This window comes from Lutra lutra, chromosome 14, assembly GCF_902655055.1.
Source record: "Lutra lutra chromosome 14, mLutLut1.2, whole genome shotgun sequence".
Taxonomy (NCBI): Eukaryota; Metazoa; Chordata; class Mammalia; order Carnivora; family Mustelidae; genus Lutra; species Lutra lutra.
The window spans coordinates 3,199,988-3,270,085 of NC_062291.1; the positions used below are offsets into that span (position 1 = coordinate 3,199,988).

General features: G+C 39.7%; 1 protein-coding gene across 3 annotated transcripts; it reads left to right on the top strand.

Moving 5' to 3' along the window:
* The first annotated feature begins 19,451 nt into the window (after window positions 1-19,451).
* TSNAX (translin associated factor X) lies at window positions 19,452-53,092 on the top strand. Of its 3 annotated transcripts, none has more exons than XR_007122657.1 (7): window positions 19,452-19,614; window positions 20,095-20,199; window positions 22,412-22,526; window positions 25,225-25,355; window positions 47,327-47,454; window positions 50,175-50,339; window positions 51,226-51,362. XR_007122657.1 is itself a non-coding variant. In XM_047702224.1 (7 exons), the coding sequence occupies exons 3-7, from the start codon at window positions 20,184-20,186 to the stop codon at window positions 51,601-51,603; spliced, it is 768 nt and encodes a 255-aa protein (XP_047558180.1). In that variant the 5' UTR covers window positions 19,491-19,614; window positions 19,882-19,909; window positions 20,095-20,183; the 3' UTR covers window positions 51,604-53,092. The 3 variants fall into 3 exon arrangements, 2 of the variants coding, with proteins under 2 accessions (XP_047558179.1, XP_047558180.1); XM_047702224.1 differs by lacking the exon at window positions 50,175-50,339 and adding an exon at window positions 19,882-19,909 and having other exon boundaries at window positions 19,491-19,614; window positions 51,226-53,092; XM_047702223.1 differs by lacking the exon at window positions 50,175-50,339 and having other exon boundaries at window positions 51,226-53,092.
* The last annotated feature ends 17,006 nt before the right edge of the window (window positions 53,093-70,098 follow it).

Sequence of the window (70,098 nt, forward strand, 5' to 3'; positions counted from 1 at the left end):
AAGTAACAATAGGTTTTTATAAATCTAGGGTATATGCTGCAATCTTTTAAATTTTTTTTAAAGATTTTATTTATTTGAGGGGCACCTCGGTGGCTCAGTCATTAAGTGTCTGCCTTGGGCTCAGGTCATGATCCCAGGGTCCTGGGATCAAGCTGTGACTGGGGTTCCCCTCTCAGCAGGGAGCCTGCTTCTCCCTCTCCCACTCCCCCTGCTTGTGTTCCTGCTCTCACTATCTCTCTGCCGAATAGATAAATTAAATCTTTAAAAAATAAAATAAAATGTAAATAAACTAAAAAGTAATTAAAAATATATATTTTATTCATCTGGGAGAGAGAGAGACAGCATGTGCAGGGGGAAGAGGCAGAGGGAGAAGCTAACTCCTGGCTGAGCGGGGAGCCTGACAACGGGGGCTTGATCCCAGAACCCTGAGATCATGACTCGAGGGGAAGGCAGCTGCCTAACAGACTGAGCTGCCCAGGTGCCCCTATGCTGCAATCTTTAGGGAACCACTAACAGAATATTAAAATATATAATTGCAAGACCAAAAAATGGAAGAGGGTTGGGGGAAAAGAATTAAAAAAAAAATAAGTCAATCTAAAAGAATGCACGTAAGGAGTAAAGGAATGACACCAAGTAGATGAAATTAATAAAAAGCAGCAAAGAGAGAGGTGGTAGATTTAAAATGAGTATCTTAGGGGCACCTGGCTGCCTCAGTCAGTGGAGCCTGCTGCTCTGGATCTTGGGGTCTGAGTTTGAGCCCCACGTTGGGTGTAGAGATTATTAAAAAAAAAAAAAAAAGGAAATTTAAAGTGGATATATCAAAGAGTACCTGGGTGGCTCAGACGGTTAAGTGGCCAGCTCTTGATTTTGGTCCAGGTCGTGATTTTGTGGTCCTGGGACTAAGCTCCAAGTCAGGCTCCCTGCTCAGAGGGGAGTTCAGCTGAGTGTTCTCCCTCTGCCCCTCCCACTGCTCACATACACACACACACACTCTCTGTCTCTGTAAAATAAATAAATAAATCTTAAAAAAAAAAAAGAGTGACTATGCCAGTAATTACATTAAATGTAACTATATTAGCTGGTCCAATTAAAATACAAGGATAGGTGCATTGAATCAAAGAAAAAAACCCAGTTATATGCTGTTTATAAGTAACATATCTAAAATGGTAGGGTACAGAAAACCTAAAAGATGGAAAAAGATAAGGCAAACCCTCAACCGAAGAAAGCTGGTTCACTGCTATATTTATAAAAATTTTGATTTAAAAAAAAAACTGCTACCGAAGATAAAGAATTTCACTTCCTAGCGCAAAGTGATTCAATTTAATAGGAATACACACATTTGTGTGTGGGTAAAATCCACATATAAGCGTATATAATTTGTAGGGAGTTAACTTTAATATATACTTTGTTTCACTGCTCACTGGGTGATTAGGTTATGCTAATAACCTGCAATAACCAACATAAAGAATAAAAGAGGAGACATCACCGAACAGCCTACAGACATTAAAAAAGATAATCAGGAAGACTTCTGTGCCAAATCGTTGGAAATTTTGGATAAATGGGCAAACCCTTGGCAAAATACAAATTACAAAAAGAGACATGAGATGAAGCACAAATATGAAGTCTTTTAATTATTAAAGAGATTCATAATATAAACACCTTCACACACGTACACACACAACTCATGGACTATTTATTTCAGCAATAGAGCCCACCAGCATTTAAGGAATAAATAATGCCAATATTACAGAAATCCTTCCAGAAAAATAGAATAAGAAAAAAAAAAAAAAGAACCATTCCCCAATTTTGTTTTATGAAGGCAGCATCATTTTGAAACCAAAACCCAGTAAGGAAAATTAAAGAATGTTCTCTCATGAAGACAAGCAAAAATCCTAAACAAAACAAGAGCAATGCAAATTCAGCTTTGTCTAAAAGGATAATGGATCTCAACAAATTTGTGTTTATTTATTGTGTTTGTTCCTGTAGAGAAACTTGGTTTAATATTTGCTATGCTGAATACCAAGACTTAATGCAAAATTATGATAAGTTTGACAGTGTAGTACATGGACACATAATTTATGACAAAGGTGACAATACAGAGCTATAGCTAAAGAATGGATTTTTATTTTAAAATTTTTCAAAGATTTTATTTATTTATTTGACAGAGAGAGAGAAAGATATCACAAGTAGGCAGAGAGGTAGGCAAAGAGAGAGGCAGGCAGAGAGAGAGGGGGAAGCAGGCTCCCCACTGAGCAGAGAGCCCCATGCGGGGCCCGATCCCAGGACCCTGAGATCATGACCCGAGCTGAAGGCAGAGGCTTAACCCACTGAACCACCCAGGTGCCCTAAGAATGGCTTTTTAATAAATTATGCATAATTGAATATCTGAATGGGAAGAAAATCAAAATTGGCTCTTAAACTACATGCAATAATCAATTCCAAGTGGATTGTAGCTCCAGGTGTGAAAGGCAAAATAACAAAGCTTCTAGAAATTGATACAGGAAAATATCTTCATTACTTTGGCATAGGGAAACACTTCTTTTTTAAAAAAGAAAGATTCATTTATTTATTTTGGGGAGAGAGAGTGTGAGAACAGGGGGCAGGAGCAGAGGGAAAGGGAGGGAGAGAATCTCAAGCAGATACCCCACTGAGTGCAGAGTCTGATGGGGCGCCCTACCCCAGGACCCTGAAATTAAGAACTGCTCTGAAATCGAGAGTCAGACGCTTAACCACTGAGCCACCCAGGTGCCCTGGGAGACACTTCTTCTTCTTTTTTTTTTTTTTAAGATTTTATTTATTTATTTGACAGAGATCACAAGTAGGCAGAGAGGTAAGCAGAGAGAGAGGAGGAAGCAGGCTCCCTGATGAGCAGAGAGCCCCATGTGGGGCTCGATGCGGGGCTTGATGCCAGGACCCTGGGATCATGACCTGAGCCGAAGGCAGATGCCTTAACCCACTGAGCCACCCAGGCGCCCCTCTTCTTAAAAGAGAAATAAAAAACCCTAGCCATAAAGGAATAGATTGTTAAATTTAACTGTAATAAAGACAAGGACTTCTAGTCTTAAAAATACACCACTGAAAGAGTTAAAAAAAAAAAAAAAAGAGTCCAAAGAGTTGAGCAGATACTTTGAAAACATATAACTGGCAAAGAGCTTCTGTGCAGAATATGCAAAAAAAAAAAAAAAAAAAAAAAAAAAGAAAAAAGAAAGAAAGAAAGAAAAGAAAAAAATCTACAGAGCAATTTTTAAAAACATTGAACAGGATTTAAGAATGGGCAGGAGATTTCAACAGGCCCTTCACATGAGAAAATATCCAAATGACTACTGAACATATGAAAACATACTTCATCAACAGTCATCACAGTGAAATGAAAGATGTATTAATTATAAAATAAATCTCAACAAATTTTAGAATTGGTTTCAGAAAGACCACCTGTTCTGATCAGGATGCAATTAAATTGATAAAATACCAACAGACAAATAAACAAAAAATAGCATATGTTTGGAAATTTAAAACCACATTTAAAATAACGGGTCAAAGAAGAATTCATATTGGAAATTTAAAGATGCTTAAACAGAAAAAAAAGAAAAAATACATGAAAATTTGGGGGAATACAAATAAAATCGTGCTTAGAAAGATATTTGTGTCATTGAATTTGAACATTATAAGAGAAGGAAGAATGAATTTTTGTGAGTTAAGCAGGTGGCTTCTTTAAAGAAAAATAGTCATTTGAGAAGATGTTTGATCTCGTTTCAAAATCTTCAGGCCCTACACTGTGATCTTCCTGTTGGGACTTGCAACAGCTTTCTTACAGCATCCAAGTTAACTCAGATTCTTTGCAAAGTATTCGATCTGTTGAGGCTCAAGGACCCAACACCAGGACTGTACTGCAGTTCAAACAAGCAAGACACAAATCCAATCTGGCGGCTTTCTCAGCCACTTGGCAAAATGTATTGGAGCAGGAAAATAGGAAATTAAAAATGCTGCCTCCGGAATTCAAAAATCCCACTGTTGTCCCACCGACTCTGAAGCTGTGGGTAAAAGATGAAATATCTTTTCTGTGAACGGGTGAACATATCGTAACATGGTTATCCGCTAAAGGCATAACTTCTGGAATGGGGCAGGGTCTTGTATTTCCACAGATCTTTATTTTTGAATGCTAGAAATATGTGTCAGACATGAGATCTTGGGGGCCTGCTGGCTCTGGGTCCCACTGTCATGCCGTTATCAATGTAGTAAATTAGAACGCAACCTTGGAGAATAGCAAGTCCGTCAATCATGGGTGGCAAAGAACAACAGCTCAATGCCCTGAGCCAGGAGAGTACATGTGTACTGCTGTCCCTATCGGATGCAAGCAAACGCTTCTACTATTTTCTCCAATTATTTGTATCTATTAAAAACAACGTTATCCTTCATAACTCATTTTCTACATTTCCTTCAAAATGGGTTGTTGCAAGGTCGGTAGAGTGTGTGACTCTTGATCTCAGGGTCATGAGTTTGGGCCCCATGTTGGCGGTGGAGATTACTTAAAAAATGAAAAAATAAAATGTTTATTGTTTCCCCTAGAACAACTCAGACTGCTCATGGGCCTGATGGCCACAAGTAATAACATTTTGCCACAATGTACAATGGGCTACAATGATTCTGTTTTGCTTCTCATTCTTATAACCAATACTGTGTCCTCCACAAATCCTGCAATCCACTCTGTGGTTATGATTTCTAAATCCAAGTTGTTATGTGGCAAGCAATAGAAACTAATTTAAGCAATATTAAAGAATTTATGCAAGATTCTGGAGAGCAGCCAGCATCAAAAGCCTGGGTGGCTCAGTGGGTTAAGACCTCTGCCTTTGGCTCAGGTCGTGATTCCCAGGGTCCTGGGATTGAGCCCCACATCGGGTTCTCTGCTTGGCGGGAGGTCTTCTTCCTCCTCTCTCTCTGCCTGCTTGTGATCTCTGTCAAATAAATAAATGAAATCTTAAAAAAAAAAACAACAACAAGATTAACAAAGGGGCACCTGGTTGGCTCAGGCGGTACAGCATGTTTGCTGGCAATTTTATTGTCCAGATCTGGGGGTTGAGAGTTAGAACCCAACACTGGGCATAGAGTTTACTTAAAAAAATAAATAAGTAAGCTATGAACAATGAATCCTTGGGGAGGATAGGAACCAGTGCAGTTTCAGGGAAGTCACAGACCTGCAAATGACTCAGCTAAAACTACCTTTCCTCCCAGGGCGTGTCTGTTTTAGAGTCAAATTCTAGGAGAGAGAATAGATTGATTTAGGATTATACAAATAAGAAGAACAAATGCCTAAAGGAAGTGATATTGGGCAGGGCAAAATAACATATTATGTAACATAATAATAACATAATAATATATTCAGATACAAGTCCAGTTTGGGATATATGCAAAATTTAAAAATTTTTTTTATAGAGAGAAAGAATGTGTGTCTGCATGTGCATGAGGTAGGGGCAGAGGAAGGAGAGAGAGAGAGATAGAGAGAGAGGGAATCTTTTTTTTTAAAGATTTTATTTATTTATTTGACAGAGATCACAAGTAGGCGGAGAGACAGGCAGAGAGAGAGAGGAGGAAGCAGGCTCCCCGCTGAGCAGAGACCGCCCCCCCCTATTTGGGGCTCGATCCCAGGACCCTGGGATCATGACCGGGGCCGAAGGCAGAGGCTTTAACCCACTGAGCCACCCAGGTGCCCCTGGACATACAAAAAATTTAGAAAATGGAGAGATGGGAACACATCATGTTCCAACAACCAAAGATATTCAGTTACTCTTTTTCTAAATAATATTTTTCTCATTAGAAAAAATAAAGATTTTATTTGTTTATTTGACAGACAGAGATCACAAGTAGGCAGAGAGAGAAGAGGAAGCAGGCTCCTCGCTGAGCAGAGAGCCCGGTGCGGGGCTCAATCCCAGGACCCTGGGATCATGACCTGAGCTGAAGGCAGAGGCTTTAACCCACTAAGCCACCCAGGTGCCCCTGGACATACAAAAAATTTAGAAAATGGAGAGATGGGAACACACCATGTTCCACCAACCAAAGATATTCACTGTTACTCTTTTTCTAAATAATATTTTTATTTTTATTTATTTTTTGTTCTCACTATAAACATATACATGTGGTTACAGTGCAGAAACGTAGGCAACGTAAAGCAAACATTTCCTGTAGGTCTGACAAGCATCTGATCACGGATACTCAGTTGAGGCTTCTATTTGCTGGGAACTTAGCAGGCAGTTTGGTCCTGGGGTCTGTATGATCTAGAACCATTCTTTTTTTTTTTTTTTTTTTTAAAGATTTTATCCATTTATTTGACAAACAGAGATCACAAGTAGGCAGAGAGGCAGGCAGAGAGAGAGGAGGAAGCAGGCTCCCCGCTGAGCCGAGAGCCCGATGCGGGGCCCGATACCAGGACCCCGGGATCATGACCAGAGCTGAAGACAGAGTCTTTAACCCACTGAGCCACCCAGGCGCCCCTAGAACCATTCTGACTTTACTCCTAGCCTACAGTCACAAGAATCAGGCCCAGTTTGTTTTTTAGGTGTCTCCTCTGGCTATTGCCTAGAATCCTATTAACCTCATTGAAACCAAGGAGCTCATTTCAATGGCAGAATCACCTACCTACATCTCCTGACTACTGAAAACAGTCGCTTTAGCACTTGGAAAATTCTGATCCATCTCTTACCATTGTGCTTTTTTTTTTTAAAGATTTAATTAATTTATTTATTTATTTGGAGGGTGAGTTGGGGAGGGGAAGAGGGAGGAAGAGAATGTTTTTCATTTTTTGAAGATTTTATTTATTTGACAGAGAGATCACAAGTAGGCAGAGAGGCAGCCAGAGAGAGAGGAGGAAGCAGGCTCCCTGCTGAGCAGAGAGCCCGACGCGGGGCTCGATCCCAGGACCCTGAGATCATGACCTGGGCCGAAGGCAGACGCTTAACCCACTGAGCCACCCAGGTGCCCCAAGAAGAGAATCTTAAGCAGGCTGCCTCCCATGTCCTGGTATAGTGAGCTGAGAGGAAACCAAGTCCAATGTATAACCAATGAAGCCACCAGGCGCCCCCATTGAGCTTTCCAAAGCTGTAACGGGGAAAATGTATTTAGAGTTCTCTTACTGAACATTATTAAAGGACGAGTGTATAGATGCATCTGACAAATCCCATCTAGCATTCCTATCTCTCTTTACTTCATAAAAAGGAATTATTGCAACTTCGTTCCATTTAGTGTCGGTCACCACTGAATTAGGTTTCAGATAACTGAGTAAGCAAACTATTAAAATCACTCCCATCTGCTTGAGCACCTATTAGCAAATTTGGTTCTATCTAAAGTTCTTCCCTCTTCCCTAATCTAACACTCTCACAGTGCATTACTTGGGTATACCTCAGGGGTTTGGCATAGAAATGAACAGAAGTCCTGTTTTATGAGCTTTCTCCTTTAGGGAGCCTTTCCCCATTAGGGTTTGACTTTGTAATTGACTCCAGGTGCCTGCTGGGATGTACCGTCACTGCAGACACAGAGGCAAAGGAAAGTGATGGGAAGAGGCCTGAGGCAATTTGGCTACCTCTTCCGAGGTAACCATCCGAGGCAAGGTGGTTATTTGATCTCCAAGCAAAGCAGAAACAACTTCATCAGATGTGTGGAGTGAGAGATTACACTTCTGATTGCCAGGAATGCTCAGTGGAATGTGCAGCAGTCGAAATTATCCAAATTCTCCTCTGTGTCAATTCCTGGGGTCTTCCATTCTATTCCAATTAGTGTCCTAATTTTGCATGAGGTCTGGTGATACTGTAAAAAAAAAAAAAAAAACCAACTTTTTTTTTTTGTTTGTTTGTTTTTAAGATTTTATTTATTTATTTGACAGAGAGAAATCACAAGTAGGCAGAGAGGCAGGCAGAGAGAGAGGAGGAAGCAGGCTCCCTGCCGAGCAGAAAGCCCGATGCAGGGCTTGAACCCAGGACCTGGGATCATGACCTGAGCCGAAGGCAGTGGCTTAACCCACTGAGCCACCCAGGCGCCCCCTGTTTGTTTGTTTTAAAGATTCATTTATTCATTTTAGGGAGAAATAGAGAGAGAAAGAGAGAGAGAGATCACATGTGCATGCAGTGGGGAGAGGCAGAGGGAGATGGAGAGAGAGAATCTCACACAGACTCCCCACTGAGCACAGAGCCTGATGTGGGGCTCGATCTCATGACTACGAGATCATGACCTGAGCCAAAACCGAGTGTTGGACGCTTAACCGACTGAGCCACCCAGTACCCCTGTAAAAAGCAATTTAGCCTTGCAATTTTGCAATCCACCAGATCAAAATTTGAGTTTGATTTTCTGTGACCTCAGTTCTGAGGTGAGGAACCTAAAAGTTCTTTTAGCAAGCACAGTTAAAGATGGCTCCCGATTCTCTATTGTGAGCCAAGAATTTTTATCTTAAGTCTGTTACTAGCTTGCTTTAAAGTTTTTCAGCACTGAAATAAGGAACGAGACACCTGTCACTCAGTATTCCTTCTCTAGGCACTTCATTACAGTCAGCCGAGGTAATAATTTGAGCAACACTTGACTCTCCATGCCATAGTCTACCCAAGAAACACTCTCACTAATTTTGTGCCTTCAGATCCCACTAAGTTCAATAACCACTTCCTTGAGGACCTGTGCCCTGCAACTGTTCCTCGTAGCAATTTCTGTGCCAATCAGAGTTTTTCTTTGTAACTATACAATCCATTCCAACTACTTTTTTAGTCTAACTAACTAATTCAGAAAAGGAATTTGTTTTTTAATTTTTTAAATTTTCATTTTTTATTAAAAAAAATAATTTATTCATTTGACAGCAAGAGACACAGTGAGAGAGGGAACACAAGCAGGGGAAGTGGGAGAGGGAGAAGCAAGCTTCCCACTGAGTGGGAGCCCAATGAAGGGCTTGATCCCATGACCCTGGGATCATGACCTGAGGTGAAGGCAGATGCTTAACAACTTAGCCACCCGGTGCCCCTTTTTAATTTTTTTTTATTAACATATATAATGCATGATTTGCCCCAGGGGTACAGGTCTGTGAATCATCAGGTTTACACATTTCACAGCATTCACCATGGCACATACCCTCCCCAATGTCCACAACCCAGCCACCCTATCCCTTCCCTCCCACCCACCAGCAACCCTCAGTTTGTGAGATTAAGCGTCTGTTATGGTTTGTCTCCCTCCTGATTCCATCTTGTCTCATTTTTTCCTCCCTACCCCCATGACCCCCCGACTCTGCCTCTCAAATTCCTCATATCAGAGAGATCATATGAAATTGTCTTTCTCTGATTGACTTATTTCCCATAGCATAATACCCTCTAGTTCCATCCATGTCATCGCAAATGGCAAGATTTCATTTCTTTTGATGGCTGCATAGTATTCCACTGTGTATATATATATATATATATACATATATATATATATATATATAACATCTTCTGTATCCATTCATCTGTTGATGGACATCTAGGTTGTTTCCATAGTTTGGCTATTGTGGACATTGCTGCTATAAACATTCGGGTGCACGTGCCCCTTCGGATTACTACATTTGTATCTTTAGGGTAAATACCCAGTAGTGCAACTGCTGGGTTGTAGGGTAGCTCTATTTTCAACTTTTTGAGGAAACTCCTTGCTGTTTTCCAAAGTGGCTGCACCAGCTTGCCACCAACAGTAGAAGGGTTCCCCTTTCTCCACATCCTCACCAACATCTGTCGTTTCCTGACTTGTTAATTTTAGCCGTTCTGGCTGTTGTGAGGTGATCTCATTGTGGTTTTGATATGTATTTCCCTGATGCCGAGTGATGTTGAGCACTTTTTTATGTGTCTGTTGGTCATTATCTTCTTTGCAGAAATGTCTGTTCATGTCTTTTGCCCATTTACTTATTGGATGATTTGTCCTTTGGGTGTTGAGTTCGATAAGTTCTTTATAGATTTTGGATACTAGCCCTTGATCTGATATGTTATTTGCGAATATCTTCTCCCACTCTTTTGATTGTCTTTTGGTAGAAAAGGAATTTGTTAAGGGGTTTTGGATGGGTCTCCTAAATTGAAGGAGTAATTTTAATAAGAGGAAGATGCTTTTAACCCTAGCACAAACCTTGAAATCTAGTCATATGACCTCATACTTAGAAATTATCCTGAAAATGTAGCTGTTAGATCTCCCTACCCCCTCAAACGCTGGAAAACACATTAAAGAAGTAAACTCTGGCCTTCAGTGATAATTTTCTAAAGGGTAGCATACTGCCAACTGACTCTGATTACATTCACTCACACACACACACACACACACACACACACACCTATCTATATATATTTGAGTATAGTTGACATACAATGTTACATTAGTTTCAGGTGTACAGCACAGTGATTCAACAAGTTTATACATTATGCTGGGCTCACCATAAGTTTAGCTACCATCTGTCACCATACAAGTCTATTACATATCATTAACTATATTCCTCATGCTGTCCTTTTATTCCCATGACTGATTCATTCCATAACTGGAAGCCTGTATCACCCACTCCCACTCACCCATTTTGGTTATACTAACATTTTTTTTTTTTAAAGATTTTATTTTTTATTTATTTATTTTGACAGAGAGAAATCACAAGTAGACGGAGAGGAAGGCAGAGAGAGAGAGAGAGGGAAGCAGGCTTCCTGCTGAGCAGAGAGCCCGATGTGGGACTCGATCCCAGGACCCTGAGATCATGACCTGAGCCGAAGGCAGCGGCTTAACCCACTGAGCCACCCAGGCGCCCCGGTTATATTAACATTTAAAAAACGTTTTCTGTGATAGTCATCAGTAAGATTCTTTCTTTTTCTTTCTTTCAGAGAGGGAGAGAAAGTGGGGCGAGGGTCAGAGGGATAGGGAGAGAGAGAATCTTAAGACCCAATGTGGGACTCCATCTCATGACCTGAGATCATGACCTGAGCCAAACAAGAGTCTGATGCTTAACTGATGAAGCAGCCCAGGCACGCCCATCAGTGAGATTCTTAATTCTCTGGGTCTATTAGTTATCTACATGCAGATACCTTTTCTGGGGTCTTTTGTGCTATCCAAAGCTTGTGATTTCTATTCTTAGGCATCCAGAAAGGTTTGATTTCTCAAGAAATTCTTATTTTAGTTAGGATTGCTAGGAATTTATGTCTCTAGATAGATTCTACTGATGCTCTAACAAGCGATCACAAACTCGTGGCTTAAAGCAACACAAATTTATTATCTTATTGTTCTAGCAGTCAGATGTCAGAAATGGATCAAAAATTTTATTGGGTTAAAATCAAGTGTTTCAGGTGCCTGGTGGTTCAGTGGGTTAAGCCTCTGCCTTCGGGTGGAGTCCCACATCGGGCTCTCTGCTCGGCAGAGATCCCGCTTCCCCCCTCTCTCTGCCTGCCGCTCTGCCTACTTGTGATCTCGCTCTCTGTCAAATAAAAAAATAAAATCTTAAAAAATAAATAAAATCTAGTGTTTGCTGTGCTGCATTCCTTCCTGAAACTCTAGGGAGGAATCTGCTTCATTGTTGGGTGTCCAGCTTCCCGAGGCTTTCTGCATTTGTTGGATCAAGACCTCCAGCCAATAATCTCATCATTGTTACTTCTCCTACCATCATTATCTCGTTTTCTCCCCTGCCTCCACCATCCACTTGTAAGTACGCTTCTGATTGCATTGGGCCGACTTGGATAACCCAGAATAATTTCCCTATCTCAAGATCCTTAATTTAATTATGTTTACAAAGTCACTTTTGCCACTAACGTAACATATTTACAAGTTCCAGTGATTAGGATGAGGACATCTTTGATCTTTTTTAAATTTTAAATTTTAGTTAACATAGAGTTCAATATTGATTCATCACTTGGATAAAACACCCAATGCTCATCCGAGTGCCCTTATTAAAATCCATCCCCCCACCTCCCTCCATCAACCCACCCAAGAGTCTCTTATGCTTTGTTTCCCTCTCCTTTTTCTCCCCCTCCCTAAATGTTCATCTGCTTTTTTTCTTAAATTCCACATATGAGTGAGATCATATGGTATTTGTCTTTTCCTGACTGACATAATCTACTTAGAATACACTAGCTCCAACCATGTTTTTGCAAATGGCAAGAGTTCATCCATTTTGATGGGTGAGTAATATTCTATTGTACATATGTATCACATCTTTTCCCATTCATCAGCTGATGGCCGTTTTGGGCTCCTTCCATAATGCTACCATAAACATTGGGGTGCATGTACCCTTTCGAATCTGTATTTTTCTATCCTTTGGGTAAATACATAGGGTAATTCTATTTTTAGCTTTTTGAGTAAACTCCATCCTGATCTCCAGAGTGGCGGCGCTAGTTTGCATTTCCACCAACAGTGCAAGAGGTTTCCCTTTTCTAGGATGTGGACATCTTTGGAGGGCCATTATTTGGGTCACCACAGAAGGACCCAATGAGAAGTTGCCATTTTCAGTGAGGAAATGAAGAAAAGAACAAGTCTGGAAGAAATCTGTTGAAAGAGTCATTCATGCTTAGAGAACAGTAGGTGCTAAGGCTTTGAGGCAGGACCACGTCTAGGCTGTTTGAGAACAGAAGGTCTAACAGGATGGAGCAGAGGGAGCACATAGTAGATGAGAATAAGGTAATGCAGTGGTGGTTAGGGCCAACTAGGTAGGGTCTCATAACAGCTTTGACTTTTTCTCTGTGGTAGAGGAGTATCCTTGCAGTTTTAAGTGGAGGAAAAACATCTATATTTTAATGGCATCACTGACTGCTGTGTGGAAAAATACTGAAAGTGGGGCAAAACTGAAAACAGGACACCAGTGTGTATCAGTTTATTGCTGCAAAACAAACTACCCTAAAACTTAAAGGCTTTATATATGTTGTTTTTCAGATTTTATTTATTTGACAGAGAGAGAGACAGTAAGAGAGGGAACACAAGCAGGGGGAGTGGGAGAGGGAGAAGCAGGCTTCCTGCTGAGCAGGGAGCCCAATGCAGGGCTCCATCCCAGGACCCTGGGATCATGACCTGAGCTGAAGGCAGGAGCTTAACAACTGAGCCACCCAGGTGCCCCAAACTTAAGGGCTTTAAAATGACTTTGTTTTTCATGATTCTGAGGGTTGGATGCATGGTCCTTTTGCTTCATGGTGGTGACTGCTGGCATCATCATCCTGTGCATTCAGGAGGGAGTTCAGCCAGGGGTGAAAGTCCTAGAAAGCTTTACTCACATCGCTGGCAGCTCAGCTGGGTTGGCTGTGAGTAATGGAGCTGGTCAGGCTTCTCTCTCCAATAGAATAGTCAGACGTCTTACATGGTAGCTTATGGTTCCAAGAGAGCTAGAATGGAAGCTGTTGGGTCTTAGAGGTCTAGGCTTGGAATTGATGCAGTAACACTTCCTCCAAATTCTATTAGTCAAAACAAGTAAAAAAGACAACTCAGGGGGTGCCTGGGTGGCTCAGTGGGTAAAGCCTCTGCCTTGCGCTCAGGTCATGATCTCGGGGTCCTGGGATCGAGCCCCACATTGGGCTCACTGCTCAGTGGGGATCCTGTTTCCCCCCCTCTCTCCACCTGCCTCTCTGCAAACTTGTGATCTCTCTGTCAAATAAATAAGTAAAATCTTAAAAAAAAAAAAAAAGCCAACTCAGTTCTAAGGGGAGAGAAGACTGACTGCGTCTGGATGAGGAGGACTGGCATCTGTATTCAGTTAGAAGAGCACTGCAGTATTCTGGATGCGAGATGACAGTAACTTGGGTAAGGGGAAAACAGAATTTGGGGAGGTGGCTGCAACATGAACACATGCTGAGTGTAGAACCAACAGGATATAGTAGCGATTAGTGCCTCAGTCTGCTTGCGCTGCCACAAAAGAATACCATAAAGTGGGTTGCTTAAATAACAGAAATTTCTTTTCTCATACTCTGGAGGTTACAAGTCCAAGATCAGGGTTCCAAGGTTGTGGTGAGAACTCTCTTCCTGGCTTGCAGATGGCCACCTTCTTGCTGTGTGTGTCCTCAAAAGGCCTTTCCTTGGTGTATGCACATGGAGGAAGAGATCGTTCTCTCCCTTTTTTTCTCTCCCCACCCCATGAACTTACTTAACCTTAATTACCTCCTAAAGCCCCTATCTCCAAAGACAGTCACATTGAGCATAAAGCAATTTGGGGGAATGCAATTCAGTCCATACAAACAGGATGCAGAATATAAAAGACAGAGGAGTCAAGGATGACTCTAGTTTTTCAGTCTGATACAACTGGAAAAAAAGATATACACTAACTTAAATAGGGAATAATGCTTAAGAGATGGGTTTTGGGGGACCAGGATGTTCAATTTCGGACGTGTTCATTTTGAGATAAATATTAGACACTCAAGAGATAGGTGAATAAGATAATGGGTTATGGGTTTGGACTGGATATGAATTTTCTGGAGCAGAGACATAAAGTGGGGTTTTATTAGGTTATTGATGGCATTTAAAACCATCAGAATGAAATCAACATGTCAGTAAGTGTAACATAGAGGAAATCTTTTAAGCAATTGATCGTTGAGTTTGGGGAGATGAGGATGAGCAACAGAGCATTGGGAATAGGCTAGGGAAGGGGGAGGAGGCCGAGAGAACGTGGTGTCTGGCAGTGGCACCAGGAATAACTGTGTTAAATGCTGCTTATAGGTTGTGAGATGAAGAATAAGTATTGGTCACCAGATTTAAAAATGTGGAAGTCATTAGAGATAGTGGTAGCAGCAATTTTTAAGCAGCCATAGCCTGATTAGAGATAGACCAGCAGAGTGGGAATACAGGTAGTATAAGGGTTTTACTGCAAAGCGGTGGAGAAATGGTGGGTAGGTTGGGAGGTAGAAGTGGTCAGGAGACTCTTAAGATGGATGATCTGACAGCAAGTTTGTATGGTGATGGGAATGATGCAGTAGAGAGCAGAAGAAAAACAATTAACAATAATAATATAGGAGAGAAAGGGAAGAATTACTAGCACACACAGGGAAGAGAAAGTACCCCAGCTATGTGTATGGCCCACTTGTTCACTTCCATTAGATCTATGGCCACACGTCCCCTTCTCAGTGAGCTATCTTCCAATTGCCCTATTTCAAGGGCAACTCACTCTCACCCCTGGCAACCTTATCTTTCATCTTTTTCTTTCCTTCATTTTATTTTTCTCGATAGCAACGATCACTTTCTAATGCTATATACTTTTTTTGTCCTTGTCTGTCTCATCTCACTAGAAGATAAACTTTATGTGAACAAGGATCCACAATCCTTAGAACAGTAGCTGTGACAGGACAGGTGCTCAATAAATATTTGTTGAATCATTAAGAAAACGGTTGTGTCCTCTATGGCACCAATCACATCGCCAGGCATAAATTAGGCATGGAAATATTTGTTGAAGATTATTAGACCTGTAAGGTTAAAGTACTTTACATCTTTTTAATTACAGATTATTAAAGGTAAGTTTAAGCCACGTTGTTTCATGTTCTTCCTTAATGACACTTAAGTATGTCTATATATCTATATGTATATACCTACAGGATTTGAAATGAATGTATCCCATCAGTTTTTCAAAAAATTTTCTTAACAGCTTTATTGAGATAAAATTCACTTATTTACAATTCAAAGTGATAAATTCAATAGTTTTAAATATATTCACAGATACATGCAACCATCATCACAATTTTAGAACATCTTTATCACCTAAAAAAGAAACCCTATATACTTAAGCTATCATTCTATTCCTTCTCCCACCTCCATGCCTCTCAACACAAGGAACTGTAAATCTACTTTGTATAGATCTGCGTATTTGAAACATTCCAAATAAATGGAATCATATAATACGTGATCTCTTGTGATGGGCTTACTTCACTTAGTATGTTTTCAAGGTTCATTCATATTGTAGCATGGATAGTATCTCATTCCTTTTTATTGCTAAATAGTATTCTATTGTAGAAATGGTCCACATTTTGTTTACCTATTTCATTTACCTATTTTATTTATTTTTTAAATTTATGTAAAATAAATTTCACATTTATTTTACCCATTTCTTTACCACATTTTGATTTCCTTTGTTGCTGGACATTTGGCTGGTTTCCAGGCTTCCGCCTCTTCATTATTGTAAATGGTGCTGCTATGAACCTTCATGTACAAGTATTTACCTATTAGTGGAATTACTGGGTCATGTGCTAATTCCATGTTTAAATTCCTGAGACTGCCAAACTGTCTTCTTACAGTAAATGCAACATATTACATTCCTACCATCAACGAGAGTTCCATTTTCTTCATATCTCTGCTACCAATTGTTACTTAAAAAAATTTTTTTTTTTTTAATTATAGCCATCCTCCTGATTGTGAAGTGGTATCTCGTTGTGGTTTTGCCCATCCCTTTTTATTCCCTTAAACATAGTTCCCTCTCCAGTAAAGAACCGGAAGGAAAATCATTTTCTCCTACTACATCCTAGAACTGCTTGAAAAATAAATCTGTGAATTGGTATGTGTACACTTCACAATACTACTTCAGACCCTATATAGATAGCTTCTAAATATTATGTTTATTTATTTATTTTTAAAAAGATTTTTATTTATTTATTTGACGGACAGAGATCACAGGTAGGCAGAGAGGCAGGCAGAGAGGAGGAAGCAGGCTCCCTGCTGAGCAGAGAGCCCGATGCAAGGCTCGATCCCAGGACCCTGGGATCATGACCTGAGCTGAAGGCAGAGGCTTTAACCCACTGAGCCACCCAGGTGCCCCTATCTTTATTTTTAAAATGGTCACTCAAGATTCTGAAAATTTCCCCTAAGACCTCCCCCACCAACCAGGATTTATTTAACAACTATGTAATAAGGTAAAGGCTAAAACAGAAATATTTTGAGAAGCTGTATTTCTTCCCTTGGTTGATTATATGATTTTTTAAAACCTCAATCCAATTTTGGTATCAGATTTCTTCTTCCTATAAAGGTGGTAAGTGTGAGGATTTATAAAAACAGGTGCCTGGAAAGCTTACAGCTTTATTCAGAGTCAAATGTGGGCAATTAGAATCCAACAAGAGGAGGAAGGAGAACCTTTCCAAAAAGTAAGGACTTACTGAAAATGTTTACCTTCCACTTCCCAACATGGGGTGGTAGTTTTCCTTTAAAAATAAACAAAAATATGTTTTGCCAAATACCAAAACTACGTGAGCGCCTCTGAAGTCACAAAACAAGGAGACAAGGTGGAGATGCCTTCCGCAGGTTACCAGAGGTTGGAAGGTATTTCCTGACAAGGGAGCAGCTCCAGATGGGTCACCTGCGAATCTGCGTATGCAAATAAATGTCGGGAAAGTGTCCCCGGGATTCACCTCATTTGGTTACTTTAAGAAGTCATTACGGGTTATGAAACTTTGTGTTCTAATCCTAACAGGTATGGGAAGCAGTGAAAAGCAGTTCAAGTAACACGGCTGTAATTAAACACTTGAACAGCGAGTGGTGGCTGGAGAAAGAAATAGGGCTGATCTAGTTTTTGGACAGTTGAGGTCTTCGGAGCTGCTATTCCCGTAGCATTAGGAAAAAAATACCCTTTTCTCAGACTGTGATTAAAAATATTAACTCTAAAGATGTTCATAAGTTACTGGCTTCTTTGGACCTAGAGGGAGACACAGGAAAATGATTCTATTTATACCAGAGGATTTTCCCCCCTCAATTTTACCAACAAAGAGGGATACTGGTGGATGTCAGCACAGACTTCCCACAAACTCAGAATTATTTGCCCCAAATCTACAAAGCAAGAGTCCTGAGCAGCCTATTTCATACAGAAGGAATTTGTTTAATCAATTCACGTATTGGAAGAGCTGAAAAGAAACGGGTGGGTGGTGGCTACCTTCTTGCTTCGGAGTTGGGAGAGGCTCCAGAGACCAGCCAGAGCAGAAAACCTTTCTGGGGGCACACCTGTCTCCGGCTTGAAAATACCGCCGTATTCTAGCCAAACCGTTTCATTTACGGTTATGAAACTTTGTGTTCTAATCCTAACAGGTATGGGAAGCAGTGTGTTCCTAAATTATAACAAGGAGGAATTAACAAGGACGGTGTGTACAACACGTGCCCACAACACGGAGAGTATTCAGAGACAGGTAATAAAATGCACCTGTGTTTTCCCCACTAGGTCTAGGCTACCCAACCACCAAGCCTTACCCTGAGTCTGTATCTAGAAGATATAGGGTGGCTACTTAGTTACCCCTCAACCTCATTCTTCGAGAAACACTTATGGAGGCTTACAAGCACTATGGGTCCCGGGGGTGGGGCTTATAAAACGTAGGAAGTCTAATAAGATATGGCAGTACCTGCCCCAAGTAAAAAGCTCACAACTTGGTGGCGCACACCTGTTGTTACCGACCCCTCGCTCTTCTTTTTTGGAGCTCGACGTTGGGAGAAGGCTACGAAAGCTAATTTTTTTTTAAAGATTTTTTTTTAAATTTATTTGACAGAGAGAGATCACAAGTAGGCAGAGAGGCAGGCAGAGAGAGAGAGAGGGAAGCAGGCTCCCTGCCGAGCAGAGAGCCCGATGCCGGGCTCGATAACAGGACCCTGGGATCATGACCTGGGCCGAAGGCAGAGGCTTAACCCACTGAGCCACCCAGGTGCCCCGAAAGCTAATATTTCATTGAACATTTAGTTCGCGAAAGGACACTCTTCAGGGAGCCTCAGTATTAACTCACTTGTCCTCGAATAAGCCTAGGACGCAGGTCTTCTACCCCTATTTCACAGATCAGGAAACTGAGGACGGAGGTCAACTATCCTCAAGGTCACCCACCCAGGCCGTGACGGAGCCAGGAGAAACAGGAAAGCGAAACCCGGCGGAAAAGGAGCCGCAGAGTGGGGAACGCGGGCTGAGGGGGCAGGGGAGAGCAGGGGTGCGGGGGACAGGGGGAGGACCAGAGAGGGCGGGCTTTACCTTCGTCTGAACGTCGCTAATGCCATCCACTTACTGATTTGCATATCCCCATTCCTTCACCTGCTAGCGTCACCGCCAGGTATAGGAAGTATAAACTCCCAGCTCCGTAGGGTTCGGCCTCATTTCGGAGAAGACCTTCCCATAGGCGGCCGAGGGCTAGCTCCTTCCTCAGCCTGGTCGATGAGCCGGCTGGCCGGTTCCTGCAAGCAAACTACAACCCCCATGATTCCCCGCGCGGAAGGCTGGGTCCACGGTGAGGGAGCATGGGGGTGTTCCAAAGGTGCCTTGAGAGAAAAAACAAAAAACAGAAAACACGTACATCTTCCGGCACTTTTCTACCTTCACACAGGCCTCGCCTACATCATCTGTTTTATTAACAGACCGTTCAGTGAAGCGTGTAGAGTCGCTCTGTCTTCAGGCACAGCAGAGGGCAGGCAAGACCTCGGCGCGCGGGCGCGAGGTCCTCGGGCCGCGCGCGGGGCGAAGCCAGGGGCGGCGGGGCCGGGACGCAGGCCGGAAGCGTGCGAGGGCGGAGGGAGAGGCGTGAGTGGTTGCGGGAGCGCGCTTCCGGCCAGGGCGTCGACGTCGGCCGGCTGCGAAGGGGTTCTCGGCGGGCTCTCCGGCTAGCACCTTACGCACCCCTCTGGCTCCGAGGCTCTCAGTCTCCGCTCATCTCGCCGTAGGCCCTGACGACATGAGCAGCAAAGAAGGTGGCGTCCCCAGCGGCGCGGGGCGTTATTTATTCGAAAGGGGAGAACCTCCATCCTTTTTGTCGGATTTTCCACCGCTCTTCACCCTTGAGGGATGCCCGCTCCCTTTGCACGCTCGGGGGGGCGGGGGTGGGGGGACGGCCCCGGTGATTTCCCGGCCACGTGGTCCTGTTCACACCTCGCTCCCCCCACTTTTTTTTTTTTTTTTTTAAATCCTCGAGTTGTGTTTTTTAATCTTAGTTCTGTAATTGCTCCACCTTGTGCCAGACCAGGGAAGCCACTGGTGGAGGCCCGGGTGAGTTGAGCCGCAGGTTTGGGGGAAGAAAGGCAGGGCTGATGTTCTGCCGTCCGCCGAGAAAGCCTCGGAGGCGAGGGCCCCGCGGGCGCCGCTTCGGAAGGAAGGGGCTAGCCGACCGGGACGCGTGTCCGCTCTTGGTGGTGGAAGAGCCTCTCCAACTTCTTTCTCCTTCTCTACGTAAGGCTCAGGAGGGTTCAGGAAAAGGAAGCATGACAATTTCCCACATAACCCGAGGAGAGAAGGGAAGGATGTTAACTCATCTTCACCGGTGATGTTGGCCTTCAAATGTAAGTTCCCTGTGATGGAAGTTGGCGAGGGGAAGAGCACGGAGCTGGGGAAGCAGGATGGTTTAGACGCGTTGTGCACACACAGGAACAGCCGTCAGAAGGGAAGAGGTGCCTGTGTGGCTTTTTTTACTTTTCCTGTGGTGCTGGGTCTGCCATTAAAGTCGCGATCGCTGAAATGTTGACACCCCCCCCCATTACAGTTCTGCAGGTAAACCTTAGTTAATTCACATCAGAAACCCAACCTACAAATACGTATCCGCTGTATGTGAGTCAGGACTCATCTGTCCGTACATCATCCACATGGTACGCAGATGCCATAGGAATATAACGTGGATGCGCATGTATATGTATTAGTCGCAGTCCTACTTTTAACCGGCTCCAGTGGCTCCTCCTCTCAGAACATATGAGCCTAAAATTCTTCCTGCCAGCCTGGATCCACCCTCCTGTACCTTATGGTTTCTGTGATTCGGAACCGCGAGGGCCTGAGCTGTAGACTCTAGCTCCCACTTATCTGAAGGCTCGATCGGAGCTGGAGGATCCGCGGCAATTGACAAGTTAGGCCTGCCAGCAGCCGGCGCGCAGTCTTGGCGGGGAGCCCCCGCGGTGCTGCTCCGGTGTCCTAACGTGTCAGAGCCGGGAGGAAACCCCAGTCTCCTTATGTCCTCGTGATCATGCAGTCCTTCTTGCTACCTTCTGTTTGTGAGAAATGAGGCAGTTTTAAAACTGCTTCCTGTTTAAACGGAAGGGAATTAGGTTCCACCTTTTGAAGGGAGTCTCAAGTAATTCCGGGGCATATTTTAAAACCAACACTGCATCTACAGGGGTACTCGGAGGTATGACACAACTTGTGATTGAGTAGAGAGCGCATTGATAAAAACGCCACACACAGTGGAAAAACTGCACTGGGTCGCATGTTCCCCATGTTTACACTTTGACACCCTATACAGAGCTGCTTGTTTCCAAGCATAGGTTGCTTTTGTTAGGTTTCTTTCTGGCTTTTCACACATAGTTCTTTAAGCTTGAAATTGCTTCTAATTTGCCTCCCCCATTGTTCATCTGGTGAACTGTGGTTTTCACCACCTAGCTCAAGTGATCTTCTTGGAAGCCTTTTTGATTTTTTTCTCAAGCAAATTTATGGATAGACGTTGCATTTATTCATTATCCATTCATCTGTTTAGTCATGAAATATTTATTGAGTATCTACTCTACCAGCCTGTGTTAGTAGTGAACAAGAATACGGTTCGTGCTTTCCTTTACATATATTTACATATATTTATTATGTTTTTTTTAATTTGTTTACATCTTTGTCTTTTACTGGGCTAAGCTCCTTGAAGATAGAAATTGTCTTGTTTCATTTTGTATTCATAGTACCTAATTCACAGAGGTCATTAATATTTACAATAACTAATGAAAGCTTTTGATTATCTTGATATTTTAGGCAAAATGCCAGCTTAATTATTATCTCAATAATAAAAGAGTAGGTGTATTTGGTTCTTGTCAACCTGTTAATTTGATTAATAGTTTATTCAGGTTCTGGGGTTTTTCTAATTTATGTAAAATACATCTCTGTGCTCCCTACAGGAGAGGCAATTTGCTAGGTCTTTGGCATGGCAATGCTTCTGAAATAAAGTGGTGATTGAGAGTTAAGTGGTTTATGGGTATTTCAGTGACTGGGGCTTGGAAATTCAGAAAGTTGATGTCCTTAAAAGTTATAAACTTTTAATTCAAAAAAAATCCAGATTTTTGTGGGGGGAGATAATATTGCATGTGGTAGGGTGATTTTAAAAAAAGTTATGTAACTTAGGTAGTTGGAAGTAATTTTTGTAAGTCTCCTGTGATAATTCTGTGATAACGATCTCATGTTTACTAGATGAGGTTTTTTTGTTTGTTTGTTGTTTTACAATATGTACAACTTACCGTGAGGCTGTGAGTAGTGAAACCCAGTTAAAGCATACTGAGTTTTTTTTTTTAATTACTATTTTAAAAAATAGTTTTAATTTAAACTATTTAAACTATTTTAATTTAAACTAATTAAAAAAAATAGTATTTTGGTTACTAGTAGTCTCCGATTTCCAGTACTTTAAAAATGAATGAGATGGTATGCTTCTCATTTTTACAGAGTAAATAATAGTTGCTTTATTGTGCATAATGGTGTTGTTTTATAGGCTCGAAGCATAGAATATGCATTCTTATGGTTGTAATAATGTGTTAGCATTTCAGCAGGAACTTGATGCAAGACATGACAAATATGAGAGACTTGTGAAACTTAGTCGGGATATAACTGTTGAAAGTAAAAGGACAATTTTTCTCCTACATAGGATTACAAGGTGAGTAAATATCTTTAAAATTTGTTACAGTTGCATACAGTTTGATATGTATTATTATAGTATTTTGTAATTCTTTATACCTCAGTAGAGAGTACCTAGCTGTTAGACTATTCTGTGATTTATTCTGTGAACCCTGGGATCAGAAGAGCTTAGCAGCAAGTAGATTTTTTTTTTTTTTTAAGAGAGTGAGCCATTGTGAGCTGAGGGGGAGAGGGGAAAGGGAGACAGAAAGAGAATCTTAAGCAGGCTTCATGCGCATCATGGAGCTAATGTGGGGCTTAATCCCACAACCCTGAGATCATGACCTGAGCCAAAATCAAGAGTCAGACACCCAATGGACTGATCCACCTAGGCATCCCACTAGCAAGTAGACTTTAAGAATAAATATTTTAATCAATACAGGAAGGGAAAGTTCTTATTTTCAGAGTAGCCAGGGATTTTGTGTTAAGATCCCTCAGTGATGTAGATGTTGTTTGTGAAAATATTAAATTTCTAATGGTTTATTAGAGCCTGTTACATTAAAGCTTTCTTTGGATGATACATGTGAAATTTTAATATTAGGTCAGTGTTGAAATCTGCTTTATTTATCTTCCCATTCATTGTTCAACTCATTGCAATCTGTTTTTCTGCCTCACAACTATTGTAATTGGCCTCTTACCCTCATATTGCTTAATCTAGTACATACTCTACTTATTCTACATTTTTGTAGCATATGATCCCATTGACTGCTTAATTGTTTTTTGGAACTTCCTTTTCCTTCAGCTGTGAGGCATCTTTTCTTTGAAATTTCTTTCTGTAAGAATATTTCATTTTATTTTATTTTTCTAGGTAGTCTCTGTATATATCCTGGATTCCTTGGTTGCAAATAAAAGAAAGCAGCTTATGAGGCGCCTGTGTGGCTCAGTTGGTTAAGTATCCACCTCTTGGTTTTGGCTTAGGTTATGCTCTCAGGGTCAAGAGATCATGCCCTAGGTTGGGTCTGCACTCAGTGTGGAGTCGGCTTGAGATCCTTTCCTTCTCCCTCTGCCCACCACTCCTCTGCTGTTGACGTTCATGTGTGTTCTCTCTCAAATGAATGAAAGGAAAGAAAGAAAGAAAAAGAAACCAGCTTAAACTACCCTAAGCAGAAGAGGGAGGCAAATTATAAAGATTCAGGAGTATCTTATGAATACAGCAAGGTATTGCTCTCTTCCATCTTTGCCTCATTATTTCCTTCCTATTTCATTTAATTGGCTTTCTTTGCTTCTCTGTTTTACATAAGGTTAAGAACTGCCCACCAGGTAGCTCCCCAAGAGAGACTTTTGTTAAAAATTACAAATGCCTCTAGAAGGATTTACAGTATGTGTTTTATAAAGTGTTTAAGTAAGTCCAGATATAATTTATGGTCTTTTTATTATTAAAAATATTACTGGGGGTGTCTGCGTTGCTCAGTCAGTGAAGCGTCTGCCTTCGGCTCAGGTTATGGTCCCAGGCTTCTGGGATCCAGCCCCGCATCTGTCTCCTTGCTCAGCAGGGAGCCTGCTTCCTGTCCCTCTGCTGCTCCCCTGCTTGTGCTCTCTCGCCCTCGTACTCTCTCTCTGTCAAATGAATAAAAAAAATCTTTAAAAAAATACTACTGAAGTATTCTAGTCACTCATTTACAGTTTTTTTAATTTACAGTTTTTAAGATAACATACCAGTGGCTTAATTTTTATTGTTTATTTTATTTTATTAAGTGGAAGTGTAAATTTGCCATGCATAGATTTATTGGAATGTGGGGCTGTAAACTTTGTATTATCACCTGACTCTAAAATTAGTTTTTGCTTGTTTTTTAAATGAGTTCTCAGCTTACATTACTGAAAGATTTTAAGTTATTCTTGAACTTGAGCTTGTATTATGGAAAAAAGCAACACTGTTTTGACTAATTATGAACACTTTTTTAATAAAAATTGCAATTTTGAAAGAACTGACATCAATATTCAGTTTAAAGAAATAATAGAACTGTGACAGGAGATCTTAATATTTTAGAAAAACCCATATTATTGTATGAAGTCATCTTGTAAGTATTTCTCCACCAAAAATGTACATTGGTATTATAGTAAACTTAGTAGTAATTTTTAGGAAAATAATAAATTGTATAAAAGTAAAGGTAATGAAAGAAGTCAGTCACAATACCAAAAGATAGCTACTGTCAGCAGATTTCATATTTCATACACAAATTTTATGTGTGTGTATATATATATTTTTTAAATTTTTTTTTTAAGCTCTCTGCCCAGTGTGGGGCTTAAACTCATGATCCTGAGATCGAGAGTCGTACGCTCTACCAACTAAGCCAGCCAGGCACCCCTGATTCTATATATTTTAAATAAAATAGAATTGTGGTTTTAAGTTAGAAGCACCCAGATACAATATTTATTTAGCCCTGTGTTCATTGATACTTAGATTATTTCAGGTTTTTTTTTTTTAAAGATTTTATTTATTTATTTGACAGAGATCACAAGGGGGCAGAGAGGCAGGCAGAGAGAGAGAGGGGGAAGCAGGCTCCCTGCTGAGCAGAGAGCCCAACGAAGGGCTCGATCCCAGGATCCTGGGATCATGATCTGAGCCAAAGGCAGAGGCTTAACCCTCTGAGCCACCCAGGTGCCCCAGATTATTTCAAGTTTTTCACTAACAAAGCATCTGGCTGATATTCTAAAAGTGCCCAATATTTTGATTATAGTGCTCCTGATATGGAAGAGATATTGACTGAATCAGAAATTAAATTGGATGGTGTTAGACAAAAGATATTGCAAGTAGCCCAAGAGCTCTCAGGAGAGGACATGCATCAATTTCATAGAGCCATTACTACAGGTAAGTGTCGGTTCACTTCAGTGGTAACATTAAAAAAAAACAAAAACAATGTGTAACATGATTTATGTGTGAGTTGGAAGAATTTTAATTGATACTTGGTGAAAGGTTACTGGCTTTAAAAATTGGGACTTCGGAATAATAATATAAAGATAACCTAGAAACATTAATTGGTTTTATTTTTCCAGTTATGTAGAATAGTCATTGATAGATTTTAATAAAGTCATTGAAAAAACAGACCTAACAGAAGGAACTTTATCTTGAGCATGTAAGGCGTATTCAGACAGGGCACATCTCATTTCCCAGTATGGGTGTATCTCACTGGGGACTCTGAGATTCAGTTTAATTAGGCTCATAAAAGAGAATGTATCGCCTAGCCAGGTGGACCAAACAGCTCATGTTGTGACTCCGTACTGGAATTTGAGGATAGTACTGGGTTTATATAAATACAAATCGCTTTATATATATACAAATCAGTCACATAAATATTTAAAGTGCTTGGTTCTTTTCATCCTTTTCTTAATGTGAGTTCATTGACAGGAGAGATACCAGATAATTCAATAAGATAAAGTCAAAGGCTGATTCATATTTATAGAAGTATATGAAAGTTCTCTCTATCAAATAGCTGATTCCATTGAACTCTGGACGTTTCATCATGAGAATTGAATTTATGTGATACCTGCTCAGTGTGTCCAGTTTTAGTGTGAACATTTATAATTTCAACTTATTTTTCAGAAATGTCAACCTGTAGAATATTCAGATGTCTTTTGTTGTTGCTTAGTAATTATATATACACTTGACCCCTAAACAATGGGTCAAGGTTAGGGGTGCCGACTCCTCCCACAGTCAAAAATGTACATAAAACTTTTGACTCTTCCAGAACTTAACTGCCAATGACCTCCTGTTGACTGGAAGTGGTACTGATAATATGAACAGTCTGTTAACATGTATTTTGTATCTTAAGTGTATTTACTGCATTCTTAACAGTAAAGTAAAAGAAAATGTTCCTAAAATTATAAGGAAGAGAAAATACATTTATAGTACTAAACTATATCAAAAATATTGACATATACGTGGATTATTGCAGTTCAAACCTGTGGTGTTCTGGGGTCACCTGTTATTTTGTGTGTGTGTGTGTGTGTGTGTGTGTGTGTTTATTTTTTTGCTGAGGTATAATTTACTTATAAAGTTACATTAGTTCTAGGTGTACATTGTATATATTGTGAAAGGATCACCACAAGAAGTCTAGTTAACATCCATCACTATACATAGTTACAGAATTGTATTTTTATGATGAACTTTTAATATCTGTTATTATTGTTACCAACCATAGTTGCCATGCTGTGCATTACATCCCACTTTTGCCCACCTTCAACAACCACCTCAAATGTCTTTTAACTAATCAGTAAAAACAAGTTAAGGCTGGAGTGTGTTATTAGAAACTAAAGTGAAAACTTAGTTGTATGAAGAGTCATTCTGGTACATTCCCAAAAGTGATCCATTCCCATCATCATTTATTATTTATTATCAGAGATTTGTTTTTTTAAGTAATAGCACACATAATAAACAAGGTTTAATGAACTCAGTTTGTGCTGTCTTGTGGCAAAACCTTGGACATGACAGGTTTGGCAGGGTTGGGAGAGAACATGTAACTGCTGTTGAGAAGGGTGAAGGGAAAGCTAAAACAAGCCTCTTGAAGAAAACCTGAGAATATATGCATGATCTTGTAGTAGAAAAGATTTTTTTTTTGAAAGGACACAAGCATTAACTGGTAAAGGAAAAATGGATCAATTGGATTTCATTAAAATTAAGATGTCATTTATCCGAAGACGACATTAAAGTGAAAGGGCAAGCCTAAGTCTGAGAGAAGACACATGCATACCTTGGATAAAGGACTCACGTACAGAATTTATGAAGAATTCCTACAGATCATCAAGAAGACAGGCAATTTTTAAAAATTGGACAGGGGTGCCTGGCCGGCTCAGTGGGTAGAGTTTGTGATTCTTAATTTCTGGGTCATGAGTTCAAATTCCAGTTGGGTGTAGAGATTACTTTAGAAAAAAATGGACAAAAAACATCAGTGGGCCTCAAAATGAATATTCATATGGCTTTTTAAAAAAGCATATGAAAAGGTACTGAACATTATTTACTAGAGTCATGCAAAGTAAAGCCAAATGAAATACCATTTACTCATCTGCAAGATTAGATTATAAAGACTGACAATACCACTTTAAAAAGCTTTGGCAGTATCTAGCTAAAAATGTGTGTCTACTGCATGATTCTTTCTGGCTATGTAAGCAATAGAAATGAGGCTTATGTCACCAAAAGACATGAAAGAAAGCTGGTAACAGCTGTAGTGATAATATCCTAAAACTGAAAAATGACCCAAGATGTCCATCAACAGGAGGAAGGATAAATAAATTACAGTATATTTGTACAGTATAATAGCTGTATAGCAATAAAAAATAAACATGCATACCAGCAAATATGAATCTCACATACATTCAGTTGGGCAAGATAAGCAGGCACAAAGGAGTATCTACTGTATAATTCCATTTAAGTGAAGTTGAAAAAGAGGCAAAATTAATCTAAGGAGCCAAAAGGCAGGATAGTGGTTACCTGGGAGTGGAGGTTAGGGGCAGGGGTCATTGATTAGAAGCATGAGGGAACCTTCTGGAGTGATAGAAGTGTTGTGTATTTTTAGCTGGGTAACATTCAGAGTGTACACATACTTAAAAATTCACTGAGTTACACATGTAAGATTTATGTACTTTATATAAATTATAGCTTTTTTTTTTTTTTTTTTTTTTTTTTTTTTTTTTACAAAGTCACTATTGACAAATTCTTAGTTCCTTTTCCCAGAGTGGTTCTTCATATCAGGAGATCATATCAATAATCTCTTTAGGGTATAGGGGTTCCTGGCTGTCTTTAGAAGAGCATGTGACTCTTGATCTTGGGGTTGTGACTTCGAGCCCCATGTTGTGTGTAGAGACTAGTTAAATAAATAAAACTTAAAAAAAATATCTTTGTGGCAGTCTTATAGTGAAAATAAATGCCATGTTCAGTGAAAACAGCTATGTCATTCGTATTGATATTCTCTGTCAGAATCCTTTTGGTGAGGTTTCTCTTGGGTAACCTGACATTTCCACTTGTTAGGGCAGTATTTTTTTTTTTTTTAAGATTTTATTTATGTATTTGACAGAGTGAGAGATGCGCACAAATAATGGGAGTGGCAGGCAGAGGGAGAGGGAGAAGCAGGTTCCGGCTGAGCTGAGCAGGGAGGCTGACGTGTGGGGCTCGATCCCAGGACCCTGGGATCATGACCTGAGCGGAAGGCAGAGGCTTTAACCCACTGAGCCACCCAGGCGCCCCTGATCTGAAATTTTTATCTGCTTCTTCTAGTGAAAGTGGATTGGGAAGGAGGTGAGCTTGAACATCCAGCCATTTCCCCGTGTTAGTTCTCAGGGTTGATTGGAATCCAAAAGTGGCATGTCTAGGCTGCAGGTATGTTATAGAACTTTTCAGGGATATAGATCAGGAGTGGTGGTATTGGGGTTCCTGTAGGCTCTTTGGGAAAAGCATGTGACTGTTGATCTCAGGCTCCTGAGTTCAAGCTCCATGTTGGGAGTAGAGATTACTTTAAAAAAATCAGTAAGGAGGAGCAGTGGTGTTATCATTTCTTGATACATGAGTATTACACTGCCATGAGGAATCCCAATGACATTGCTGCTGTTCCTTCCCGGGAGCTGGAAGTAGCTTGAACCATACTAGAGACAGATTGGTGGCAGACGTGCATTTCAGTCCGAGTGGTCCTGCTCCGTATGACTGTGTATGCATGTATAATCCAAAGGGCCACTGGGTGGTGGAGTTGGTGGTGGGGAGCAAGTTGGGTCTCCCAGTTTCTAGAAAGTCCTTGATCTGAAGAGCAGTATGGTCTAAATGTCTTAACTGCATCAAAGTGAACAAATCACATTCTATGGCTTCTAGGTATCCCATCAACTCGGGTAACTAAGGGCAAGAGTTTGAGTAACTTCCATAGCTTGATTGTTTTTCTGTCACGCCATGCAATAAACTTACCTTATAAAAACTTCATGACAATGTAATACATACAGTAAAAGGTGGCTGTAGTAGTCTTCACTTTTGACTTCAGTCCATCCTTAAAAACTTTCGTACTTCTGGAAGAACTGGTATATGTTCCTCATGATGTTAGTGCTTCGTCATATGAGGTGTCTAGATTAAATGTCTCAATTCTGTATTAGTTCAAGGTTAAGCCCTACCAATCCTCATAACTTAAAGTTTTGGCGGGACAGTGTAGATTTGCTTTATTTCTCCCAGTAATCTATTTTGTATGTTCTTTGTCAGTGAGTAAAGAGTAAGGAAAGACTTTAAACAAGACCGAGGACCATATGGGTAGTGACATAAAAAGAAACCTAGAAAGTTACTCTCGGCTTTTAGAACAAAATGGAGAAATGAAGAAAAAAGACAAAGGAACATTTCATTGAGTCAACAGAATATCACTTAGGAAGGAGACATTGCACTATTGGAGAGAGTTTAGATAGGGCATTAATAAAATGGAAGCAGTTTTCAGATTTTCCCTCTTCAGTGTATCATTGAGGATTATTGGAAGCACCGGTTCCATTTTAGGCTTTTATCTATTTTTTGTAAGTTTTTGTGAAGATTGCTTATTCATGGTTTAAAAATTTAAGGATTCCCTGTATCTCACTTTTCTCTAGTTAAGCCCTTAAAATAAAATGAGATTCTTTAAATCTAAACAATAAAGTTTTTTTTTTTTCCTTAAAGTTAAGGAATAAAGCAGTTAAAGAGGTATCTGGGACTTAACATTTTGCTGACAAGTATTTTATTTGGTAAAATAAGGTTACTTATAATTAGAGTAGCATTAACAATATGATGTTTATGAATAGCTTGCTGCTTGTAATTGTTAAATGCTTGTTTTGGTGTTACTCCAAATAGTTGTTCTTTTGACTTGAAGATAAAACAATTCTGGCATTGAACTAAAGGAGTTCTGTGCTTTTCCTCATTAAGAATAGTGCTAATGGCACGCAGAGCATTTCCCTAAGGGATACTTGTGTGAGCTCAAACGTTGAGTATCCTCCTAATAATTGAACAACAACAAAAAGTTAGGTCTGTTTTCTACACATTTCTTATCGGAGTAGATTACACATTGTCCCAAGGGATGGTTAAACAAATGAACGAATAATTAGTTGCTTGAAATAAGTCACTTAAAAAAATGTTGGGTTCTGTCATGTTTTTGTTTTGTGTTTTTCCCTTGTTGAAAAATTAACAGTTGGGGGAAAATGTTCTCCATCTCAAAGAAAAAAAAATTTTTTTTTGTTTAGTTTATATCACTCTAATGATAAAAATCGTTATTTAATTTTGAGATGTTTTGGTGCACATAACTAAGTTCAGACCCTAGCTAATATTTTAGTTCTCCTATTCAGGAATGTGAAGGAATGGTTAAGTGGATATTTTGGACCACTTAGACATTTTTTTTTAAGCTGTTCTTTATGACCTTTGCAATATCCCTAAGTTATAGATGTTATTCTTACTGCTAAATAGGTGGGAAAATTGAGTTACATAGGAGTTAAGCAACTTGCTCAAGATAAGCTAGTAAGTGGTACCATTGGTTTCTTACCATATGGATTTAATTTATCTATTGACTTTAGAACATCACTCCTACTAAAGGCTTAGTCTTGCTTTAAGTCCCCTTCCCCCCAGTGTTAGGGTTTTCCTTACAAATCCAGCACACATTATAGCTCTTATGTTGCTCTTTTTTTTTTTTTTTTTAAAGATTTTATTTATTTATTTGACAGAAAGAGATCACAAGTAGACAGAGAGGCAGGCAGAGAGAGAGAGAGAGAGGGAAGCAGGCTCCCCGCTGAGCAGAGAGCCCGATGCGGGACTCGATCCCAGGACCCTGAGATCATGACCTGAGCCGAAGGCAGCGGCCTAACCCACTGAGCCACCCAGGCACCCCATGTTGCTCTTTTTTGTCCATAGCACTTAAAACCTTCTGACATACTATGAAGTTTCTTTTTATGTTATAGTGTCTCTCTTTCCTGTATTAGAAAGTGGACCCTACACGTCTCTACAGATTTTGTTGTGAACAACACATTTCGATAAAAACCAACAGTTAAGATTTTTTTTTTTTTTTTTTTTTTTTTTTTTAAAGATTTTATTTATTTATTTGACAGACAGAGATCACAAGTAGGCAGAGAGGCAGGCAGAGAGAGAGAGGGGAGGAAGCAGGCTCCCTGCAGAGCAGAGAGCCCGATGTGGGGCTCGATCCCAGGACCCTGGGATCATGACTTGAGCTGAAGGCAGAGGCTTTAACCCACTGAGCCACCCAGGCACCCCAACAGTTAAGATTTTATTTATTTATTTGACAGAGACAGAGATCACAGGTAGGCAGAGAGGCAGGCGGCGGGGAGGGGGATGCAGGGTCCCTGCTGAGCAGAGAGCCTGATGTGGGGCTCGATCCCAGGACCCCAGGATCATGACCCGAGCCGAAGGCAGAGGCTTTAACCCACTGAGCCACTCAGGTGCCCCAAAACAACAGGTTTTTATAAAAATTTAATTTAATTTTTACAAAAGTTTTTTAATAAAAATAATATTTTATAAAAATTTTTATATAAATTTTTTTCTAAAAAGTTCATTTTTATAGAAGTTTAATAACAGGTTTTGATAAAAGTTGACAGAATGAAGAACAAAACCATTTTCAAAGGGCTTTTCTTTTTTTGTTCAACCAGATCCTTTATCTGATGATTGACTTTTGCAAATTTTTCCTTGACTTTTTTTGTTTCTTCCAAAAGAAAACCTGTTTCCAGTGGCTATTACTTACACATGATAGTAGAAATAGGATCGGTATTAATATTCAGGAAATCCTAAGCTTTGTTTTATCAGTACAGAGAAATTTGATACAGGTTCAGCCTATTAGCAAAATTCAGAAGGCTCACTGAGAAAATGAACTAGGATACAAAGAGTCGTAAGCCTTTGGAATGATAGAACAATTTAGTGAAGGGAAAGATATAGCTGAAAATTGAATTTATCTGTTTATACATGAGATTCATTATGCCAGAGATGTTAGTTAAGATAAAGCTAAGAACTGAAATAGATGAATAAACCATGACGTTTTGGTGGTTTAACAAAGCAGAAATTGTTTCTTTCTCCCTGTAAAGTCCAGGCTTTGTGGCGGTAGTTTGCACGGGCTCTGCCAGCTTAGTCATTTAGGGACCCAGGATCATGGGGCTCTGGCATTATCAATACATGGTTTCCACGATGAGCTAGGGCATCAAAATAAAGCCTGTGGGTTGTGGGAAAGAAGGGTGCAGGGTGATCTCTGAGGTTTTTATCCCTGCAAAAGATAGATCACGTCTGCCCACATTTTTTTGGCGGGTTGCATGGCCACATCTAACTTCAAGGGAGAATGAGAAATACGATCTCTTCCTATGCCAGGGTAATGAAATGTGTTTGGTGAATAGTTTTTTTTCCTGCCCAGTATGGCAATTTGATGTCCATTTGGTTTAGTGGAAAATCCAGGTATATGCGTGATGATGGATTTTAAATTTTTTTTCTGAATATATTTTAATTTTGTTTGAAAACATTCATTCACCTAATTTGAGAATAATTTTATAACTGAAAGAATGGTTAGAGGATACCTAGTCCTGCTACCTTATTTTTTAAATGAGCTTAGTGATGGTATTGGAATTGAAATCTGGTTTATCTGCTCTGATACATGTTCTGCTAGACCACCTCTTCTCTGATAGCTAGTATTACTATAATAATCTACTATGATACTAATAATACTCTAATATAATACTACTACTAACAATCTACTATAATTGTTTTTTCCAAAACCAAAGACTTTTATTTGACTATCTCAGATCCTATATGTGGGTAAAGATACTGGTACTTCCTTTAATTTTACCTGTACATGTAAGTAAAATGGATACAGTTTAAATTTGCATTTAAATGTGAGATGGTTCAGTATACATTTTCCTGACTATTTTAATCACAATCACAAGGGGCACCTGCGTGGCTCAGTCAGCTAAGCATCTGCCTTCAGCTGTGGTCACGATCCCAGGGATAGAGCTCCCCTGCTCTGTGTGGTGCCTGCTTCCCCCTCTCCCTCTGCCTGCCGCTCCGCCTGCTTGTGCTCTCTCTTACTGTCAAATGGGTGAATAAAATCTTTTAAAACAAAATCACAATTTAGTAAGAGTGTATATCATAGTGCAGACCCCTGTGGTGAATAGTATGACCATGAGAAAAATCTCTGTAGGTATTTTCTTGGTTACAGAAACTCCATTTGTAAACATTCTTCTAGATAAATGTCTGGTTCCTACAACTTGGACTGTCCAAGTATGAGGTCTTCTAGCCTAGTTGCTCTTTTCACCTTTGAACATTCCTGTTGCTTTTCTGAAATCCTGTTTGAGAAAGCTCCTTTTTTGAGCTGAGGTCTGTCAGTTGATAAGGGTGGAGCTAAGTAGGGAGCATGGAAGGGACAGACAGCTTCTTACTTAGTTTTGTGTGAATGCACCAAGTCAAAGAGCTTATTCCATGACAAACTATTCTAATTTAATATGCCTTAGTAGGATAAACAGTCGTGTTCCATTAATATAATTTGTCATTACTTAGAATTATAATGCATGTTGGGCTAGGGTAACATTTCAAAAGAATGGCCTCTTTTAATACGAGTTAATACACTGCAAAGAAAACAGTAACAGAGAAACGACTGACTTCTTTAAAGAAGTTAGAAAATGTTGTCTAACAAAAATTAATCACCTTCATTCTTTTTTTTAAGATAAATGATGGAAGATGTATTATGAGCTTTATTTTTTCCAAAGATAATGCCCTCATTCTTATTTTAGGTATTCTTACTTTAGTTTAATTCAGCAGTTTCAGAGGGCCCTTGTCCCAGTACTGATGCATTATTCCATATAAATCCTGCAGTGTAGGTAGATGTCCGTTCTTCACAAATACGAAATTGAAGTGCAGTAAAGTTCATAAATGACCTTCGTTCACACAGCTAATGAGACTGAGTTAGCTTGTGAGCCTCATTTCAGGTCTGTGCCTTTCTTTTATGCCACCCTCATATTTTATTTGGAGGAAGGCTAGAGGCAGGGAGGTGAGTAAGGAGGCTGTGGTGGTCATTCTAGGTGTCACATGAACAGAGTCCCCAGGCTGGTATTAGCCATGGAGATGGAAAGGAAAGAGCTTACTTTTAGCATGTGGTTTTTTAAATGTGCAAGAGGAAGGAAATAGTCTCAGGACCACTTTTAGGTTTCTGGTTGGGTTGGTTGAATGAGGGCGTTATTTAAGAGAAGAAAACTGGAATGTGGAATGGGTTTGGGATGATTACTTGGAAATTATGGGGCATCCAAATAGTTGCCTAATAGGCAATTGGATATAGGGTCTAGAGAGCTGATGATACAATGCAAGACTGATCTTCAGTTTCAGCCTCAGAGTCATCGGCTTATAAGCTGTTGTTGGGTTTACAGACACGAATAAAATTGTTCAAGGAGAGTATAAGGTGGCAAGAAATCAAAGACTGGGTCCTGTGGAACTTTAACTAAAGGGAATAGAATATTTGACTAAATTGGATCCCAGAAGAACCAGGAGAGGGTGAGATCCAGAGCTTTGGTTAATTGACATGCCTTAGAGGAGAGGACAGCCACCTCTTCAGAGATGGGCAGTTAAGGATGGGTATAGAGGTAGGTAGTGGAGGAAAATTTTGCTCACTATCTCTCTTCTTCTGTTGTGTGCCAAGAGACAAGGGATGGGATGTGGGGCAGTGGTTTGGAATTGATGGGAGACTGGAGATAAAAGAAGGACTGTGAGGGGACTGGGAGTGGGTCCTTAACCAGAGACATTTATTGTGACTGTTAATCATTTCTGAAAGTTTACCTGATGAGTAAATTTGATCTTTTCTATATAGCAATAGAAGTGAATGAGGTAGAAATTTAATTTGTGGTTAGGGTTTTGCTCATTAGTTGCAGCAGATGACAGTGGGAGAAGTAGGACAAGATACTCAGTTCAATAGACTATGGCCATTTTGGTTGTTAAAAGAACACTTCTGTGTCTGTTGGTAAATAGTGTATTACTAACTGTGATGAGTAGCAAAGTCAATAAATAATACAAATTTCCGCATATCTGGCGTATCTCATAAGCCAAACACTATAGATCCAAGATACTATAGTAGTTTGTTAGGGCTACCATAGTAAAGTACCACAGACTGATTGGCTTAAACAGTAGGAATTTACTTTTCCACATTTCTGGAGCCTTGAAGTCCAATAGGCAGGATTGTTGTTTTTCTGAGGACTTTCTCTGGTTTAAAGATGGCTCCTGTCTTTCTGTGTCCTCACATCGTCTCTCCTCCACACACAGGCATCCTTGCTGTTTGTCTCGGTGTGCTAATCTCCTCTTCTTACATGGACACCAGTCAGGTTGAATTAATCGTCCAAGTTACTAGGGTTAGGGCTTCAGCAGATAAATTTGGGGGATGTACATAGTTTAGCCCATTACCTGCTTTCTGGTTTTGTGCAGTGCAGCTAGGGGGCAAGCTGCAAAATTAATGTTACTCCGGGGTGGGGAGATGGGGGAGTTGCTCTGAGCTAAGTCCAGAGGTGCAGCTGGGGGGACTTGTGCTGTGCAGCTGAGCTGTGGCCCCTTTCTGTAAACCTCTGCAGAAATGCCCTAAGGGGATGAGTGGATAGCATTGGGGAAGTCTGCCAGGAAGCAGGGATCTAAACAGGTGTTTCATGCAAAGCATATTTCCTCAGGTTGCAGTAAGAGTCTTTGAGGTAGGTTCAGGGGAGCTTTGCTTTAGCTGAGACATACCCCCTGATGCTGAGGGGAGCGGCTCTGCACTAGGGAGGGGTCTGGGGGAAGGAATCTGCCCTGAGTCTTACCGAATGCCTGAAGGACAGCATACCTCTCCCACCCAATAAGTGACTTCCAAATCTTTCTCTTTTTTTCCCTTCTACTCCCTTTATTTATATCTCAGTGGTTAGAGCGAGGATAATGAGAGAGGAACAGAGATTTGATGAGTAGTGGAGAGATAGAGGTAGAGGCAGGCCTGTGAATCCCCACGTAGGCAGGATCCCCAGTCACTGAACGACTCATCGAAATGGAGAAAGTCATGGGAAGAGTTTGATGATGTTCCCAATATCAAATCTTGCCTCAGTGGCTTCATTTAGCTAGAGAAAGACAGATTAAAAAGACCTTTCAACCACCATCTAAAAATCAAGAAATGATTTGGTAAGTAACTTACGCTTCTGTCTTATAGCACTTGGTAAGCAGTTTTATAATAAATATAGCTTAAATAGTAAGAAAGTAAAAGAGTCTATTTAGAATTTGGGATTAATATGGGTTTATATAATAATTTATGTTCCTGTTAAATATCTTGAACATCACTGCAAGGAACAAAGGAGTTGAGAATGCTGACAGGAGACGTTAAGGGATTACTATAGTGATTAAGTGAGATAGAAGAGACCATGATCCTTTGGTACTAGCAGAGTCAGCTTGGAGGGATTTAGAAGATCCCCAGATTACTATTAACTTTTCTACTCATTCAGGTTTGCTATTTAAACAGATAAAATTTACTCACTGAGGTGAGGTAGAAAGAGAGCGTCTGCTGTCAGACACACCTGGGTTTATGTGTTTGCTCTGATATTCCTTAGATTTGTAACCTTGGAGCACAGTATACAACCTATCTGAATTTCAGCTTCCTCACCTGTATGTGGGGATAGGAATAGCTGCCTCATGGGTTGTATTGAAAACTAAATGAGGTATGTTTATGGAAAGCATTTCCTATTTTGTTTGGCACATAACTGTTAACAAATATTCTCTTCCCTTCTGGAATTTAGCAGAATTAATTTGTAACAGTATGCTAAATTTTAAAATTCATTTTCATTTTGGGTTAAGAACTCAGTCATACTTTTTCAGTGTACACTCTTCAGTTTTAAAGTAAAAGCCATGTGCAAATGGACGATATCCAAATTAGACAAAGTCTGAATGGGTGAAATTGTGCTTAAGTTTTACTCTTGGTAGTATAATTGCATGTATTTTACAAAGCTAAGGCTTATGGATGTATTTTCAGTGTATAATTTATGTATTTGCAGGTAGATTTATTTTAGCAGAGTGGCATGTGACTAAACCTGGATCTGACTTTAACATTTCAGTGATCTAATAGAGCTAACTTCTGAAAAAATTGAAGTGGTGTTCTTAAAAATAGTTATAAATGCAGTTTTAAAAATTGACATACGATTTATACATCATAAAATTAACCCACTTAAATTGTATAATGCAGTGGTTTTTATTGTAATCACAGTTGTACAGCTGTTACCATTGTCTAATTCCAGAGTGTTTTCAGCATCCCAAAGGGACAACCCATCCCCGTTCGCCATCACTCCCCATCTTCCTTCTCCCACGCCAATACACCCAAGCCTAGACAACACTAATTTACTTTCTGTCTCCATGGATTTGCCTCTTCTGAATATTTCCTATAAATAGAAGCATACGGTATGTGGCCTTTTGTGTCTGGCTTTTGTCACTTACCGTAATGTTTTCAAGGCTCTCATGTATGTTGTAGCATGTATCAGAACTTTGTTCTTGGGATGCCTGGGTGGCTCAGTTAAGTGTCTGCCTTTGGCTCAGGTCATGATCTCAGGGTCCTGGGATCGAGTCCCGCATTGGGCTGCCTGCTCTGCAGGGAGCCTGCTTCTCCTCTGCCTGCCACTCCCCCGTTAGTGTGTTCCCACATGCGCGCACTCTCTCTCTCTCCCACAAATAAATAAATAAATAGAGCTATCTTTAAAAACAAAAACAAAAAACACTTTATTCTTTTTTAAGGCTAAATAATATTCCATTACATATATACCACATTTTGTTTATCCATTCATCAACTGATGGACATTTGGGTTGTGTCTACTCTTGGGTTATTGGGAACAGTGCTGCATTTGTCTACAAGTCTTTTGTGAGCCTCTACTTTCAGTTTCTTGGGTATATACCAAGGAGTGAGATTGCTGGGTCATATGACAAGCAATTTTTTAAAACACTGAAAGCCTGGAAAAAGTAGTTGAGTACAAAATTTGAATTTAGAATGAAACCTCTGTCTTGTCTGTTTACCTTTAATATGTTTTTTTTTTAAAGATTTTATTTATTTATTTGACAGAGATCACAAGTAGGCAGAGAGGCAGGCAGAGAGAGAGAGAGAGGAGGAAGTAGGCTCCCTGCTGAGCAGGGAGCCCGATGTGGGGCTCGATCCCAGGACCCTGGGATCATGAACTGAGCTAAAGGCAGAGGCTTTAACCCACTGAGCCACCCAGGTGCCCCTATATATGGTTTTTGATGGAGATTTGGACTGGATGTATATTGCTTAAGTATTATAAGAATAAGTAAAAATAATCAGAAGTCTTTAATTGGGTTTCCTTGTATATGTTCTAATAGGGGAACAAGGAGAAAAATAACAGATTACATAAAAGCAACCTACAGACTTCTCTCTTACTGGCAGCTGATTCTGTAAATAATCCTAATTGGATTTCATCCAAGGTAAAAGCAGAAGGGGAAGACATTGTTTGATGGAATATGGCAGTAGGTTGAAATTTTTCACCTTGGGGATTATTCACTGAAAATAGCGGATGTCCTTTTCATCAAGTTGAAACATAACTTGTTTAAACATCCTTTTACCTAGATGTGACCAAAACTGCTTTTCAGTGTTTGGGGCCAGATGTCCTTGAACTTTCTCTGTGTTATATCATGAAACCTACTTACCATGGAGCACTAATGGCCACCTCATCTCTGAAGTAACTTGAATCAAACACATTCTAAAGACAATTTAAATAATGACTTTAGATATACTTGAAAATGGAATGTTTGACAGCTGTCCATATTTATGTAGATTGACACCACAGATGAATTTTGAAGGCTGTTGTTCTATACCCTCCTTTTTTTTTTCCCATAAAAAATAAATCAGAGAACTTTAAGACCTCCGGTTCTGAACTTCATCAGTTTGAACTTCAATCTTGTAAGAATATTTCTTTCCATTAAGGACTTAAATCCAAAGTACTATAAATTAAGTATAAATAGATCATTCTGAACATTAGGTTTTAAAATATTTTTGTCATAGCACTTACAGTTCCATCAAACTAGTGAGGAAGAACCACAGGAATTATTTTAAAGAATTTTCTAAACATTTGAGTCTCTTCTCAAGGTACTTTTGGGAGTGGGGAAAGGAGAAGGTTGTAAAGGTGTCATTCTTTCCTTCAAAACTCTGTGGTGCAAAAATAGGTGTTGATAGCTCAGAGCTGGCTGAAACATGTAGCTGAAGTGTAAGTTTTATGTAAGTGGTATGAAGAAATGCATGCTTCCTTGACTGGGCATATCAGAACATTTAAGCCCTTTTTTTTTTTTTTTTTTTTTTTTTTAAATAGGTAAAAAGGATTTGAGAGAAGACAGCCTAGGCACAGAATAGCACGGAGTCATGAAAGTATGTGGTGTGAGAGACTAGAGAATAAAGTTGAGCAGAGCATGGAGAATAGTTGAACTGGGGATTTAGTGGGAGAAAAAGTGAAAAAAAAATTCATTAGGTTTTTTATGGAATTGACTGTAAAGAAGCAGTTAAGGTGGTGGGAAGGATATGAACTTTTGCATTAGATGTTTTTTTTACTTTGTGACATGGGTGAATTTCTTAATTTTTAAGTTCTCTGAGCTTCAGTTTATCTCTAAAGGAAGGATAATAGTCTAGTCACGTGAGGTTATAATATACATGAAAAAGGTGGATGTAAATACCAGATATGTTAGCTTACATATAACTAACACTCGGGACTTAGTAAGCTACTACTCATACTTTATTTATATTTTTAAAAAGTCTTGTTGGAGGCTTCTGATATATACCCCAAAACAATTAAAAGCAGGGACTTCGGCAGATATCTGTACACTCATGTACATGTCAGCGTTATTTGCAATACCCAAAGGGTGGAAGTGACCTAAGTGTCCATTGATGGATGCATGGGTAAACAAAAGGTCCCATGGCCGCACCGTGGAATGCTCTACCATCTTAAAAAGGAAGAAAATGCTGACACAATCTACCACATGGATGAACCCTGAGGGCATTGTGCTAAATGAAGTAAGCCGGTCACGATAGGATAAATACTTCACGATTCCCCTTCTGTGAGGTACATAGAGTAGGCCAGTCCAGAGACAGACAATAGAATGATGGTTGTTAGGGGCTTGAGGGAAAGGGGATTGAGAGTTGTTTAACAGGTTAGTTTCAGGGGCGCCTGGGTGGCTCAGTGGGTTAAGCCTAGGCCTTCCGCTCAGGTCATGATGTCAGGGTCCTGGGATGGAGCCTCACATTGGGCTCTTTGCTCGGCAGGTAGCCTGCTTCCTCCCCTCTCTCTGCCTGCCTCTCTGCCTACTTGTGATCTCTCTGCCAAATAAATAAAAAATCTTTAAAAGCAGGTATAGAGTTTCAGTTTTGTAAGAAAACAGTTCTGGAAATGGTGGTGATGGTTGTACAGCAGTGTGAATGACTGCCATGGAACTATGCACTTAAAAATACCCACTTAAAATGGGAAGTTTTATGTTTTTACCCTATTGGGTGAGTTTAATACTATTTCATATGCATTTATGTGTAAGAATGCAAACATTTTAGCAACAGCATACTGCTCATTTCTATGTCATTCAGCAGTGCTTTGTTCCAGGAGCAAATGACGGTTCTGTTTAATTGCCATATCATTTAGTTTTACTAAACGGGGTTTTTTTTTTGTTTTTGTTTTTGTGTTTTTTTTTTTTGTTTTTTTTTTTTAGTAGGAAGAATAGTTCCTGCCATTCTGAATTTGAAAATTACCATAGAGATCATTGTCTACTTCTGTTTTACAACTGAAGGGCAGGCATGGAGGTTGGTTGTACTTAGTTGATTTTGCTAACTACAAATCATTTTAAGAATGTGTTCACTGGAACCGTTTTCCATGCTTTCGATTAGCTCAACTGGATAAAACAGTTGGACAACTAATGAATTCAGCCAAATATTTTTTTCCATTCACAGAGGAGTGTTGTTTTACCATATAGTCTCCTGTAGGTAGCATCTTGATTAAATAAAGTTCATTAAGAATCAGGAATAATTTTTATAATACTGGTTTGCTGTATTCACTGTTTGTCCCCCTCTCCCTCCGTAGCTGAACTCTGGAACTTAAAATTATTTCTCTGTGATTATGCAAGGCATTTCAGCTGTATGGTCCCTGTTCTGCATTTAGCTCCATGTCTACCCTTGCATGTCCCAACAGTCCTTAAAGGAATCTTAAACAAAGGGACTTCTACTTTGGGATGCTATCCTTACGCATCATGAAGTAGGTCCTGGAATTTCAGTCTTGAACAGGATCAAGTTCTTAGATAGGATTTGCCCTTGCCAGTGTTTATAAGCAAAATAGTGCAATGTAGCAATATTTGTTCCCACTACAGTGATTTAAGCCACTTTGCTCAGAGAGCTTAGGGGGTTAGAATCCTTTTGATGTTTTAAGTACCATGTTTTCCCTCTTTTCCATTGGTGGTTTTTTTGTTAATTTATACTTAACTATATATACTACATATAGTATATATATGACCAAAGTTTTGTACTCTATACACATTTGCATGTGTGCACATACATATGTGCATTCAGCTGAAGCATTCTGCCTTTCCAGATATGCCATTCTACCATTTCACACTAGAGATTCTCCAGAGAAGCAGGGAAGAGAGCGAGTAAGGAATCTATATATTTAAAAGAATTGGCTCTTGTGATTGTGGGGGCTAACAAATATGAAATTTCCAGAAAAGACTGGCAGACTGGAATGTCAGTAATGAATCGGTGTTGCAGTCTCGAATCTGAACTCCGCAGTCTGGAAATATAGGCGAGGTTCCTCTGTTGCAGTTTTGGGGCAGAATTGCTGCTTCTTTGGAAAAACTTAATCTTTGTTCTTTTTTTTTTTTAAATATATTTATTTATTTATTTGACAGACGAGATCACAAGTAGGCAGAGAAAAGGCAGAGAGAGAAGGAGGGGAAGCAGGCTCCCTGCTGAGCAGAGAGCCTGATGCGGGGCTCAATCCCAGGACCCTGGGATCATGACCTGAGCTGAAGGTAGAGGCTTTAACCCACTGAGCCACCCAGGCGCCCCTTAATCTTTGTTCTTAAGGCCTTCAGTTGACTGGATGAACAGCCTCTCCTCACCCCCATTATGGAGGGTGATCTGCTTTACACAGAGTCTTATTGATTTAAATATTAATCACATCTAAAAAATACTTCACAGCCACATCTGGACTGATGTTTGACCAAGCAAGTGATCACCATAGTGAGCCAAACCGACATATAAGATTAACCATTATGTACTGTATTGTCATAGGAGAATAGAGAGGAGCCTGGTTCAGTTTAAGTGATAACCTCCCTTCTGATATCTTCTACCTTGAATTGCACATAGGAATTCATATCTTTTTTTTTTTCAAGATTTTATTTACTTATTTGAGAGAGAGACAGTGAGAGAGAGCATGAGAGGGGAGAAGGTCAGAGGGAGAAACAGACTCCCCATGGAGCAGGGAGCCTGATGTGGAACTCGATCCCAGGACCTTGGGATCATGACCTGAGCTGAAGGCAGTCGCTTAACCAACTGAGCCACCCAGGTGCCCAGGAATTCATATCTTGACCATCAAGCCAGCTCGAGGTTTATAGGTGTATAGATGTGATTATCCTCCATCTTCAAGTTTACATTGACTTACACCCATTAATCCAAGACAATGATTGCTCGGCAATGTCATTGAAAACCTTAGCTTGAAGGTTCAGGAAAATTTATGTTGCCACTTTGATGCATGTTACAGTCACAGTTGTTAGGCTGTCTCCCATCCCTATCAGTAAACGTGTAGAATAAGCACCTTGCCACTTGTGTTTGATTCTAACATTGAAAGTACTGCTGGTTTTGCTTAACATGGCCCTGAAATGTAAGCCAACCCTAGGAATTTGGAGACAGGTTATATACCTAGAAATATTGAAGTAGTGATTTATATTAACTGTAGGGAAATTCACATTACAGAATACATGTAAGTCTTGTGCATTTGTTGAATTTTTTAAGGATTTTAAGAACAATTCTGACATTTTACAAATATGGGTTTGTGTACCCATCTTTGAAATTTAACCTTTGACGAGTTATAACTTTCAGAGAGCGTGGCATGAGTCGAGGCTGATATAGGTAGTGGTGTGGGGGGAAGTTGAGCAGGGTCTTATTGAGCTGTGTTAATGATTTTGCTCTGTATTCTCAGAGCCATGGAAAGCTATTTGGGCTTTAAGCAGGGAAGTGATGTGACTGTTCTTTATTAAAAGGACAAACATTCAGTGGTATGAGAATGGATGACAGGTTAAAAAATGGATGCAGGGAAGGCCTCAGAATTGGCAAAACAAAGAGGGGGACTGCATTTGGAAGGAAGATTGTGATTTTGAAGTCCCTCTGATAAGATTGTCAAGTATGTATTTGGATATATGGGACTTTAAGCCAGAGATGTAAAGTTGAGGGATGGCAGCAGTAATTGAAGCAAGGTGTAGGTGAATTTGAGAGAGCCTGGGACTAACTAATAGATGCAGAGAGTAAGAGGATCTGGCCAGAGAGGTAGAAAAAATAGAAATTAGGAGATGATGCTATCAGAGGGGCCAAATAGAAACTCGTTTAAAGAATTCCTCCTGGGGTGCAGGGTCATGTCATGATCTGGGTGCTCAGATCATGATCCCTGGGTGCTGGGATCAGTTTCTCTGTGGGGCTCCCTGCTCATTGCAGAGTCTGTTTTGCCCCTCTCCCCTTGCCTCCTGCTCATCCATGCTTTCTCTCTGTCTCTCAAATAAATAAATGCAATCTTAAAAAACAAAAACAAAACACAAAGAATTCCTCCTTTAAAGTGGTCAAAATGCTGACTGCTGCTAAGATTGAGACTGAAAAAATGTCCTTTAACCTTATTAAATAGTGTAGTCTTCATGATAGCTGGTGTGTAGAGACGGGCTCAGGGTAGGATGAGGTAGGCTGAGAAGTGTGAGGTGAGGTTATTGAGAAATGTTGTAGCGAGCTGCTTTAAGAAATTTAGCTCTGAAGGGGAGAAGAGAGATGGGGCAGTAGTTGGAAGGAAAGAGGTCCAATAGGCAGGAGAGATCTGAGCATGTTTGAATACTGACCATTAGCATCTGATAGAAAACACAAGGTGGAACATTGAAGGCAGGATCCATTTCAAGCTTCCTGCTGGGGTTGCATCTTTATCCTGATCGTAGAGACAGCAACTAGTCTCAAAAGATAGAATACTTCCTCTGTAGTGATGGGTGTAAAGGAGAAATAATATCATTATTTATTTTCCTAATTCCCTATTGTATTCACCAAGGTCCAAACAGGAAACAAGCTACACAGTAATTTGAATAGGGCAAGTTTAATATAAGGATGAACTGTGCAGGGGGTTACCTGATAGAGCAAAAGTCTATTCTAAAAAGTATAGGAATCTCGGAGGGGGCAGCCACTACCCCAGACCTAAGGCAGGGTATTCAAGAAAGAAGCAAATCTAGAAGGGTATACCTCTCACCCCCACCCTCCCTCACCCCTTGAAGGCATGGCCCATTGGATGGCAGAGAAGTCTGCTGAGGTATTGAGCTGATTTCCGGAATTTCCAGAATTCTCAAACTCCTTGCCCAAAGTGGTGGTGGCTCATTGGGAAGCTGCTCTCAAGGAAATGCCGTGTGCTGGTTGCCTCACAAAGAGAAGGCTGCTAGGAGGGACACGTGAGAGCCGGGAGGAGAACTTACTTGTCCTTTGCTTTCCTTCCAGTGCTCTCTACCAGCAAAGTTTAATATTGTGCCAGCTGACATGTTTTAGGGTCCACCTCCGTTATCTGAAATAGTGGAGCTGAGAGACAGTAAATGGACAAGCGACATTGATGATTGATCTTTTAAACTTTTTCTACTTTTTTGCTATAATGATAATGATGAATATCCTTGTATGTAAATCTACGTGCACATATTTTCTGTTTAACTCACTCATAAGAGCTGACCGTAGTAGAGCTTATTTAGAGATGCAACGAGTGGTCCTTAGGTTTTGTTCTTCCCTTTTGTGTGCGCGAAGTTATTTCTGGAAGGAAATGACAAGTACAGATTGTCTTTGGGAAAGAGAATTGGGCGGTCACCTATTCTGAAAACAAAAATTTTACACAAATATTTTTTATTGTAAATGTAAAAGATGTTATCTGTTCTGTTAAACTTAACTTTATTGTTTCATTTCTCAGCATGTTACGGTTTATGAAACAGTGTCCTATTCTATCATGTCCTGTTCTGTCAGCTGAAGGCACCAGTCTCTGACCTTGCTTTAACATCACTTGTGGCTCAGAATGAATCAGGGTATTTTATTTAGTAGTTTCCTCTTACTGCTATCAAAACCAGGTCATCCACTTCCCTTTGTTTCTTTGACCCTTACGTGGCATTTGATGTGATGATACCCAGTGGGGGGGTCTTAATAACGCTGCTGCCAAGCCGGACTTGTAGTGTCAGCGCTGGGAGGACTCTTCACAAGAAGCGTTAGAGAGACAGCTTGAGTGTGATGAGTCTACTCATTTCTGAGTTTTCTTTCTGTAGTAAGAATTCTCTTTTTGTTCTTACAACAAAGCCTTGTTTTTTTTTTTAGGATTTTATTTATTTATCTGACAGAGAGATAGCAAGAGAGGGAACATAAGCAGGAGGAGTGGGAGAGGGAGAAGCAGGATTCCCACAGAGCAGGGAGCCTGATGTGGGGCTTGATGTGGGGCTCGATCCCAGCCGAAGGCAGATGCTTAACGACCAAGCCACCCAGGCGCCCCTACAACAGAGCTTTTACAAAGAATACTAAGACAGTTTCTTTACAGTAATGACATTCATTTTAAGAAATACTTTTTCCCTGTAAATATCACTTTATGGATTATGCTGTAATAAAATAACATTGAAAATTGTAGGTAGAGAATTTAGTTTTTTCAAAAAACACTAGAAGAAACTATTTATAATACTGTTTTTTTGACCTTTACCAAAATTTGTTTTTATTTCAGTGTTAATTTTGTAGAACTTAGATCTGGTACAAAATTGTATTGCTCATTAGGTTTTTTGTTTGTTTTTTTTTTTTAAACTTAAATTACTAAAGCAGAAAAGAGTTATCTGTTTCTTCAATCCATTTTGGAGTAGGAGGGAAAAAACCAGTATTTTGACACTTAATTCTGTATTATTTAGTGTTTTTTGCCTATTAAAATTTCAAGAAAGATCCAAATTATGTTTGATTTTATGCCTCGTTTGATTAAAACATTATCTGTTTTGCTGCTTCAGGGAGCAAAAAATAATCCAGTGTGTAGTTTCTGCTACAGCTTAAAGAATTTTATAATAGCATTTTCTTAAATTCTTTAAACAGTTTTTTTTTTCTAAGCATCTTTAACATTTCTCCATAGGAAGGAGTGTAGATTTTTAAGACTATAAAGACCCGTGAAGTAGAAAGAGCTTGAGTACATTTATATTTGAGTGGTCTGTGAAGTTCAGTGTCAGAAATGTTTGGTGTGTTCAGTACTAACACCTACCATCTATCTCAAGTAATTCTGTGTAGTCTTAAGTATTGAATCCAGTGTTACCATTAGAGTCCGCATCCGTTAAGCTTTTTTTTTTAAGATTTTATTTACTTGAGAGAGAGAGGGAGAGCAAGTGGGAGGGAGAAGAAGAGAGGATCTGAGGCAGATTTCACACTGAGTGCAGAGCCTGATGCAGGGCTTCATCTCACAACTATGAGATCATGACCTGAGTCTAAACCAAGAGTCGGACACTTAACTGACTGAGACACCCCAGTGCCCCCCATTAAGCTCTTGTTGAACTAGATGATGAGCAATTTGAAGTTCTTTATTGATGATGGTCTGACTAATTCATTGGTTGTTTCTTAGTCATTTTCTCGGTTGGTATTTCAGGACTGCAGGAATATGTGGAGGCTGTCTCTTTTCAACACTTCATCAAAACACGATCACTAATCAGTATGGATGAAATTAATAAACAATTGATATTTACGACAGAAGACTATGGAAAAGAAAATAAGACCGTAAGAATTTAAAATTCATTTCACATTTATTACATAATTTATATGACAGTATAGTGATGTTAGGAGATTTGCTGGCTTGCAATGCTAAGAATGTTGAGATAGCGGCATTCCTTCTAAAGTGTGATTTCAGAGATACCCAATTAAGGAAATGGCCTTTTGAAAATTTTTGCTCATGGATGGAACAAGAGCAGCTGTGGCTGTGTTGGGGGAAAATAATGCTATTTATCTAAAGCACTGCTAAGTGATTACTGTTAAGTCCAGTCTTGATTTTACTGTTATTTATGATGTGCCCTTTGTAAGCACTATCTCATTTAATTTTGTTATTAACTGAATGAGGTAAGAATTATCACCCTCATTTTACAAAGTAGGAAACAGGCTTTAGAGAGTTGAAACAACTTCTCAAAAGCCACACAGCTAATGAAGTGTGACAGAGCTAAACTTGGAAACCAGGTGTTTTGAAACCTAAGCCAGTGCCCTTGCCCACTCTGCTAGTTATTTCTCAAAATGTGCTACAGAAACCCTTGTACCAAGTATGTGCCTCAAAGGAGTGTTTTATATGATTTGATTTCAAAGTTTTCAGTTAGGCCGTGTTCAGTATATGGCACATAAGTGCTCACTAGCGGTCATTATAAAAGTTAATATAAAATTGTTACTGTATAGGAGAGCTGTTAATCACTTACTAAATTCATAAAGCTTGTATCTGAAAATTACGTAGCTATTCCGAATTAAGAAAAGAGACATTTTTGCAGTTTGACTTTTAAATAAATACTGTTTTTCCCCTGGGTTTCAGAATGTAATATTCAGGCAATGAAAGGTGAGATTTGATACTTCCTGAGATACCAGTACACTTAAGGATACAATTAGACAGTTTTTCCTATCTTAGTTTTCATAATTTTTTCTTACTTTTTAAACATTACTCAGCCAGGATGGTTAGGCAGAAGTTGGAGGAAGCTGTAGAAATAATGTTTTCTTGAATATTAACTAAAATGTTAACATTGAAAGGTCAGACTTAATTGGGCATGACAAATATAACTTTAAGGAAGCCATGTATATTCTCAGTTTTTAAAATTATATGAGGTGTATTAAGGAGGATGTTCATTTTTGAGAAGTAAAATTTTGAGAAGATTGAATTATGAAAAGAATAAAGTAAGCCTATTTGATCCTGCTTCTTAAATATATTAGAGAAGTTACCACACCCTCTTTCAAGTTCTTTCTAATTCAGAATGCAAATAATCAGGGTAAAAATGTAAAGAAAAACTGAGAGTAATGCATTGTTTTCAGGATTTAGGTAGTAAATTATTCTATGACTATGGTATCATAATAATTCATATGTACTTTTCAAATTAAGACCCACATTCATAAATAATATTTCCTTTTAGTATTCAAGATTCTTGGTGTCGAAAATTCTGGGCTTTTGATAGGGGAGGACATTTTGTTCTGACTTGCCTACTGAGAATATTGTCAAAACCATTTAAATTTTAAAAAATATTTTACTAGGAAAAATTTCAAACATACAGTAGAGAGAATAGTAGCATATGGACACCCATGTACCTACTACCTGGACTCAGTAATTGTTACTATTTTACCATATTTGCTCTATCGAGATACTTTTCACTAAACTACTTTAAAGTAGGGGCGCCTGGGTGGCTCAGTGGGTTAAACTACTTTAAAGTAAATTATAGATGCCATGATATTTCACCCCTACATACTTCAGACACATCTTGAAAAATTGCATTTCGAGAAATTTTCTTTTCTCTAGTTTCTAATAGAATTATCAGCAAAGCAGAATTTATTTCCTTGGTAACTAGTTGAAAATTGTTAAATTTTTAACATGCTTGTTTCTCGAAAATCATCTTCTTAGGCATAACCAGGGAACTCTTTCCATCTAATGATAGAAACAAAGAACATTAATATGTGCTTAAGCCAAAGTTATTTTTATAAACAACCTATAAAATGTGGTCCTCCCCCCTTCCCCTCCCATAATCTACCCTTTCTCAAAAGATGCCAGTTCTCCTAACAGTTAATAGAAACAAAACATAACAGGTAGTTTTATGTCATGATGTTGTTTCAGAGGCATCAGAAAAATTAGGAAATTATGACTTTGGATACTTATCTGGGTATGTCATTAACTAGCTCTATGACGTATTGCATTTCTTGGACCTCACTTTTTATATCTGCGTTGAAAGGATTGGCCCAGACAGTCTCTGAAGAGTCCCATGATATCAAGTGATGTTGATAAAAACATAACTTTGACTCTGTCATTTCCTTGCTTAATTCTCAGTGACTGTCTGTTACCCACAGGTAAAGTTCACATTCCTTAATGTGACTTTCTTTCTGTAGTCATCCTGTACTACTGCTCGCTTTAAACTTTACCCAAGGAAATACCTCATGAGTTCCTCCAATACGTAACACAGCCCTCACCTGCACACTTTTGCAGTTCTCTGTGCCTCAGATGGCCTCCAGTATGATTGCAACCTCACTCAGCGATGTCTCATACAGACTTTTAATAATAATGTAGGCCTCTCCTCTTCCAGAAAGGTTCCAATAGAGGGAGGGAAAAGTGGACGTGGAGAGAGGAGATGGATGTGGTGGTGGCGGTGATAGCAGCTAACATTTATTGAGTATTTACTTTGTGTTGGGCATTATGCCAAGAGCTTGGTAAATGTTATCTCATCCTTAAAATAAACCTCTGAGGTAGGTACTGTTATCCCATTTTACAGATGAGGAAACTGAGGTTTAGAGAGATGAAATAACTTGCCCAAGGGCATACACCTTATGAAGCAAGGTCCTGGAAGAGGTGGGAGGAGATGGGTCAAGGTCATTTGGAAGAGTTAACCTCAAACAAGAGGAGGGACAACTCATCATCTGAGACTGGAGGATAGAAGGTAAAGATGGATGGGGACATAAATGAGCTTTTTATTTTGTTTTGTTTTGTAGGATAAGGTCATTGAGAGAGTTTATGCCAGGTGATCTGGCAAATGGTCAGGTCAGTGAGAGTAGACAAGATCGTCTACTGGCAGTGGAGAGGTTTGGGATTGTGTAGGGGGCTGAGGAGAGTGGTGAAGGTTTGGAATAGAGTTGGAAGAGACCGGAGAGAAAACTTATAGGAGTAAGTAAAAAGGATTGGTGAGTATTTGTAGCAGTACCAACTCTGTATAGTTGTGATTACTTTTTTTTTTAGTCCAGTGGTACTCAGCCACTTGAATAAAGCACTAGCATGAGTAGATTTTAATATCGATTCAGGGTGGTGTCTCCGTTGGGCAGTTGGAGAAAAAAACAACAAAGGAGTCTAAAGGAGCTGAGGAGGAGACAGTGAAAGCGATAAATCACGATGGTCCGTGCTATGTGGGGATAGAAGAGGCCAGAAAGGGACTAAGCGACTTAGGAAAACATGAGTGGATCACAAACCTGGAGGGCTTTATGATTTGTCATTTGAATAAGTAAGTGACTGTCATGCCATGAAGTCACCAGGCTTCGTTTAAGAATGTTTTCATTTTACTTCATATGTCAAGTGAAGTTGGGAATAGTTGATTTTAAAATGATACAGTATTAGATCACAAAATTATCAGAGTCACTTACTGCAACTTTCTACCCAGGGCATGCATTCTTGTAACATCCCAAATGGTCATTAAACAAAAAAGACCTTTTTACTTAGAGATTAGTAGGACTCATCTGCTCTTGATTTTGTGCCTTATGATAAATGCGATACCTGCATATTCACACTTTTTCACGTTGTATTTTCTTTGTGTGTGTGTGTGTTTTCTTTACCAGCCCTCCTCTGATGCGCAGGATAAGCAGTTTGGTACTTGGAGACTGAAAATCACACCTGTTGATTACCTGCTGGGAGTGGCTGATTTAACTGGAGAGTTGATGCGGATGTGTATTAACAGTGTGGGGAATGGGGACATTGACACCCCCTTTGAAGTGAGCCAGTTTTTACGTCAGGTTTACGATGGGTTCTCATTCATTGGCAATACGGGGCCTTACGAGGTTTCTAAAAAGTTGTATACCCTGAAACAAAGTCTGTCCAAAGTGGAGAATGCTTGTTATGCCTTGAAAGTCAGAGGTTCAGAAATCCCAAAACATATGCTGGCAGATGTCTTTTCAGTTAAAACAGAAATGATTGATCAAGAAGAGGGCATTTCTTAGGATACCCTACTTGGTTGTTATTCTCTTGAGAGACCAGTTTGTAAGACTGTTATTTAGTAATTCGTTTGACTTTATTGTGGCTTTTACATAGAAATGTTTTCAGTTGTACTTGTTTTAAATTGTAAACAACCTGTACATAAATTATCGAGACGAATCATTTCTTTATCTTACTCATGAACGTTTGCATACAAATGTTTGCATATATGCCTATTTGAATTTTTGCTGGCTAAATTTCATCATTTATCTTTGTAATGTGAACATGCTTCAGAGTGCACTTTCTGCCATACCTGTTTTAATTTACAGTGTGTGAAGTCTGGAGTGATAATATTTAGTGGAAGCCATTTATAATTTAAGTGAAGATTTTGTTATATATAGCAAAGATTTCTTAGTTACGCGTCTGGACTTGAGCTTCCTGTTTAAGTTTCTTGGTAATATTTTGTCAAGCCTCCACTATAGGCTTATTCTATAGGACAAGAATGAAAAATTATTAAGTTATCAATAGACTTAATTTTATGAGGTATAGTAGTGAGAATTCATATTATATTCTGGCCAGTTTTTAGGCCATTTTGAATCCATTTGAAAGCCTTCCAGAAAAGTGACAAGACACCCAGTTTTTAGTTTTTACATCTGGTTTTTATCCTTTATCACAGAAAGTCTGATAGTGAATTGGAGCTAATGTTTTAATATCTTCACTGGTGTTTGAGTTCAATTATATAATTGTACATACATCTGAAAATCTTTCAGTAATGATTATTTAGCAATTCTTCCATTGTCATTATATTACATTAGGCACGTTTCTTATAGATGTGTCTATAAGAAATTACATTTAAATAATTATAATGAAGTTTGAAATTTTTGAAATACTGAGTTAATTCAAACCTTTATAGTTGTCCAGTTGTGTTACTTGATAGTATAAAAAGTTGCCAAAGAAAATTTATCATGTACAATTCAGCAATAAGACAATTGTCAACACAGTTGGGAATAACAGTGGTAGTCTCTAGTAATATTTAGAATTGGAATTTGCCTTCTGGAATTAGTTATAGCTTATTCCCTGTGATGTGAAACTGATTTGAGCATGACACTACTGGCTGACAACCAGACGTTTCCATTCGGTTTTGTGAGTTTTGAGAATCTAGATAATGGATTTTATCATTACATAACAGACTAGCTGCTCTGTTTGCAAGGGCTGGTTCTTTGAAAGTGAAATTTTCCCCAAAACAAATATATATCTCATATATATATCATGTAAAGGAAAATGAGACGTAGACATGCCTAATAAATTAGGTTCGTTGGTTTGCTTTGGTGGTGATAAGTGTTTTGGTTTTCCTACTTGAGGACATTGCTAAAATATAGTTTCATTACATATTTTTGTTTCTTTTGCCACTTAAAGTTAAGTTTATAATGTTAAAAGTAAAATAATAAATGGATTGATGAATGTCTTACAGATGTTTAAAACTGAAGTCTTTAAATAAAATATTAAAAGATAAAAGTTAAGCTTATTTTTTGATCATATTGAGAAATACTTAATCAAATTGTTGTAGAATTTTTGGCCTAAATAGGAAGCCTAATGGAGACTAGCTTAATGTGGAGATTTATTATTTCCTAAAATAAGTCCAGAGATAGAGTTTTAGGAAGGACATCTCTTCAATCATTGACCCAAACTGGGTAACATTCTCATCTTTCTAAACCAGTTAGTGGAAAGAAGGAGATCACTTGGATAGGCCAACATACCTTTTTTCTGAGAGGAGGAGAGACACAAGAAACCGAATTAGGGCATTGTCATCATAGGAGGAGGGACAAATGGCCTTTGGGTAGGTAGTCAGCAGTATTTACCACAGGTGGATTGGTGCCAGTTGCTGTTAATGCACTGCCACGTTGCATCTTATATGGTGGGTCTTGGACCACTCATAGTAGAGCATCTCTAAGTATATCCTGAATGTCCCTCAGTTCTAAAATAGTTGGTCTGATAGCATCATCTATTGTAATATTTTTCATCTTTATTATAAAAAGACTGGTTCTGGATTACATGGCAAGTTACTGACAGAATTCTGAAATAAAATTGGGTTATTTCCTTCGTAAGTAATCCCTGCACGTATTAAATCAGTGGGTTTCAGAATCCACACTGCAGAGCCTCAGGGCTTTCTGAGGGTGCCTCAAAGAAGATGCTGGCTATGTAAATGAGTCATTTGGCAGAATGGGTTTGAAAACTTGATTCAGATTCTTTGTACTCTATAGACTCACCTTAGATTCAAATCTACAAATAGATTAAAAGAATAGAGTAAGATATTTCATACAAATAGTAACCAAAAGAGAGGTATACAACTTAGACTTTAAGGCTAATTTTTCGTTTTTGCTGGGGACATGAACAATCTGTAATGGTTAAAGGCTCACTCTATCGAGAATATATGGCAATTACAAACACACACACACAGACACACACACACACACACACACACACACACACACATTAACCACAGAGTCCCAGAATACATGAAATCACATCTGACAGAACTCAAAGGAGAAATAGACAATTGAACAGTAGTAGTTGGAGGCTTCCATACCTCACTTTCAGTGATAGCTGGAAGGATAAGACCGATAAGTAACGAAATCGAGGACTTGGAGAGCACTATAGACCAGTTGGACTTAGACTCACATAGAGCACTCCAACCACTAACAGAAGACACAGTGTTCTCAAGTGCGTGTGGAACATAATCCACAAAATGTCAGGTTACAAAACCAGTCTCAATACATTCGAAAAGACTGAAACCATACGAAGTATGTGACCACAAATAGAATGAAATTAGAAATCAATAACAGAATAACATGCAGAAAATTCATAAATAGGTGCAAATTAAGCAACATATTTCTGGGTAACCAGTCAATCAAAGGATGTAATCACAGGGAAATCGGAAAATATTTCAAGAGGAATGAAAAATATACAACTGACGGGATGCAACAAAAGCGGTTCTCAGAGGAATGTCTTTATAGCTTCAAATCTGTACATTTTTTTGTTTAAAGATTTTATTTATTTATTTGACAGAGACAGCGAGAGAGCGAGCACAAGCAGGTAGACCAACAGAGGCAGAGGGAGAAGTAGGCTTTCAACTGAGCAGGGAGCCTGATGTGGGGCTGCATCCTGGGATCCTGGGATCATGACCTGAGCCAAAGGCAGATGCTTAAGGACTGAACCACCCAGGTGCCCCTCAAATCCTGACATTTAAAAAGAATGAAGTGAAGTCAATAATTAAATCTGCCTTTAAGAAACTAGAAAAAGGATAGTAAGCTAAACTACAAAACAATTTAGAAAAAGGAAATAACAAATACTTGAATAGTATATAAATGAAGTAGGAAATAGAAAAATAGAGGCCATCAGACCAAAAAAATTGTTCTTTGAAACGATCAACCTAATTAGCAGAATGGGGGTGAGGATTGGGAGTGACTGCTAGCAAGTATGTGATTTATTGTTGAGGTGATAGAAATGTTCTAGAATTAGTGGGAATGGTTGCACAACCATGTGAATATATTAATACCCATTGAATTGTACACTTTAAGATGGTGAAATTTATGTTTTGTGAATTGAATCTTTGTATTAGTTTTTTAATGCTTTGTAAAAGTAGATTGATTGCTTTGTTGAAATTTTAGAGAAATTGCCTAGCAATTTCCCACCATTTCCTAGCAATGTGAAACTGGGTATAATACTTTGCTTGTGAGAGGATTTTTTTCTAAAACAATCTGTGCAGTTTCTTTAATTGTATAGGACTATTCAAGCTTCTATCATTTCTTAATGGTAAGTTTCAATAAGGTATATTTTTCTCAGGATTAGTCCTTTTTATCTTTTCAAATTTTTTGATACAAAGTGTTGTTAGTATTATTACATCTATATCCTGACTATATCTGTATTCATATATTTGTGTTGTCTCTCTGTATCCATTTTTCTTAGTCCGTTTTGTCAGATGTATCTCCATTATGTTAGTCTTTTCAAAGAGTTACCTTTTGCTTTTTAATTATTCTTTTTTTAAAAATTTCAATTTCTGTATGGTTAACATACAGTTAATATTAGTTTCAGGTGTACAGTGCAGTGATTCAGCAATCCTACACATTTCTCAGTGCTCATCGTGATAAGTATACTCTTAATCCCTGTCATCTATTTCCCCCATCCTTCCTTCCTCCGCTCCTCTGGTAACTATCTATTCTCTATAGGTAAGAGGTTTTTTTTGGTTTATCTCCTTTTTCTTTGCTCATTTGTTTTGTTTCTTAAATTGTACATATGAGTGAAATCACGTGGTTTTTGTCTTTCTCTGACTTCACTTATTTCAGCATTATACTGTCCGGATCCATCCATGTTGTGTCAGATGGCAAGAGTTCATTCTTTTTAATGTCTGAATAATATTCTTTTTTTTTTTTTTAAATATTTTATTTATTTATTTGACAGACAGAGATCACAAGTAGGCAGAGAGGCAGGCAGAGAGAGAGAGAGAGAGGAGGAAGCAGGCTCCCTGCCGAGCAGAGAGCCCGATGTGGGGCTCGATCCCAGGACCCTGGGATCATGACCTGAGCCGAAGGCAGAGGCTTTAATCCACTGAGCCACCCAGGTGCCCCTCTGAATAATATTCTTTTTCCATTCATCTATCGATGGACACTTGGGCCGCTTCCATACTCTGGCTGTTGTAAGTAATGCTGCAATGAACATAGGGGGTGCACATAGCTTTTTGAATTAGTGTTTTCATATTTCTGGGTAAATACCCAGTACTGAAATTGCTGGGATCATACGGTAATTCTGTTTTTAATTTTTTGAGGAACCTCCATACTATTCTTCCACAGTGGCTCACCAGTTTGCATTCCCACCAACAATGCGGGAGGATTCTTTTTCCATCCACATCCTTGCCAACACGTGTTGTTCCTTGTGGTTTTGATTTTGGCCATCTGACAGGTGTGAGGTGTTATCTCATTGATGTGCATTTCTCTGATGATGAGTGATGTTGAGCATCTTTTCTCTGTCTGTTGGCCATCTGGATATCTCTGGGGAAGTGTCTGTTCATGTCTTCTGCCCATTTTTAAATTGAATTTTATTTTGGTATTGAGTTGTAGGAGTTCTTTATATATTTTAGATACTGACCCTTTTTCAGGTATGTCTTATAAATGTCTTCTCCCATTCGGTAGGTTGTTTTTTAGGTTGTTGATTATTTCTTTTGCTGTGCAGAAGCTTTTTATTTTGATGTAACAGTAGTTTCTTTTTGCTTTTATTTCCCCTGCCTCTCAGAGAAATTACTATCTGTACTGTCTTCTAGGATTTTTATGTTTTAGGTTTCACATTTAGGTCCTTAATCTGTGTATTTTTGCATATGTGTAAGAAAGTGGTCCAGTTTCATTCTTTTGCGTGTAGTTGTCCAGTTTTCCCAGCTCCGTTTGTTGAAGATTGGCTTTGTTTTTCATAGTCTGTTTTCTGTTTCCTTGATTTATACTCTCATTATTTACTTTCTTTGGGTTTATGTTCTAATATTGATTATAGTATTTTTTACATTCTTCTTTAGGTTTTTAAAAATTTTTTCTCTGAGTCTTGAACTTTGTTTGGTTTTTAAAATTCATATCAATAAATGCTCCTGGAATGCTTATTAGTAAGATATGATGCTTGACTAGTCTACTTTCTTTATAGCCCTGGATTGGTCCACCAGATCTCCTAGCTTTAGAGGTCTAAATGTCTCCCCCCACCATTTGGGATTTAGGTAGTTGCCTGATTAGCTTCTGTTGGCTGATGTTTATTGTTTTTCTCCCCGTTTTTATTTATTTATTTTAAATTTTTAATTTATTTTTAAAATTTCTTTTCAGTGTTCCAGAATTCATTGTTTATACACCACACCCTGCTCCATGCAATACGTGCCCTCCACAATACCCACCACCAGGCTCACCCAACCTCCCAACCCCCGCCCCTTTAAAACCCTCAGATTGTTTTTCAGAGTCCACAATCTCTCATGGTTTGTCTCCCCCTCCAATTTCCCCCACCTCCCTTTTCCTCTCCATCTTCCCATGTCCTCCATGTAATTCCTTATGCTCCACAAGTGAGCAAAACCATATGATAATTGGCTCTCTCTGCTTGACTTATTTCACACAGCATAATCTCTTCCAGTCCCGTCCATGTTGATACAAAAGTTGGGTATTCATCCTTTCTGATGGAGACATAATACTCCATAGTGTATATGGACCACATCTTCCTTATCCATTTGTCCGTTGAAGGGCATCTTGGTTCTTTCCACAGTTTGGCGACCGTGGCCATTGCTGCTATGATCATTGGGGTACAGATGGCCCTTCTTTTCACTCCATCTGTATCTTTGGGGTAAATACCCAGTAATGCAATTGCAGGGGCATAGGAAAACTCTATTTTTAATTTCTTGAGGAATCTCCACACTGTTTTCCAAAGTGGCTGTACCAACTTGCATTCCCACCAGCCGTGTAAGAGGGTTCCCCTTTCTCCACATCCTCTCCAACACATGTTGTTTCCTGTCTTGCTAATTTTGGCCATTCTAACTGGTGTAAGGTGGTATCTCAATGTGGTTTTGATTTGAATCTCCGTGATGGCTAGTGATGTTGAACATTTTTTCATGTGTCTGTTAGCCATTTGTATGACTTCATTGGAGAAGTGTCTGTTCATATCTTCTGCCCATTTTTTGAAGTGATTATCTGTTTTGTGTGTGTTGAGTTTGAGGAGTTCTTTATAGATCCTGGATATCAGCCTTTTGTCTGTAGCATCATTTGCGAATATCTTCTCCCATTCCGTGGGTTGCCTCTTTGTTTTGTTTACTGTTTCCTTTGCTGTGCAGAAGCTTTTGATCTTGATGAAATCCAAAAATTCATTTTCACTTTTGTTTCCTTTGCCTTTGGAGACATATCTTGAAAGAAGTTGCTGTGGCTGATATCAAAGAGGTTACTGCCTATATTCTCCTCTAGGATTCTGATGGATTCCTGCCTCACGTTGAGGTCTTTTATCCATTTCAAGTTTATCTTTGTGTATGGTGTAAGAGAATGGTCGAGTTTCATTCTTCTACACATAGCTGTCCAATTTTCCCAGCACCATTTGTTGAAGAGACTGTCTTTTTTCCACTATATTTTTCCTGCTTTGTCGCAGATTATTTGACCATGGAGTTGAGGGTCCATATCTGGGCTCTCTGCTCTGTTCCACTGGTCTATGTGTTGTTTTTACACCAGTACCATGCTGTCTTGGTGATCACAGATTTGTAGTAAAGCTTAAAATCAATCCTCTTAGTATCTATACAGTCTTTTCAAAAAGCTTATTCAGAAAACTATAGCCACATCCCAGCCCTTGTAGCCACGTCACCCATACCCAATCCAGCAATGGGGAGGGAGGGAGGGAAAGGGGGACTTTGAGGACCACAGGGGTGGGAGGGCTGTGACCTTGTCTCCATAGGCCTGCACTCCCTTGGTCCTCGGCCTCTGCCCTGCCTCTGGGTCCCTTATCCCCAGACCCCCTAGCAATGTACTTGTGGAGGGGTGGGCAGGGCCTAGGCATTGGCCCCACCTTATGCTTGGGCCAGCCTAAACCTCTCTACCAGCCTTGGGCTGCTTAGGAATTAGGAAATAATGAGATTTCCTTTTGGTCATTTGTTTTTATTCTTATTAATTTAATTTTTAAAATAGATTTTCTTTATTTATTTGAGGGAGAGCGGAGCTAGAGAGAGACCACAAGGTGGGGGAAGGGGCAGAGGGAGAGGAAGAAGCAGATTCCCCACTGAGCAGGTAGCCTGATTTGGGACTCCATCCCAGGACCCTGGGTCATGACCTGAGCTGAAGGCAGATGCTTAACCAACTAAACCATCCAATCACCCCAGTCATTTGTTTTTAAACCATAAATGGAGTTTTGTTGAATAAATGTCCCAAAGCTGTCCCCTAATAAAAGTTCTTATTTGTAGAATCACATTGATATTTTAAGTCAGGCATTATTATCTATTATGACTGCTCTTCATGTTCATATAATTTGTGTCTCAAGAGAAAGGTTTTTTTGCTTTTGTGGAATAAAGTAATATACATAGTTAATTTTCAGTCATCTTCCAATTTTAGGGTAAAAGTTTTCCCTTTTGTTTTTACCTTTATTATTTGATATTATCCCACTTGCGATATAATTGACAGGCAACACTGTAATTTTAAGGTGTAAGAAGTTGACTTGATACATTTATAAATTGCAAAATTATTACCACCATAGTATAAGCTACCACCTCCATCCCGTAACAGTTACCTTTTTTTTTTTTTACATCCATTATCTTACGTGGTTACATACCATTTCTTTTTTGTGGTGACAACATTTAAGATCTCTTCTAGCAACACTCAAGTATATGAAACAATATTATTAGCTATAATCGCCATGATGTATAGTTAGTTGTTAGTCTTTGTGTACTCTCTTAGCAGTCTCCCTGTTTCTCCCACTCCTCAATCACCACTTTATTCTCTTTGTCCTTTTTAGATTATTAAAAAGGTGATATCATATGGTACTTGTCTTTCTCTATCCGACTTACTTCACTTAACATAATGCCCCTCAAGGTCTTTCCAAGTTGTTGCAAATGGCAGGATTTCCTTTTTTCTCATGCCTGAATAATACTATATTGTGTGTGTGTGTGTGTGTGTGTGTACATCGCATCTATATCCATACACCCATTGATGGACACTTAGGTTGTTTCCATATTTTGGCTCTTGTGAATGCCGTAGTGAGCATAGGAGTGCAGGTATTTTCAGTATCCAGTTTTCATTTTCTTTGGCTATATACCTTGAAGTGAGATTTCTAGATCATATGGTAGTTCTTTAATATTTTTAAGGAATCTTCATGCTGTTTTCCATTGTGGCTGCACCAGTTTCCATGCCTACCAATAATACACTAGGATTCCTCTTTCTCTCCGCCCTCACTAACACTTATTATCTCTTGTCTTTTTGATGATAGCCATTCTAACAGGTATGAGGTGGTAACTCATTGTGATTTTGATTTGCTTTTCCCTGATGACTAGTGATGTTCAGCATCTTTTCATGTGCCTGTTGGCCATGTGGATGTTTACTTTAGAAAACCATTCCCTTCTGCTATTTTAAGAAGTTGTGTTTTTGCTTTTGAGTTGTATGAGATCTTTATATATTAATCCCTTATCAGATACATGATTTATAAACATTTTCTTCCATTCAGTGTGTTGCCTTCTCAGTTTGTTGATTCTTTTCAATAGTTTTTAGTTTGATGTAGTCCCATTCATTTCTTTTTGCTTTTGTTACTTGTGCTTTTGCTATCAAAAGCATTTATTTTTACCAGTCTACTTTTTCTGGAAACACCATGTTTGTAATCCGTCTTGAGGATCTTTTATTTATTTATTTATTTTTTTTTTAAAAGATTTTATTTTTCCATTTGACAGATAGAGATCACAAGTAGGCAGAGAGGCAGGCACAGAGAGAGGAGGAAGCAGGCTCCCTGCTGAGCAGAGAGCCCGATGCGGGGCTCGATCCCAGGACTCTGGGATCATGACCTGAGCCGAAGGCAGAGGCTTAACCCACTGAGCCACCCAGGTGCCCCCATCTTGATGACCTTTTGAATAGTATATGTGGTTACATATGCCGGATCACAAGTGATGCTTCAGGAACCATGACAGAACAGTATCTAGGCAGTACAGGAACACAGGACTCAAAGTCCAGAACTTTTTTCCATACTCATAACACAAATGAAAGCCTCCCAAACTGCCTGTCTAGTATAACGCACACACGCAAACACAACCCCACAGTAGTTTCTGAGCACCTCTTAGTATTTACATGTGGAGGCAAAATGGATAGAAGGTGACAGCAGCATCAAATAGGCAGAACCCTAATGCCACAGGTTCTTTAGGAATGAAGATTCGGGTCACCCACCAGGTAGAGAATCTCCATTAATTGAGGTTTGGGTCAAAGACACAGGGAACATAGGATGAGTAGTAGAAGCAAATACAAATATGAATGATTTCCTCAAGAGCAGTGGCAGGAACAAGGACTTCAGTGACTGTGCATGCTTTCTCCTTGCTTCCTGTGTTTGATATTATCAATCGGTTGTGTTCTTTTTTCCTTCCTCTCCTTTTCCCTCATTATTTTATAGAGGGTCTATTGTTGGTGGTTCATCTTTTACTTTAGTTTTCAAGTTACAGGATGGCAAAGGTTTGGTATTGAACTGAAAGGAATGAGCTTCGGAGTCAGACAGTCTTCATTGGAGAGATGAAGGAACAAGGTGAGGACACCTTAAGTGCGTGGGGGGTAGTTGTTTCACGTTAGCTGGAAGCATGCTGGTGTCTGGAGGTTGAAACCTAGCAAGCAGGATGTGCGTGAGTGCCCGGTGACCGACAGCGAGGACTGTGCCGGGCATCACCTGTTGGGCTAGACCTGCCTTCTAAACGCCCACTCCTTGAATTGTAGGGGTTGAGGCCTGGAAACCACATTTCCGTGATTCTCTTGCTAAGAGGGTTTTATTTGCAGTCCAACAAGGAGAGGCTCAAGTAACATCTGAAAAACAAAAGAGAACCAGCAGCCAGCATTGTTCCCTCAGCATCAGGGGGCAGGTCTGCAAACTCCTTCAGATGGCAGACGTGAGGTTTCGCAGGAGCTTCTGCATTCTGTTAATCATCTGCTTCTCCGCAGCAGGCCGCTGAGATCATCAGCCCTGGTTTCCTGCAATTCCTGTGACTTGTGGATTTCCTGAATTTGCTGGCAGCTTTCCCTGACCTCCCTTTCACCCAGCCCTTCCAAAGTTTTGGAAGCACCTGTATTAAATCCTTTCCTGCCTGTAATACCTCGAGTGCTTTTTGTTCTCCTGGCCAGTGCTGACTCAGAGACAGTTTTCGCGTATGAAATACAGATGGTTCTCAATCATAGGAAGAGATGCCGGAGCTCTCTCATAAGAGAAATGCAAACTAAAGCTACCACTTACCACTTTTTACTTACCAGAATGGCTAAGATATGGAATGGGTAACACTGTGGATGTACGAGAGTAGGTACTCCTGCTGCTGTGAAAAATGGAAATTGATATTGATCAGTGATCAGGGGTGTTGAGGCAATGGCCATCAAGTTTATTGTTACATTTATGAAATTACATGTTCAAAAAATACTCATTCCAGTGTTGTTTAATAGAAAAAATGTTTGAAATAAGAGTGTTCTTTTACGGGGGCCAAGTTAAAATAAATTACAGTACAACTATACAATTAAGTGCCATAAAGCCATTAAAGAGGAGGCCGTTTGGCGGGTACTGGTAAAGAACTGATAATAGCAGGACGTAATATGCCACTATTGTGGGAAAGAGTGAGAAGAATACGTGTATATGTTTTCATCGATGCACAGAATACCCCTAAAAAAGACACAAAACGTGACAACAGCACTTGCTGGGTGCCCACCTTTCACACAGGAAGTAGTGAGCAAGGCTGAAAAAAAATAGTGGCCATTTATAGGCTTTATCGCATAAAGAGCTCAAAACCAAGGATAATGTTGGTATTATTATTTTTATTAAGTGTGTTTCAGTTTACTCTAAGGAAGATTTGAGATGTAAAAAGACATGATTTGCGAAAAGGTACACCAGAGGAGCCGGAAACTTTGTTTTGGGTAAACTGAGAATAGCCACTAGAATCACTTTTTGGTCCTGAGTCAGATAGAAGACACGGGAAGCCCTGTTTTCTGAGTTTGCACAACTAGTTGATTTACACTTTTTGTTTTTATTTATTTATTTTTAAGTAGGCTCCCTGCCCAATGTGGGGCTTGAACTCACGACCCTGAGATTGAGGGTTATAGGCTCTACCCACAGCCATCCAGGCATCCCTGATTTACAGTCTTTAAAACCATGTTTGTAATTAATTAATAAATAAATGATAAAAATAAAAATAAAAATAAAAAAAATAACCACGTTTGTTGGGGCACCTGGCTGGCTCAGTCAATTAAACGTCAACTCCTGATTTCAACTCAGGTCATGATCTCGGGTGTGGAATTGAGCCCCGCCTCGAGCTCCCCGCTAGGCATGGAGGCTGCTTAAGCTTCTCTCTCAACCCCCCAATGCACCCCCATCAAAAAAAAAGAACAAAAACCATGTTTGCTTGCTTAACTGACCGAGCCACCCAGGTGCCCCTGCTCCAGGCTGTTTTTAAAGAATTAAAATGTTACAGAGTTTTCCTCCATCTCTCCGTCCCCAAAATAACTGCCAGCCACAAGATTGATAGATATATTCTTATGACATGTATTTTTAGGTTTTTACCATATATGTATTGATCCATGAACAGTTGTTTTTTTTTTTTTTAATTTATGCCAACGGTGTCATAGTGTATGTATCTTTTGCAGCTAGGTTTTTTTCATTTATATTAGGGTTTTGAAATTTATGTACGGCAGTACCTGTAATTCTAGTTCATTTTAGCTGGTACCTGGTATTATACTTTTCAGGATAAACCAGTTACCCATTTCCCTTCTGCTATAATCTGCTGTACACCAGCCCACTCCTCCTCGTTTCTTAATGAGTTTAGGTCCTGGTATACTCTCATTCTCTTTAATGTTAGGCCCATTTTTTTTTAATCCAATGGCAAGTTTAAGATACATAAAGATAACTCTTTTAATATACTAGCTTCTCACATATTTGAATTTCTTTCCTCCGGTTTTGTTTCCTCCACTGTGTATCTGATGATGTCCACTCCCGTGGTTATGCCAGGACCTTCCCACCGTTGTGTCCTTATTAACTTCTGTTCTCAATTGTCTGCCTCCCAGCGGCTGCCTACCACCTGTCCTTTTTTATCAGTTTATCTGTTTCTAGTATCCCAATTTCGACAATTTTTACACCCCCCACCCCGGGACCTTCCATCCATCAACCCAGCTAACTTTCCAGTGCTCATAAACTGCTTCGTAGCCTCTTTTCCTTTATTTCCCACCTCAAGCTTCACTGTTAATTGTTACTGCTCCCCTGCATTCAATGTCAGCGCTCTTGTTCCTCTCTTACTTCCTCATACTCATTGGCAAAACTTAAATCCAGATTAAATCCATCTTTGACTACTTCATACCTACCTTTATGACACTAAAAAGAATACAGGAAAGGCAGACTACCACACAGACGGCTCAATTCAAGTTTATGACCATGAGTTTCATGGGGGTCTTAATACTGCGTGGCAGTCCTACTGTGTTTCTTATTCCCTTCATTCTTCCTCTCTCATGGATGACTATTTGACAATGTCCCTTCCTTCCTTTAACTCCCGTATCACCTCCTTCCCCTCCCTCTTGGCCAGTGGCGATGAAAATGGAAGTAAGCAGGAGAGTTTGCACAGGCTCATCATTTCTCAGCCAGCACGCACGTTCACATGCACTGCCTTCCTGCCTCCTGCTGTCTGGTCTTTCTCTGGGGTCAGCTCCCACTTGGGTAGTAGGTTCCCTCTTACCCGTGCAAGGACGGCTGTAGCAATTCTCGTCTCTATCCTGAAAGACTGATGTTTGCCTTCATACTGGAGCTTCCCATCAGCATACACATGTGCTTGTATTGTGCATATCTTAACAACAACAACAACAAAAAAGTCCTCTTGGGGCACCTGGGTGGCTCAGTGGGTTAAAGCCTCTGCTTTTGGTTCAGGTCATGATCCCAAGGTCCTGGGATCGAGTCCCGCATCGGGCTCTGCTCAGCAGGGAGCCTGCTTCCCCCGCTCTCTCTGCCTGCCTCTCTTACTTGTGATCTCTGTCTGTCAAATGAATAAATAAAATCTTTAAAGAAAAAAAACAAAAAACCAAACCCTCTTTATCCCCGCTTTCCAAAAGACACGTAGGTACTTTCTGAATCCAGATCCTCTCCTCGTGTCCTCTCTTGACCATCCTCAGACTTTCATCCCCGGCATCTCACAGACCCGCTCTTCTCCAGGCATCCTTCCTACCGTGTAGTCCAGTGTGCGACCTTCTGTCCTCCTTTTACTCCACCCGTCAGCAGCATCTGACAGGGGTGATCCTTCTCGGCTCCTTGGTCCAGGTTTGCTACTTGCTTGCAGCCATCGTGCTCTCGGTCTTCCTCCCATTTCACGAGCTGCTCCTCAGTCTCCTTCGATGGGTCCTTCTCATCCCCTTAACCTTCTGTCATTGGACCGCCCAAGGCGCCATCTTTGAACCTCTTCTCTAACTACTCTACCCCCTTCGTGGTCTTGTGCAAACCTCTGGGTTTAAATACTCTCTGTATACTGACGATTCCAGCCCAGACTTCCCTTTTGAACTCCCAGTGCCTATGTCTTATTCCCAATTCAGCATTTCCACTTGAATATCTAATACACATGTCCAAGTTAACATGTCCACAACTTAGCTGGTCTTGGCTCAAACCTGCTCTACACGTTATCTGCTGATTCTCAGTTGATAGTGACTTTATCCTTCTAGTTCATGAGGTATAATAATACTCATCCTTGACTCCTCTCTTTGACTCACATTCCACACCCAATCGGTCAGGAATTCTGTAGGCTCTATGTTTAAAATATATCCAGAAAGTAACATTTTGTATCATCCTGGTCCAAGCCATCACCCTCTCATGCCTGGATTATAAAAAGCTTTTGCTTTCCGCCCTTTCAAAGTCAGAATGATTTTTTTTAACATGCAGTCAGATCACTTTTGCTTCTCTGTTAAAATCCCAGCAGTGGCTACCAATTCATTCAGACTAAAACATGCAAGTCCTTGCAGTGGCCTACAGGAGTCTATGCAATCTGTCCGTGCCCACTCTAATGCCCTTCATTTTATTTATTTATTTATTTATTTATTTATTTATTTATTTTTAAACAGTTTTTTTTAAAGATTTTATTTATTTATTTGACAGAGAGAGATCACAAGTAGACAGAGAGGCAGGCAGAGAGAGAGAGAGAGGGAAGCAGGCTCCCCGATGAGCAGAGAGCCCGATGCGGGGCTCGATCCCAGGACCCTGAGATCATGACCTGAGCCGAAGGCAGCGGCTTAACCCACTGAGCCACCCAGGCGCCCCCCTATTTGTTTTTTTTTAAGATTTTTTTTTTTATCTATTTCACAGAAAGAGATCACAAGTAGGCAGAGAGGAAGGCAGAGAGAGAGCGGGGAGCAGGCTCCCCGCCAAGCAGAGAGCCCGATGCGGGGCCTGATCCCAGGACTCTGGGATCATGACATGGGCCGAAGGCAGAGGCTTTAACCCACTTAGCCACCCAGGTGCCCCGCCCCTTCATTTTAATTAAATTTTTTCCTTTTGACTCACTGACCTCCAGGTTATGGATCTTTACAAGGTCTGTTTCCTCTGCCTGGTTGCTCGTTTTCCCCTGCTTGTTAATTCCCTCATCACTTTTAAGCTTGTGCTGCTATGTCACCTTCATAATGGGGCTCACCTTTATCTAATTTCGATCCCCATTTGCCACCAACTCCCAACTCAGTACTGCTGCCTTACACATTTTCAGAAGGTGGCATTTCATAGACTCTAATATGAATGTTGTCTTGAAGTTGTGGAAAGTAGCATTCCCTTATTACCTGAGTAATTATAACTCATGTATTATTATTTATTTCCTTTAGTAAGTAAGCTCCTCAATAAGAGGAATGTTTGTCTCTTCGGCTCATTGCTAGACGCAAACATCTTGAATAATCCATGGCACACAATGGGTACTTAGTGAATATTTGTAGAATAAATAGATTATTTTCAAGTTTGCTATTACAGATAATACTGTAATGACTACCTGTGATAGTTAATTTACCTGTCAACTTGACTGGGCTGTGGAAAGCCTAGACAGGTGATCAGGCGTTACAATGGGTATGTCTGTGAGGGTGTTTTCGGATGAGATTAATATTTGAATTGGTAGACCGAGTAAAGCAGATCACCCTCTCTAATGTGGGCCTCATCCAACGAACTGAGGACTTAAACGGAAAAAGGAGGGAATTCCTCCTGCCCAAAAGCTTGAGGTGTGGGTCTTTTCCAGCCTTCAGACGCAAGACTGAAACACCGGTTTTTCTTGGTTCTCTAGTCTGCTGGCTTTTGAACTAGAACTTGCACCATGGGCTCTCCTGGTTCTCGGGCCCTCAGACTTAGATTGGAACTGCACATCAGCTGTCCTACGTCTTCAGCTAGCTGACTGTCTATTCTGAGATTTCTCAGCCTCTATAATTGCATGAGCCAATTACTTATAATAAACCTCCTATACGCACATATACCCTCCCCCACCACACACCCGATTGGCTCTTTTTCTCTGTAGAACCTGAATATAATATTCTTAGGTTATCTTCTTGTGAGCATGTGTGAGAATTTATCTAGGTAGTCTATGTAGAAGTGAAATTGCTTGGTCTTAGGGGATATGCCTGTTCCATTTTATTAGATATTACCAAAGTGCTTGGGCCAATCTTTGCTTTCTTTTGCAGCTGTGTAGAAGTTTGTGTTTCCATTAATTTTGCTAATCCTGATGACCAATCAGGTTTTAAATGGTATCTCTTAATTTTTGTAGACCTTTCACTGATAGTTTTACCTATATGAAATTGCATTTTTGCCAAAAACTAGTAAATATTGGCAATTTGATGTGGTTTAATCTAACAGTGAATATTTATACAATTTAAACTCTGTACCATTCATATTTCTTCTTTTGTAAATTACTTGTTCATATATTTTCTTATATTTTTCTGTTAGATTGTCTCCCTAAATGCCCTGTAATCTCTCCCTCTTTTTGTTGTTCTTTATAAATACCTCCTGCTGGTCTGTGGCTGGTAATATGTTGTTTTCCTCACACAAAAATGTTTTATTTTAATGCCTTCAAATTTAGTGGTCCTGCATGATTTGTCTTTTTTTTTTTTTGGTCTTATTTAAGAAGTTCATACATGAGGTCATAAATATATTATCCTGTATTTTTTTTTAAGATTTTATTTATTTATTTGTCAGAGAGAGAGGAGCAAGAGTGAGCACAGGCAGACAGAGTGGCAGGCAGAGGCAGAGGGAGAAGCAGGCTCCCTGCCAAGCAAGGAGCCCGATGTGGGACTTGATCCCAGGACGATGGGATCATGACCTGAGCTGAAGGCAGCTGCTTAACCAACTGAGCCACCCAGGCATCCCAATTATCCCGTATTTTTGTCTAAAAGTTTTTAGAAGTTTAAAGTTTTGTTTTCTCTTTTTAGGTTTGGGATAAATCTGGATCTATTTTTATGTTTTTTCTTACTTTTTTTTTTGGCATTCCAGTGTACGATGTGTATGTACTCTGTAGTATGGAGAAGAAACGTTATCTTTGTGGGTTTTTTTTTAAGATTTTATTTATTTATTTGACAGAGAGAAATCACAAGTAGGCAGAGGCAGGCAGAGAGAGAGAGGGGGAAGCAGGCTCCCCGCCAAGCAGAGAGCCCGATGTGGGGCCTGATCCCAGGACTCTGGGATCATGACCTGAGCCGAAGGCAGCAACTTAACCCACTGAGCCACCCAGGTGCCCAAAAGTTACCTTAGTTTTTTTATGTGGATTCAAAACCTTATCTTTTCCCCATTGATTAGTCAGCTACTCTACCTTCAGCAATTTATCCCAAAGAAATAAACATGCACGTGAACTGACGATGCTCATTGTTGCAGACACAGTATAGGGAGGACCCAGCAACAGGTAATAACACCGGGAGCATGGATTTCAATACCACGCAAGGACAGGAATGCAATGAAACTTCAAAGTAGAGGTAGATGACTAATATGAGTGTTTTTGCTATTTACTGACAAATTGAGTTGTTTTCTTCTGGAATAATTGTCAACCCCACTCCTTTTTCTAAATCCTTGTTCCCCAGATAGTGAAGATCGAAATGATATGGACATATATTTATGTATCTCTTCGCAGAACTGTAGGCATTCTATCACAGGCTTCTCCCAAGGTTCCTAAGAGGTGGTTTCTGGCATGACCTTCCTACCTAATTCCACCCTCTCACGCTTAATAGGATTTCCATGCGTCACACGTGCTCTGAAGTATTGGTACGTGCACTGAAGGAGACAGGGCTCTCTATGATTACTTTTCAACATGAAAAAAAATGTGTATATGTCTCACAGTTATCTGCCCCATTTACCGGCACCCAGCTTCATCCTGCCTCAGTGAACTTAATGAGATTAACGGGTGCTGTTTCTTTAATCTCCAGGAGAGCCCTGCTTCAGGTAACAGCATCATTCTGGGGTTCTTGGAACCGAGGCATAGAACAGTGCTGAGATGGAATAAAATTTATGGGAAAATAATTGTCAGGCCTTCCAGCTTCCAAGTATAACAATTATAATGGCGATACCTTCCTAAGGCCATTTTTAGAACAGTGTTATATCAGATGCCTCTAAAATAGAATTGGCTTATTATTCAAGTATCATGTTTTATTAAGTTGTAGATTATGTAAAATATTGCCATTATTCTTGCTTAAAAAAACTGAAAAGAGACATGGTACGAGTCCAAGAAATTAATTTTAAGTTTCATAATGGCATTATGATTAGTTAAGAATAAGCACCTATTTTTTTTTTAAATGTGTACTTGTTAGTATAAGCAGTGAAACAACATGAAGTCTGGGATTTGCTTT

Bases quoted from the DNA above. Each gene is read 5' to 3' on its own strand.
- TSNAX (XM_047702223.1), top strand. The intron at 20,200-22,411 runs GTAAGTTCCCTG...ATAATGTGTTAG, and splicing joins GGTGATGTTGGCCTTCAAAT to CATTTCAGCAGGAACTTGAT. The intron at 25,356-47,326 runs GTAAGTGTCGGT...TTGGTATTTCAG, and splicing joins TCATAGAGCCATTACTACAG to GACTGCAGGAATATGTGGAG.